At 45.9% G+C, this 70,590-nt stretch overlaps 4 protein-coding genes across 19 annotated transcripts in view; 3 read left to right on the top strand and 1 right to left on the bottom strand.

The window, feature by feature from the left end:
- Positions 1–9,441, top strand: part of eif5 (eukaryotic translation initiation factor 5) — a 9,936-nt gene extending 495 nt beyond the window's left edge. Inside the window, exons 1-11 of the mRNA XM_080012933.1 lie at positions 1–296; positions 1,559–1,838; positions 1,923–2,004; positions 2,468–2,640; positions 2,985–3,096; positions 3,866–3,996; positions 6,359–6,520; positions 7,205–7,366; positions 7,779–7,943; positions 8,591–8,734; positions 8,996–9,441. The exon at positions 1–296 is cut by the window's left edge and continues 495 nt beyond it. Of these exons, the coding sequence (XP_079869059.1) occupies positions 1,767–1,838; positions 1,923–2,004; positions 2,468–2,640; positions 2,985–3,096; positions 3,866–3,996; positions 6,359–6,520; positions 7,205–7,366; positions 7,779–7,943; positions 8,591–8,734; positions 8,996–9,094 (1,302 nt within the window). The 5' untranslated portion in view covers positions 1–296; positions 1,559–1,766 and the 3' untranslated portion in view covers positions 9,095–9,441. The remainder of the gene's footprint in view (positions 297–1,558; positions 1,839–1,922; positions 2,005–2,467; positions 2,641–2,984; positions 3,097–3,865; positions 3,997–6,358; positions 6,521–7,204; positions 7,367–7,778; positions 7,944–8,590; positions 8,735–8,995) is intronic.
- Positions 9,442–11,902: 2,461 nt separating this feature from the next.
- On the top strand, positions 11,903–55,036 carry mark3a (MAP/microtubule affinity-regulating kinase 3a). Of its 15 annotated transcripts, none has more exons than XM_080012298.1 (18): positions 11,903–12,546; positions 16,159–16,347; positions 17,272–17,325; positions 28,741–28,789; positions 30,019–30,084; positions 31,435–31,505; positions 31,799–31,855; positions 33,912–34,148; positions 35,492–35,611; positions 37,901–38,000; positions 41,500–41,612; positions 42,109–42,256; positions 42,530–42,726; positions 43,087–43,190; positions 46,253–46,522; positions 47,783–47,809; positions 52,718–52,762; positions 54,212–55,036. In XM_080012298.1, the coding sequence occupies exons 1-18, from the start codon at positions 12,496–12,498 to the stop codon at positions 54,555–54,557; spliced, it is 2,244 nt and encodes a 747-aa protein (XP_079868424.1). In that variant the 5' UTR covers positions 11,903–12,495; the 3' UTR covers positions 54,558–55,036. The 15 variants fall into 15 exon arrangements, with proteins under 15 accessions (XP_079868424.1, XP_079868423.1, XP_079868422.1 ...); XM_080012297.1 differs by having other exon boundaries at positions 46,250–46,522; XM_080012296.1 differs by having other exon boundaries at positions 35,492–35,632.
- Positions 55,037–56,163: 1,127 nt separating this feature from the next.
- ckba (creatine kinase, brain a) lies at positions 56,164–61,184 on the bottom strand. The gene is made up of 8 exons (XM_080012385.1): positions 61,113–61,184; positions 60,264–60,465; positions 59,719–59,873; positions 59,497–59,629; positions 58,858–59,029; positions 58,174–58,297; positions 57,899–58,088; positions 56,164–56,424 (listed from the first exon to the last, which is right to left on the bottom strand). The coding sequence occupies exons 2-8, from the start codon at positions 60,454–60,456 to the stop codon at positions 56,246–56,248; spliced, it is 1,146 nt and encodes a 381-aa protein (XP_079868511.1). The 5' UTR covers positions 60,457–60,465; positions 61,113–61,184; the 3' UTR covers positions 56,164–56,245.
- Positions 61,185–63,953: 2,769 nt separating this feature from the next.
- The window catches only part of trmt61a (tRNA methyltransferase 61A), a 15,885-nt gene continuing 9,248 nt past the window's right edge, over positions 63,954–70,590 (top strand). Inside the window, exons 1-2 of one of the 2 annotated variants that reach the window (XM_080011914.1) lie at positions 63,954–63,985; positions 65,583–65,922. In XM_080011914.1, the coding sequence (XP_079868040.1) occupies positions 65,592–65,922 (331 nt within the window). In that variant the 5' untranslated portion in view covers positions 63,954–63,985; positions 65,583–65,591. Of the gene's footprint in view, positions 63,986–64,814; positions 64,860–65,582; positions 65,923–70,590 lie in introns of those variants that run through there. The other variant, XM_080011913.1, reaches the window with a different exon arrangement.

Raw genomic sequence — 70,590 nt, 5'->3', positions numbered from 1 at the left:
GATGAGCCCGCACTTTGAGCCTTTTCAAACCCGATGGATAACAATTAACAATGCGCTCATTTTCCAAGGCCCCCCCCCCTCCCCACACAAAGAACCCGAGGCCGTTCCAGATCCTCCCGCTGAGCCTGGCTCCCCTTTGTCCGGACTGTCGCCGAGTCGGGTCTGGATCTCTGACCGCCACGGCCATTAAAAACATCTGAGCAGCAGGACTACACCAGCCTGAGCAGCAGCAGCAGCCTCCCTTCACTGGCTCTGGACGATCCGCGTTGTGTTTATGTCTTTGTTTTGCGAAAACGGTAAGAGAGGGAACTGACCACGGTTTATTTCATCACAACTGTTGTCGTTTGGTGCTTTATTCGTGTTGTGTAACGGTCCGCGGGCGTGTGTAGTCGCCAGCGTGTGGATCAAAATGGCGGCTCCCAGTGCGTCACTCGTGTGCTGGGTCTGGTGACGCACTCTGCACCAAGCAGCCGCCTCGTCCACGGCTCGGAAATAGATGGATTCATAGATGGATTGATTCAGATTAATGGATAGATACTTTATTCATTCTCAGGGAAATTCATTTTTACAACACACATTAAAACAATGGGCTATAATGATGGCGTGTTGGAAAAATGCCAAGATAAACCTAAACAAAGAAAGAGAAATTGGCATTGTACAATAAGCCTAAAAATAGATACATTTGCAATACACCGAAAACCTATGAAAAAATACTTGAATGCACCTCCCCCTGGGACCTGCAGTGGGGGGGGGGGTCTGAACCACAGACCAGAGTGTGTGATGCACTGATCATAGTTAGTGTTCTTTTTTTATTCTTCTTTTATTGTCATAATGTCTGTTTGATTTCCATGACTGTGAAACTGCAAAGGAGGCCTGATGTTGTTCAATGTTCTCCCGCAGGGGGAGAGTGCGTTGGCAGCAGCTAGGCCACTGTCTGTGTGACCCACTAACGGCGCTAGGCCTCATGACCAAATCAAGAGGCCTTTGCATTAGTTTTAAGACCAGAATGGGTTTATTTCGGCTAAATAGATTTTCATATTTCCCTTTGAATTTGTATTGGTATACGTTGCTGCATTGTTGCACAACCAAAAAAAGCTTAAGGGGCCCTAATGAAGTGGTAAAAAAGAAAAAATATACCATACGTGTTCTATCCTCATGATAAATGAAGACTGGGGCTGAATGGCTTTAATCATTTTCTGTTATTGCTGTGGGTATAAATAGAGATGGAATTTTCTGTCCAGGATTGGTTAATTTAAATATGTGTAAATACTATAAAATAGACTGGGATAACAATGGATTAGAAAGTCTAAATGACTACAATTTGATTACAGTTTAGATTCCCCACCCAATGTGGATTTACATAATGGTTAAATGGTATAAGGATGCATCCTGAGATTCTCTGCAAATATCTCTCTTGGCTGCATAGTACACATTTTCCATGTTCTGTGCTAGCTCAGAGATGCATGTTAATGTGTGCACATTTTAAATGGACTCCAGCTTGCTTGGTAAGTGTGGTTGATTCTGGTGATGCTAATCAGTCTCCCTCTGCTTTTCCCAGAGCTGTTGCGCAGCCGTTGGAACCTGTGTGGTGGAAATCTCTCCTTCAAGCAAGCAGCTTGCAGCCACAGCGGCACAGCGTTTTTCATGTCAGAGACCGAGCACGCTTGCAGTCGTTTATGTCATCCCCTCTTTTCCAGACAGAAGATCCCGAAAAATCCCCATTCAAGATCCTTTTATCTTACTGATAGTGCTCACATCCAGCCAAAATGTCTGTCAACGTCAACCGCAGCGTGTCAGACCAGTTCTATCGCTACAAGATGCCCCGTTTGATCGCCAAGGTGCTCCTCACACTTAGACTGCAAAGATGCTGTTTCCAATGTATAAAAATGAGAATTTTAAACTTTTTTTTTTCCGTCATCCAGGTTGAAGGCAAAGGGAACGGGATCAAGACCGTCATTGTCAACATGGTTGATGTTGCCAAGGCACTGAACAGGCCTCCAACATGTAAGAATCCAATCTGTCGGCCGACACAGTCACTAGTTTGAGAAGAAGCATCAGGAATGCTTCATTACTTGGGATCTACCATAAAATATCCAGCACAAGGCACTTTGTCAGGGTGTATGCAAGTCCTTAAAGTGTCTAGAAAATCTTAAACAGTTTTTTCAAATATAAGGCATTTAACAAGTCATTAAATAGTCTTTAGTTCTTAAAATGTATTTTTTAACCATATATTCTGTGGATTAGAGCGGCTAGACCAGTATAAGTTCAGAGTATAAGTAACATTTAACTGTAACCCATTATTACGTTTACACAATCTCATCAGATGTAGTGTTATATCACATTAGCAAAATGATATTGTTCAGCTCCACCCTGTCTCCACTTTGGCATTAAGACTTGCACAATATTTTCTGCCGTCTGTTTTGTTAAAGCTTTTCTCTTTCTAATGTCACTGGATCTCTGTCCGCAGACCCAACCAAGTTTTTTGGTTGCGAACTCGGTGCTCAGACCCAGTTTGATGCCAAGAACGATCGCTACATCGTGAATGGATCCCATGAGGCAAACAAGTTGCAGGACATGCTTGATGGGTTCATCAGGAAATTTGTGCTGTGTCCCGAGTGTGACAACCCTGAAACTGATCTGGTAAATAATTCACACCGTCTGGGAAGTGAAACCCAAACCATCACCTGCTCCAACAATGGTAGATCTTGTACACATAGTATGCATTAAAAATGCATATTTCTTTCCCACATATTTCTTAATTTCTTGTATATTTTACCAAAATGTCACATTCTCACCTCAACACAAAAATATCTGAAATTCTGTCAAAGGGAAAGCCCTGGAATTCAAATATTTAAAAAGTATTTATTTTTGACATCAAGTAATTGGTTGGGGAGGAACCGCTTGTTACCCTTTGACTTCGTGACTATTTTCGTCCATGTGATGCCACTTTTACACTGTCCCTTTTGTCTCCTTAAACTCCATAGCATGTCAATCCCAAAAAACAAACCATTGGAAACTCCTGTAAGGCCTGTGGATACCGGGGCATGCTAGACACCAGACACAAACTCTGCACGTTCATCCTCAAAAACCCACCAGGTGAGTGAACACATGAACTGCAGTCGGTGGGGATCTGCTTGGTGAGGCTGATTTTCTGCTCTAGTGGCTGAATTGTGCCGTGAACAAAGCCACGTGTGAGGAATGCCACGTCACATAGTTCAGTCCAGGGGTGGGCAACCTGCGGCCCGGGGGCCATTTCTGGCCCCAGTGGAGTTTCCTACATCTGATGTAGCTGTTGAATTTATACAAGGAGTCAGTCGTAGTCTATGTAACAACAATTTGGAAAACAAAATTATGAAACCTAAGATATATAAATAAAACAAAAAAACACCCATCCTTTTTTATTTTCAATTCAACAAGATTCAAGTGACCAAATTTGCCATAAACTAACGATATTTGGAATGTGTGTATAAACATTTTAGCCCATCATTTTAGGTGGTTCATAGTAGTCGATGGGCTATTGTGAGTAAGATTGTAATGCCACCCGAATGAGGTTGAATTCACTGGCCAGCAGGTTTTGGGTGTGGTCAGCCTTCACATTTGGGGACGCCGATTTTAAAACATTGACAGAACTTAACTGGACTGAAGGTGCCAGTATGCTCTCTGTTAAAACAGAACCTTTTGAACACAATGACACAACCAACAAAAATTAAGCGCAGTGTTTTGGTCCGGCCCCGCCCGGTTCTTTCCTCGCTGTATCGTTGTAAAAACACTTCCTGTTGAGAATATTGACATGGGTGTTTGGGGGGGGGGTATTCTCCAGTAGTTCTCTTTGGTAAACTTGATGAGTTTCCCGTTCCGGCAACAGAGGCGACTGATACTGGATCTGCAACCGCAAAAAAAGACAAAGAGAAGAAGAACCGCAAGAAGGACAAGGAGAACGGCTCCGGCAGCGGAGAGGCCGGGAACCACAACGACATCGACGCTCCCGACGCTGTGGTGCGTATCCTACACTACTACTAGTGCCACTACTAGGTTTGGATGAATATGTCAGCAGCTATATATATATATATATATATCTCTCTCTCTATCAAGATTCAAGAGGTTTATTCGTCACATACATATACATACTTTCGTGTGTGTGTAATTACAAACACACAGGTACACCTCCCTTAACGGCCAGCTCTCTGACCAGTCTGTATTGTACACTGTACGATACTGCTGCGTCTTAGCGTCAAGTAGCTCATTGTGCATCACCCTTTATATCTATACTATATACACTGTATAAATCTCATCACCGTTCTCAGTCTTGTTCCTGCAGTCTTGTCAGTATTCACTACATTAGCTTTCGCAATCGGCACACCCCCTTACCGTAAAATAACACGGGTTCTCGCTTATCGACCTGGTCCTAAAGAATAGACCTCTTGAATATTTTTTTTGGGGGGGGGGGCTTTTGTCCTTTTATTTAGCTAATTGAATGCCCTGTAAAGTACAATTCGAGGCGTGTGTTAATAGGAACTGGTATTCCGCGTTGCCGCTTTAACCGCACCCAGTGCTTTTCACCCCATCTGAATAAATCCACAAAAAGAAGAAATGATCACCACCTTTTTTTTTTTTCGTCTTTTCATATTACAAAAGCTAAAATGTTGAAGAGCCCACTTAATATAACAAACAACAGTTTTGGGATCACTCCATACTTAGTTTGTCACCAAACTAAGCCTTTTTTCATGACCTCTGGGGGGTATTGTGTGGGCGTGGTGATGGATTTGCATCTTTAGTTTCACTGGTTGTTGTTCCAGAGTTTCCAATTGAAACCCCTCCCATAAACAACACATGTTTTTATTTGTCTATGATGAACCAAAGTTTCACTGAACATACGCGATTCACTACTATTGTCTGCCAATTGATCTTTGATAATAAACTGACGTTGATGGGACTACAATTGTTAGTGGTGGGCTGTCGCACATTGAAAATTCATGATATTTTCCTCCAATTGTTGGATTGTTTTTTAACTCGACCTATTTTCAAAACTGAGTTTTGGAGTTCATCATCCATTGTTCAACTCTGAACAACAGCACAAACTGAAATCTGACGGTTCCTTTGACGCACAGATGCAGATCAAGACAAGCCTCTGATATTCTGTGTGTCAAGTCAGAATGTGAAACTGTTTTGATGAAATAAGGTTATAAATTATCCCGGACTACACCGGGTCTTTGCATGGTATAAAAAAAAATATGTGCCGCAGACTGGGAGGTCCCCGCCATTTGCAGTCTGGAAAATGTCTGGTGATGGGTTTGAAAAGTGAAAGATGTGGAAAAGTGCCACCTTCTTAAAATTATCATTGTTATAAAACATTAAATGAAGGAAATGGGAATGTTACAGAATAATAGAGGAGTTGTGCTACTATAGTGAGCAAGAACTTGGAAAGAAAATATTAACCCAGTAAATGTACAGGAAGATGTTATCACCTGCTGGGCATTGCTGACTGTCACACCTCTTCTGGTGCCCATGGGTCAGTCAGAAACCACCATTCACCAACGTTTCGCTCCTTTAATTCTGGAACGTCTCCTGGTGGCGGAGCAGTGACAGGGACGTCTCCCTGTCACCCCCTGCAGCTGATAGTTGTTCTCCCCTGTGGCTGTTGTCTGGGGTTAGGTGTTCTTTCCCCAACACCTATCCTTCCTCTTCAGCCAGAGCCAAAAGCTCCCTTTCTCAGCCTCCTCTGCCAGGTCCTTTGTTGCCCTCTTTAGCCTCCCTCCCGTCACTCCTGCATTCCTCAAGAGGCGTGTGGTTGATAACCCCAAAAACCCTCGGCATCCGACCTCCACTGGGTAGATGGTAGCCTTCCAGCCAGGGGTGTGGTTAACAGCATTGTTCCCACCCATTACCTGCCTCTGAAGTGTGGAATACTTCAGGCTCTTTTGAAGGGCATTTTCATTTTTGAGCACAAAGCAGATTGCCATAGATTGAAACCATTTGGTTTAATTAGCCAACATTTTTGATACTAAAACCTTGTGCTGAACCTCATTTGTCCATAAATCTACCTTTGAATGTTCTCATTGTCCTTTGAAGGTTAAGTATTGAACTCTGATACTGGAGTACGTTGGCCTGGCTGAGGATTTTGTCTTCCCTAAAAATTCTCTTCCTCCATTAGACGTTTTGTATGTGGAGCCTAAAGCAGTTTTAGACTCCTACGCCTACGTCACCCTCTAGTGGTGACAATGGGTAACGGCGCTGCACGATGAAAGGAGGATTATAAAGCTTCCAATGTGACAACAGGCTCCACCGATGCATTGTGAGGCTAGAGGTTTTTGTGCTGTGTAGTCAAAGCGTCTCTCTTGGTCTCCCTCCCTCCGTACAGGATCGAAATGATGACGACGAGGACTGGGCGGAGGAGACCACCGAGGAGGCTCAGCGGCGTCGCATGGAGGAAATCAGCGACCGCGCCAAGAACCTGACGCTGAGCGAGGACTTGGAGAAAACACTGGAGGAGAGGGTCAACCTCTTCTACAACTTCGTCAAGGTGAGCGTAACCATGGCGATGCGGGGGAAGTATTCACCTTCTGGTGTGGGAGTTCCATTCCACGTCCTGGGCTAGGTGATGCAGTATGAACTTTTATAATTACTACATTTATTACTACTATTTCACCATCTTTATGACTTTCGTTTATTTTTTTTAGTTCGGCCTTGATTTTGCCATAACACTCTCTAGTACCCCAGACCTTTGGTCACATTTTGGATCCTAACACCAAACAATGTCTACCAAATCCAACCATGTTTTTACTAGAACACTGAAATATTGAAGTGTTTTTCCACTTCAAGGAAACTCAGAACGTTTCTCTGTGGTCAAGTGGCCGTAGATGGAGGAAACCCCCACAGCCGCTGTTCAAACTTGTGTTGTGACTGTTGGTGTGGTTTTGGTGCTGTCTCATCCATCCATATGACGGGTTGTGGTGAGGTGGATGCTGCTGATTAAACTGCCTCCTCCGTGTCCAACACGCATCATCATCAGATATTTCCTAATTTGACCTTTCACAACTAGTCACCTGAAATGGTTGGCTAAAGATTTTAGCTGTGGTTCCTCCAAAATGCCACTTTGACCCCTGACACTGAAATACATTTGGGAAAATTGCACTTCCAAACAGGAAGTAGATGCAGCGTCCATAGTTAAGTGCTATTAAGGAAACCAGCCGTTGTTTGATTTTAGCATAAGAAAGAAAGCGGGACGATCGATGCGGCCGACAAGGAGATCCTGGCGGAGGCGGAGCGTCTGGACGTCAAGGCCATGGGCCCCCTCATCCTCAGCGAGCTGCTGTTCAACGAGAACATCCGCGACCAGATCAAGAAGTACAAACGCCACTTCCTACGGGTGAGGAGTTGTGATGTGGAGAAGAAAGAAAAGGAAAAAAAAAATTCTATTGACGGATATATTGAAATTAGATAATACGTTATGTATACAAAACATAGTTAAAAAGGCTTGAAGTCCATCATACTTTGTATATAATTAATGTGATGCTCCCTACCTCATTAAAGTAGTGGATGCTTACGCTCTGGCCACTCGTGTCCAAAGGTCTTTATTTTTTATTGCGACTCGATCTGCTGTTTACACGCCTTATGAGAATCGTGGCGCATATGAATCGAACACTTAAATGGGATGCAAAATGGCAAATCTGGCCTTGATATTCCACAAAACGCTTTAAAGGGAGTCTTGAACCGTAGCCGCCTGTGTGAGGGTGTTAGTGGTCTCGCCCTGTCTTTCCCTCACCCTGTCTCTCCCTCAGTTCTGCCACAACAACAAGAAGGCCCAGAAGTACCTGCTGGGCGGCTTTGAGTGCCTGGTGAAGCTGCACCAGGCACAGCTGTTGCCCCGCGTCCCCGTCATCCTCAAAGCTCTGTACGACGACGACCTGCTGGAGGAGGACGTCATCTTCACCTGGGCAGAGAAGGCACCAAGCTTTTTTTTTTTTTATTATTATTATTATTATTATTATTATTATTAGGGGTTATCTAACTGACTTCCTTGTTTGGATATAATCTATATATAACCTTAAGAAGACTGAATTCATGTGAAGAAATTACTGTTTTGATTCAAAGATATGTACATTTGAGTTAATTTATTTCTTGGTTTATAAAATACACTGTCAAGGCATTTTTCTGTTGGTTTTACAAAGTTCCTTCAAATAATTCTGTTCCCCAAAATGGATGAATAATAGTGATTATCATTTCAGCCATAATCTTGCAGTCCTACTTCAGAATGAAACCACCGTTAGTTGCAGTGTAGTAAACCACGCCATCCCATAATAGAACTACACTGAACCGGTTGGAAGGAATGAACTCCTCCAGTCACAAAACACACCGCAACAGAGAGACGGAGCACACCCCGACATTGAACTTTAACGAGGGGGCTGTGCACTGCTGCCTCCTCGTACAGACCATTTCCATGGAACGTCCTGAGTTTACTTTCCAGATAAAGTTTTATGATAAAGTTTTGTGGACGAAGGAAACACAAAACACACGGTGGCAGAACATGGCGCCCTAATTGTATGAGCGTGACCTTGTCTCCTTGCTACAAAGTCGTGCTTCTCCTCCGCAGGTTTCTAAGAAGTACGTCTCCAAGGAGCTGGCCAAGGAGATCCACAGCCGAGCCGCGCCCTTCGTCAAGTGGCTGAAGGAGGCGGAGGAGGAGAGCGAGGGCAGCGAGCAGGAGGAGGAGGAGGACGACGACGAGAACGTGGAGGTAACGCTGTTCACCTTCACAGGCGGGGCTGTACCAACCACGCCCTGGAAATTAAAAAAAAAAAAAAAAAGTCTCCATGTCCAGCGGCTCTTAGCGCTGGAACGTTGAAGTTGAGCCTTTTCAGTGTCGTCGCCCAAAAACATGATTTGGTGTCGACCGCGTTGAACGGCGCTCGTCTCCAAGGGGCGAACGCTGAGCTTCACTTCAACGAGGAAGAGAATCCAGAGCAACCCTGTGTGCTTGTTTGTTTCCTCCGCCCAGGTGGTGTACTCCTCCTCTGCCCGGGAGCTCAAGGTGGAGACGGTGAAGCCAGACAAACCCAACAAAGAAGAGGACGACATTGATATTGACGCAATCTAAAGCTAAAATAAAATGCGAGGAGGAAAAAGAAGAAGCAGCGTCAGCGTGTGGGGCTTTGAGGGAGATGCTTCTTGTGTTGTGGCTTTGACTCACACCACCTCCGACCGCTCCACCCCGACCCCGCCCCAAACCCCTGCTTTGTGGCATGATTTAACATAGCGCTTTTCTTGCTGCGCATTAACGATGTAATTTGAGATGTATCCAGTCTGAGAAATGAAGTTGCTTCTGGAGTTCTAATCATGGGTTTTCTTTTTTTGGGGGGGAATCATTTGACTGCACATTTCAACTTTTTTTTTTCTTTTCTTTGTCTGTATTTTTCCAGTTAATAAAGAATGTTTTGCTATCCACCCCACGTCAGGATGTTTTCACTGGGCAACTGAGGCGCCGCCTTTCTGGGTTTATGAAGCGGGTTTGATGTGTAAAACAAAACCCAACGTCTTCAGTCGTCGTGTCGAATGCAAAAAAGAAAACGTGTCGATGGGGAAACTCGATTCCATTCAAAGACTTGAATTAACGAGAAACAGCTTCTGGGAGCAAGAAGTCAATATCTCAGACCTTCATTTGGGTGGAATCTTATGTCTTCTAAATGAATCAACTAAAAATAAAACATCGGACACTTATTTCCCAAATTAAATAGTGGCTTGACGCTCCACTTTAAACCTTCCATTTACAAAAAGGATTATTTTACTTAAAATGTAGTTCTCAGGTCTGATGGATGACAATGGTTCATTTCAACAGACCATGTTCAAATAAATACTCTACGTAAGATGCAAAGTCTCACGTGTGCGATTATATACAATACAAAGTACAGCGAGTGCAAGGAGGTAAGAAGAATTTCTTTAGTATTTTTCTTTAGTTGTGGTCATAATACTGTGTGTATGGAGGGAGAGCGGAAAATAGCGGCTGAGCTGCATAATAAAACCCAACGCATTTGAATAGATGTCATTTGAAAGACCTTTACCATGTGACTTCTGATCTGCCTTTTTCATACTTTCATGCACAGTACAGCAGTGACTTAATATTTTTGCGGATTGTCACATTTTATTTCTTCGATAATTTCAACAACCTCTTAGATGGAAAATGTTTTTGAGTTCTCGTATTTCATTGTTTAATATTTTTTAATACAGTTATCGGGAGTAAAACCACTGCCGCTCTGTGTGAAAGCTTAAAAGAAAAATAGATATTTTTGTGGATACTTTAATGCGTAGTGCAGGAGAATATTTAAAAACAAGTATTCATCCTTTTTTAAATGAAGATGACAGTGAGGTGTTTTATTTTGTTGTCTTTTTTTGAATATATTTGACAGGAGGCCTTAAAAACATGTTCACTTAATAACTGCATTAAAAACCAAACCATCCCAGATCAGGCGCCTTGACGCCCCTGCCCCGTGCGCCAGCGCTGCTTCCTCCTCCAATGGGGGCGGAGGTCAGGCTGTGTCGTCACTTCCGCTGCCACCGCCTTCAGCCGGAGCGGCGACGGGCTCGACTCCTTTTCCAGAGTCGGTCCTTGAGGAGCCGCTCAGAGGGAAAAAGAAAAGATTCGTTGAAATGTTCCGTCGCGGTTGTTCATTCGGGCAGAAGAGCGCACACTGCTGCCAAAACCCTTTGAGTCTAGTTATCTCAAAAGTATTTATTTTGGCAGAGAAATGCACAATGTGAATGGGGGGGGAATGAAGTTTTTTACTTCTGTATAAATGATTTGTTTTGAATGTAAAAGTGTGAATCAGACCAAATGCCTTTTTACATTTTTTTTGCATCGAACTTTAATGAATCCTCTGGAATTATTTTCATTGTTTGAGTCGACACTGAATCTGACAAACGACAGGAGCCCATCGGAGGTCTCATTCATTTCTATGGAAACTCAACCGCTGACGACGGACTCCAGTTAAAGGACCCTAAATAAATAAGTCTCGTACACGAAGTGTCGATGTTCAGTGTTCACATGGACGTCACCGTGTTCACCATCAACGCATCTCTCTTGTATTGATCAATTGTTTGTGTTTTTTCCCCATTTGCGCAGCATATGAAGGAACATTTCAACCCTCGTTCCTGAAACATGTTTTTTGATGCAAAATCTCGACCCGCGCACGACGGCTGCCGGCGGAACCATCTGTTTGCGGATTCAGTGTAAAGCTGCAGTGATTTTGGTTTTCAGTTTGTGGGCGCAGCTTTCCCGCTGGCGCACATTGTAAACGTGGGTTGTTTTTTGTTGTTGTTTTTTTTAACATATTTCACTCTTTGTTCTGGAAATACTTAAAGTCGCTGAAAGGCGGAATCAAATGTCCCATACGTGTAAGCGTAGTAAGCGTAATCCACCAAGGTTAAACTTTATCTGATGGACACTGGGTGGATATTTGGGTTGTACGTCAGAGCATTGGGGCAGTTGTTTGTGAGTTGTATATATGATAAATATTTGGTTAATTGTTTGAGTTATGGAGAAGGTGCAGGACCGTACACGTGTAATCTTCTTTCTACTCCTTTTTGGACGATGTAATATCTATTTATGCTGTTTATGAGAATTTGTTTATTGAGAGTTTGCCATATATGTCTATTGTTCATTTTAATTGTTATTCTCTTTTTTTTTCCCCTCCACTCATTTATTTATTTATTTTTATGTTATACATGTTTTATTTATTTGTGTGCTCGAACCACATTCAACCAATCAACCGGTAAAAAACAATACAGCTGATTGCGATGATTCACTCAGCGCCGGAGTGACTCCAAACGCCCGAGTCATTTGGAACGACCCCGTTCGCTGCGAGCGGGTGGTTCCCGCGTCGCGCTCCCTCCGTTCAGCTGTGCTCATTAATCCGCTCCGGAGCCATTTTGCTCCACTTTGGTCCGAAAGACACCGAGCTCCGCCGGGCCGGGGATGGAGGAGACGGAGCCGAGCGAGAGCCTCCCGGGAACCCGCAGCCGCTGAGCCCGCCGTTTTCCTCCTCGTTTTCCTGGCAGAAGGGTGGAGATAAAAACATATAGATTCGCCCCTCGACGGGCGGGACGCGGCCGCCATGTTGTGCTAGAGGAAGGAGGTGATCGGGTTCGTGTGTGACACCATGAGAGCGGCGCGTCCTGCTCCTCCCTGAACCGCGTCTGTCACGAACGCGAACCGACCCGTACCCGGTCTCTCCCCCCCCCCCCCACCCCTCCTCTCCTCCCCCCCACCCGGTCCCGGTCCCCGGAACCCCTCCGTCTGGATCGAACCGGCCGCTGGCCGTCCCGTGTCGAGGGTGTTTTCCTGGGCGGCTGCGCGGTGGGAGCACCGGGGACTTCCTGAACGGACGGAGCCAGCGGCTGCTCTTTTCCGTTTGTTTTTGTTTTTGTTTTGCACCTTTTTTTTGTGTGCGGGATTTATTTTGGTTTTGTTTTAGTGTGTGTGCGTGTGTGTGGAAGGGATCTAAGATGTCATCCAAGACTCCCCTGCCGACGGTCAACGAGAAGGTGACGGAAAGCGTAAGTAGAACACATCGCCCGGTGGTAGTAGCGCACGGAGCCCGCGGTGTGGTGTGTCAGCTGCGGGTCCCCTCTTTATACCGTATTGTTTATGTCTTTATCTTTTATACCTTTCTAATGTTTAAAGCTTTCTTTGTATCGTTGTGTCTTTCCGTGTTTCTAACACCTCCACGCCGGGAGGGTTATAACCCCGGTCGCCAGCTGGTAAACAGTCCGCTCCTTTCAACCAAAACACGCCCCGTGTACTTCCATGTCGCTGGTGCTCCGTATTCACCTCCAGCCGAGGGGTTCTTACTGTTGGATCCGAGACGGAGGCCCCGAACTCAGGCCAACTCCAACACGATGTCCCCGCCGCTGCCAGGGGAAGACTTTTCTTTCCTCCCGTTTCCTTCTTATCCGAGCTCGCTATTGGTTGGCAGAGCTGTCCACCTGAGCTTCGACTTCCAAATATGGGCTTTCCGATGTGCCGCTGTCCCGCCCCCCTCAGCTTCAGGAGAACCCCCCCTCCACCCCCCACCCTGGGCGAGTATCGGGGCGGGGAGCTGTGGACCGCCAGGTCCAGACCCAGTGGACCGCCAGGTCCAGACCCAGTGGACCGCCAGGTCCAGACCCAGTGCATCCACATCCAGCAGAGCCACGTCCAGACCCGTTAGATCCACATCCAGACCCAGTGGATCCAGACCCGCTAGGGGATGGGGATGGTAGCTCAGGAGGTAGAGCTGGTGGTGTAGTCATCTAAAGGTTGCTGGTTGGATCCCAGGCTCCTCCTGCTAGCATGCTGTAGTGTCCTTGAGCAAGACACTTAACCCCTAATTGCTCCTGATGGCTGCGTCCGTTGGTGTTTGAACAATTGTAAGTCGCTTTGGATAAAAGCGTCTGATCAATGACTAAATGTAAATGTAAATGTCCACATCTAGACCCAGTAGATCTGCATTGGCCCCAGTAGAACCACATCAGACCCAGTAGATCCAGTAGGGGTGATGACCGCTTCTGGCCCTAAGGAGACAACACAGCTTTGTTGAGTATAACAAGGTGTTTAAATGTCTTAAATTTAGCCGAGTGAGTATTAATGTCGTTAAAATAAAAGCTCATCCTTCCCACACCTTGTGTGAGAAAATATGAAACATGCTGTTTACGACAGCTGTGAATTATCCGACATGCGCTTGTGAGACTTCTTGTTATGTTGTGCTTTCTTTTACCATCACCAGGGTGATTTTCACAAATATTAAGCCTTAAAAGTCAATAAATAGTCAAAAATTGGAAATATTTCTTCATATTATTATACTTTTTTGGTCAAAATGAGACGAAATATCAATATGATGTAGATCTGAGAGCAGATCGTCTGGGGTCAACAATTAACTATATTTCTATCCTAATATAGTTAATTGTTGTGTTGCATGTCGTCTGATTAATTCTCAGTTATTCCTTGAATGTTAATATCATATGTAATAACCAATGTTCATCGCCCAAAATATCGTCTGATTACCAATATCAAGCTATATGTCAAAAAATATTGTGATGTGTTTCTGTCAAATACCTTGCCCGTGGTCTTATATGAACCTGTTCTAGAGGAACTCAACTCCATTCATTTATCGCTGCCACTTATTGCATTTCCTGATCAAAGGAACCGTTCACAGAATCATGTAGTTCATAACATGTCCTGTTTTTCCACCTGATACTTACCGTCTGCCCTGTCCCAAATGTATAAAGTACTTCCCTTCAATACAATATTGGTTAAGAGTGATGATTTGTCAAAACACTCCCCTTAAATTTAATTAAAATGTGTCTTAAAAAAGCTCTTAAAGTAAAAAATTCAGCTGGGATACCTGTGGGTGCCCGGTATAAGTGGAGGGATGCAGAACCCCCCCAAATCCCACAATCCGTTGGAGATGGCACAGATGGATATGCGGCTTAGAGCCATAAAATGTGTGGTAGTGGGTTGGGGGGGCTTTAGTTTCCAGTAAGAATTAATTACCGGATCTAATCACAAATAGCAACCCTGTTAATTATCCTGTTTGGACCCTGTCAAACGTCAATCAGTCTTCTATATTGAACAGCGTTGTTCACCCGAGTTAGCGCTTATTACTCTTTCCCTGTGAACCTGTCCTGTGATGGGTCTGCTTGGGTGGGTAATTGGGGTGAGGCGGGGGGAGACAATGGGTGTCTGCCTTTTTATTTTTTTTATTTTATTTATTTTTTGTTTCGGGGGATGGAGGCGGTTGATTGTTTTCAACTGCGCACGCTGAAATCAACCCTTCCAACAGTGGCGTGTCCAAAGATGCATTTAAATATATACCAAAACTCAACCAGTGGTTCTCAACTTGTGTTCCGGGGAGCCCCAGGGGTCCTTCTTGTGGTTCCATGTGGTCTGCAGTCAAATTATTAATAGTTCAGCTTCACTGTTATTTCATTTCCAAGATGTTAGATATACAGTACACTTTATTTTTCCCCAGAAGGGAAATTGCAGCGTTGTCAACAGCTTTACATCACAAAATAGGCAATAGTAATAACACAATGGACTAAAGTGAAGTATACTAAAGTATACAATAAAACTGTTAACTGTCCACAATAAGTTATGACAAAATATACTAAACTTTGTGATAACCAAAAAAATATAATCTAACAGAGCAAATACAGGAAAAACAATTTTAAAACCCAGAAAAATTAACCGGGAGAATTTCCGGTTTCAAAATCCTAGTTTCACTGTTCTCCCGAACTGGATGGAAGACACAAAACCAGACCGATCCATAAACAAACTTCTCAGCTTGTCTCCGAGGCCAAATCTGATCAAACGGGGTCAGTGGTCCGATGAGGATCAAACCGAAGGCCCTCGAACGACCGATCTATGCCCCCCACACAGCGGATGGTTGGTGCTGTGAGGCGTTCGGACTCCGCCTGCTCTTTAGGTCCTTTTACTGTGCTCTTGAGGTGTGCGTGTGTGCGTGTGTGCGTGCGTGCGTGCGTTCTGGGCGTGGTGTGTGAGTCCGGACGCTGCGAGGGGCTGCTATCGCCGCCAGCCGCACGCTGCCGAACTTGTAGCTGTGGTTGGGAACTCGGGCCATTCTGCCGGCTATTACAGGAGATAACAGCCATTGTTTGCCGACTTTGATGACTGACTAAATCGATTCTGCCGCTTTAAACGGCTTCTGTGAGCGGGGGATGGGACGCTCCGTTGGAGTTTGCTGTAAATGTCAGTTTGTTTCATTTATCATGTTTTTTTTTATTTTTTCATGAATTCTAAATGTACATACTTATGGGAAACATAATAGTAGGGGTTTTACCCCTGAGCTAGTTCCATACGGTATTCCAACATGATATTGTGACCGACTAGATATCATCTGAGATTTTGGTTCTGGTAACATGGTGATATAGTAAAATGTCTTTTAAGGAGCGTAACAATAAGGTATTGCAGTTTTCTGAGCTCCATGGACTGCTCGCTGTTCTGATCAATGCTCAAAATACCCGCATTACTAATGATTGGCTCTAGAATATTTCTCGTGTGTAAATATCTGATGAAAGTACCAATAGTCTTCCCCCGGAGTGATTGACTAACAATGTGATATTTCACTGTGTCGTTGTGACCGACTTGCCGTGTTGTTGTCTCCTCTCCAGCACACGTCTCACAGTAATGGCCGCCAGGAGATCACCACGCGCTCCGTGCGCTCCGGGGTGCGATCCCGCAGCTCCGGCGCCGACGAGCCGCAGCAGCCGCACGTCGGCAACTACCGGTTGCTGAAAACCATCGGCAAGGGCAACTTCGCCAAGGTCAAGCTGGCCCGACACATTCTCACCGGCAGAGAGGTGCGCGCCAGCCGTCACCCCGGCGACACACACTGTACATTACCTCAGGGTGCCGGCCAGCGGCTGTGGAGGACAGGAGAATGTTAGGACCCCGCCGCTGTCCGTCGGCCCGTCTGCACTCGTATTTGTCCTGCCGGCGACGACTGTAACATAAGCTTTTGTCGAAGTTACTGAGTCTTTTGTATTTGCTAAAGCGATGGTGCCTCTGCCAAATTGGATGAACAAGGCAAAATTAAAATTACCTTTTTGTGTGTGGGGGGGCGGGCAGTGTCTGTATATGTTACCGTAGTTGACCGTGGGACCAGGAGATTATTTTAAGGAAGTTTTCTGAGCATATTGTTTGGATTTTCCAAAACCCGAAAATAGAGAATATTAGAAATGTAGCTATCATCAGGAAAATGGTCAGTAATGTAAAATGTGACTGTAAATACATTACTGCATTTGGGGAGTATTTGTGTTGAAACCGAGCAGTGAATATATATATATATATATATATATATATATATATATATATATATATATATATATATATATATATATATATATATATATATATATATATATATATATATATATATATTTTTTTTTTTTTCCCCCTCCCTTAAAATGTCTTTATTCTGTCAGCTGTTATTTGTTGGAATCCTCTTTCCATATGGTAACAGAGGGGGGTGTCTGCCCCCCCAAATAACAAGCAAATCCCTTGCTTAGTGAGGCTTCAGTGGTCTGTTGCTGAGGAAACTACTGTGTCAGAATCACAGGAAATCCTTGACCCAAGTTCTGGTCCGCTGCGATATAATGTAATATTAGTTTCTATCTTCAATAAATTCATCCACTATTATTTTTTACTTTATCCATTACAATCCTCTTGCATTTCCTCCATTTTCATTGCTTTTTCTTGACATTTGTGCCCCCCCCCCTTTACAGGTTGCAATTAAGATAATAGACAAGACCCAACTGAACCCCAACAGCCTTCAAAAGGTAACCACACTGTCTGTCTGTCTGTCTGTCTGTCTGTCTGTCTGTGGGGCAGAATCCATCCATCCAGACCTGTACATAGATGAGAAATGGCCAATGTCGTTGTATATTGTTGAAGTGTCGGTTTTGGTAGATTTCACTGCAAGTCCAGCAGTTCCATTCAAAGTTCAAAATCCATGTTTCACCTTCCTTAGTTCATGTTTAGTGACTTTACTGATGACAACTAACTACGCTGCTTCAGCTAATTCCCCATGGCTGCCTTTCACTTATTGCTGCTGGTGGCAGAGCCCGCCGCCAACAAAGTAAACGGCATATAGCGCATTTGAATATTTTGAAGGACTGTTTCTTATAAAGTGCCAGAAAAATAAAGTTAAGTCTTAGATAGTTTTTAACTATTTTTTTTCTTCGGTGTGTGTGTGTGTGTGTGTGTGTGTGTGTGTGTGTGTGTGTGTGTGTGTGTGTGTGTGTGTGTGTGTGTGTGTGTGTGTGTGTGTGTGTGTGTGTGTGTGTGTGTGTGTGTGTGTGTGTGTGTGTGTTCAAAAAATAAAGCCAACCAGGCTGTGGACCAAATCTCCTTCATCAGACGATGAATCTCCATTTTTTTTTCACCCCTCCAATAGAAATCCATGAAATTAGAGTGACTTGCCACACCTCCTATCCTGTGTGTGGGTGTCTTGACTCGTCAGTAAGAGATAGCTGCACTGTCTCTGTGTGACCTCTGACCCCTGCGCCTCGCACTGGATGTGTTTCGGGGAAGGCATCGCATGTTTTATTGACTGTGCTGTTGCCGTGCTGGAGGCTCTGTGTTGACCGGGCTGATAGCGGTTTGGTGGTAGTGGCTCTAACAATGTGTGTGTGATGTGGCGTCGGGCCCTCTGCTTTCCCTCGGCGCTCGGCGGCAGTTTTTCCATCAGTTTTTCCAAAGCACCATTGATTGTGGCCTTTTGTGGCGGGGAGGCCGCAGCCCTTTGGCGCGGTGGCTGCCGCTAAGCCGCAGAAAGACTCTGAGTCATGACGGCCAGCGTTGGAGGGGAAACACAAAGCAATGCGGCGTGATGGGCAGCCGTGTTGTTTTTAGAATCTGTGGGGGGGGGGCGGACGCACCCTCTCTTTTCACGGATATGTCAGGTTAGGTTCTGTAGATCGACTCGTTGACGTCTTTTAATGTTATTTTAAGGCCCGGGACTGTTCCTACGGAACAGGGGAGAAAATAAGTTTTATTTTCTTCGCATCATCACAGTGTCGCGCTGCTATATTTGGAGCTTGTGTCGCTCACATCCAGCTCATTGATCAGTGAGAGCGTACGCAATGAAAGCAAGCCAGGTATTGATCACATCCGAGGCTGGTCGCCGGCGGGTTGTGCCCATGATCCTGCGTGTCGACCGCGTCACTAATTCCCTGACGTCGGGCTCCGTTCCCTGTGAAGGGCTGGCCGATATTGAAGAAAACAATCAAGCCCTTGATAAGAACGCACAGTTTAACAAGTAGAACTCCTCAAACTCTCTTTCAGAGAGCTGGAAGGTAGAAATCAGAAGCAAATTTGCTGGCATGGAGCTGCAGAAGGAAGTGTGACGCGCTGTGAATACTGTCTGTCCCTGGCACAGTTGTTGTGCTGGAATTAAGGGTGGGGGGCTTGGTTTGACCAGGTGAGAAAGCTAAATAGCAATCAGCCGTTATTAAATGTTACTACTCTTATCTTCCGGTTGTTCTGATCACAATGATACCGAAATATCATGATGTTGTGGTACACAATATGGGAGGAGTTTTATCTCTGAACCTCACTCAGTGTTCATCATAGTTTTCTGCAGCAGAGTTTGTCTCTTCGAGGCTACTTGGAATAATGTCTTCCCCATCCCTCCCTTCATTCAGGGGTCAGGAGTCAAAGGTCAGGCTAAGGAGTGTGATACCAGCAGCCTTGATTAAATATAAACACAGCTCAGCATACTTTAGGAGGCTGTTTGAGTTATCACAGCCCACCCGTTATTTCAGAAAGGGAGTTGTACTTATCGGAATATTGCAATGTTGGTCTTCAGGGTTGTTACTGCAAAGTGATGTCATTTTCTGAATTTACCACTGTTTGAATAAAAAACAGTGAGTGTCTCCTGCTGCTCGCTCATCATATCCACATTACCGATGATTATTTCTCAACCTAAGTACAGCTAATGGCTGATGATAAAACTAAAGGCACTTAGACATGATCCACGGCAAAACACCTGACGCAGCATTAAGCCTTCAATTTCCCTGTAAAGAGAGTGTTGACCCCCAAACCACTTTCCATGCTTTCAAAGTTAAGCTCGAAATGTTTGTTTTTATCAGTATATGACTAAGTTAATACAGGCTTTGTGTTAATTGCAGCTTCCAAATTTGAATATTCCTAAAAGGACGCTTTTCAAAACAAGTTATAATTGACAATGCTCAACATTGAACCCCTCACTTTGTTTATGTCGTGCTTACACACACACATCCATCAGCCACAACATTAAAAGCTCCACTAATAACACTAATATTGTGCAGCTCCCTCTCGTGTCACCAAAACAGCTGTGACATGGAGGCAGTGACTCCACCAGACTCTGAAGGTGTTCTGCGGTATCTGGCACCAAGACGTTAGCAGCAGATCCTTTAAGTCCTGCAAGTTGGAGGTGGGGCCCCCATGGATCAGGCTTGTTGTTCCAGCACATCCCACAGAGGCTCCATGGGATCGGACCCTAACCCCACCCATCCACATAATGTAGAAGAAAAGGTGATTCATTAGACCTCCACCTTCTTCCATCGCTCCATGGTCCAGTTTTGATGCTCACGTGTCCATTGTATGTGCTTTCAGGGGTGGACAGGGGTCAGCATGGACACTGTGAGCGCTCCCATACGCAGCAAGCTGCCATGCACTGTGTGTTCTACACCTTTCTATCATAGCACCGTCCACTTTGTGTTACAGTAGTTCTTCTGTGGCATCGAACCAGACGGGCTACACTTGGCTCCCCACGTGCATCAATGAGCCTTGGGCCCCGTGACCCTGTCGCCGGTTCAGCGGTCGTCCTTCCTTGGACACTTTTGGTAGTAACCACTGCAGAGCGGGAACAGCCACAAGACCTGTGCTTGTGGAGATGCTCTGACCCAGTCGTCCAGCATCACTGTGTGTGTGTGTGTGTGTGTGTGTGTGTGTGTGTGTGTGTGTGTGTGTGTGTGTGTGTGTGTGTGTGTGTGTGTGTGTGTGTGTGTGTGTGTGTGTGTGTGTGTGTGTGTGTGTGTGTGTGTGTGTGTGTCCTTGACAGGTGCCATTGGAACCAGATGATCAATGTTATTCACTTCATCTGTTACTGGTTTTAATGTTGTGGTTGATCGCTGTATGTAATATATTTTGAGAGTGTATTTCCTTGGAATATCAACCAGACTTGGTTGAGATTAAATATTGTACGATGATGCCAATACGTGTCAAAATATCATGATCGAGGCATTTGGTTGAAAATATTATCGGTCAATATCTCCCAACTCCAACATGTAATTGTCTACGCCTGTGTTGCGTCAGTCCACTTTGACATGCTTACCGTCAGTTATGTGTGATTTTTGCCAAAAGGTATTTCATTGATCAAATCATCAATTTGGGCATTGGGGAGTATGCGCCCAGTGCATCACTGCAGTGGTATGTCTTGATCAGCATCTCTTTAACATCTTTGGCCTGGCTGCTGGTTTTGTGCGGTGAATCACTCGCTCCTGTGTTTTTCCACTTGGATCAAGTCGGCCCTATTCTCCTCACTTCACAGAAAGTGTTGGGACATGGTGTTTGGAAATGCTCATTCTGTTACTGCTCAGCAGCCAGAGGGGAGTAGTTTGTGACTCAACGGAAAACCAGACAGTGCCATTAAAAGTTAAGGAGATCATGGGAAAGAATTTGACCTTTTTAATTGGCTTTATTTTCTCTAACTAACCAACTCATCAGGCACTGGATGTGATGTTAGGAACCCCCACCTGCTGAGAACCGTAGGAGGTTTGGAAACATGATGCCAAGTACCGGCTACTATCTAACCCAGGCGAACAGTCCATCCCCCTTGCCCAAAATGCCGTACTTCTTGTTAGTACTGTAGTTTATTAAGTATGTGAGTAAAAAAGGTTGCGGTCTTCTCTGACATACAGTACTACATCGCCATAGAGCTGCTCCGCTTCCTTTCAGCAGGTTGACGGTCAATGGCGACGCCGCAACAAAACGTTTACAGAAGTTTGCCCTCCCAGTGCATTGTGGGGTACGCTTGCCACCGGATGCAGTATGTTGTCCTTGTACTTTTGACATACTATTCCAGCACACTATGGTGCCAGACATACTAATCATTCAGATTCTAATTTGGTGGACTAAATTGTCTGCTAGAATACTTAAATAAAGGTGTTTAGCCATCATGGTACTTTATGGATCACGAGTGGAAATGCAGCCGTTCTCCTTGTGTAACACCTTCGGGGACTCCCAGTGTCTCCTGGGGGAAAACGTCTCAGATTTCTAACCGTACTTCGTGAAGCGCTGGATTATTTTCAGTGTCTTGACTGTGAGACAGGCAGAGCTGTGAGACAGGCAGAGCTGTGAGACAGGCAGTCATGATGATGAGGTTGACCTCAGACCCAGTTTGCTGCTCTTCCTCAGCAGCAGGACTCTCTGCCGACCTCACTTATTACCATGGCGTCCAAAGCGGTCTGGTTCTTTATTTATTTTTTTCTCTAAGGCACGGCTGACTGTCGTTTTTTGGTTAACCATTCAGCTTTAGCTGGATCACATCCCTGGCTCTCCCATTATAATCTGAACTGAAGTATTTTGTTTATATTTTTAAAGATGGAGTTCTCTGATATCCCTTCCTTAGCTTGTCTCTAGCTGGTGTGTGTGTGTGTGTGTGTGTGTGTGTGTGTGTGTGTGTGTGTGTGTGTGTGTGTGTGTGTGTGTGTGTGTGTGTGTGTGTGTGTGTGTATAATTAATAGTTTTTTTTTGTCTTGCAGCGGTATCATTTTGACTGTTAAGTCAGAGTTAATTTAAAGTTAAATATGTCGCTGTTTGAGGTGTGAAATGGAGTTTTGCGCTTATGCTAAACATAAAATTATATTGAAATCCATACGCGCATTGTGATCAATTATTCCATAACAGCTCTACTTTCTGGCATTTCTCTGTACGTGTTTGTCTCTTGCTCTCTCTAAGTGAGGGTTTTAGGATAGAACACTCCCCCCTCCTTCCTTGGAAGCATTAATTACACAACACAACCACTTCAGGGTGGGGAATCTCAGAGTCGACCTGGGTTCCTTCTGTAATGCAGAGAATCTAACGCGTCTTGCAGAACCAAGCACCGGCTCTCTGTTTCACAGGACATTTTGATTCGAGAGGTACAAGGACAACACCATCTTAAGTGCAAAGGGAGAATGCGTCATCCACCAGACAGGAGACGAAACCAGTGTGCACGCTCGGTGCTGTAGTGCAGTGATTCTCCACCTTTGTCATTTTTTCTGTGTCTATATGAGTGAAATAAGAGCCAAAGAGTCATTATTGCCTATTCTCTAACGGTGCTAATGTCTTGGAAATGAAGCAATGGTTACATTTAACAATTTATATTGCCGGGGACCGCCTGGAACCTCGCCGCTGCCGCCTGATGTTGGGATCAGAGGCATCAGCTGTGACTGGGCTCTGTGGGCTAGCCACAACACGTGCCAAGGTGCAATACTGGTCCCAGGAACCTGACTGCCATTACTAAACTGTACTTGTAACAATTCTTCGTACTGGTTTTCATTTATTTTTATTCCACGAATAGCTAAAATGAACACTCTCTATCTAGTCCCTTTTAACTAAGACATCTTCTCACACTATAAAAACCTTATATTTGTTTATTTGTGCTCACTGACACTGCAGAGATTAAAGGTACAATCACAAATTGACTGATATATCACTGGGGGTCTATAAATGTTGCTCAATGCCAGTCCGTCCACTGATTCCTCAACGACTGTTTAGATCTCAAGCTCTCTAAACAGGCGGTCCAGTCCAGACGCCCGGTGCGACACCACACCGCTTATATGTGCGGCGTGGACGAACATTCAGCAACAAGACCACTCTGCGAGGATGGCTGCAGATCCTCCCCCTCCCCCTATATTGTCATATCTCAAATCCTAAAATAAAAAATATTGTCAGATTAGATCCCAGAAACAAAATCTTATTAAATTGAGGGTCCTTGATGTGGAAAAGGTTGAGAACCACTGCTCCATGGTATCGATGTACCCAGCCAGAGTCACGTGCAAACGAAATCATGGGTTTGTCTGGGATTACAACACGCGTTCAGCCTTGTCTCTATGCAGATAAAAGCCCTATCACCTCAGACTATCAGGCAGGAGCAGGATAAAAATAATCTTTTTAAAGACGAGCACTGTGTGATATCAAAGACACACTCTGCATATAATCAGCCGCTGCACTCTTCAACGTCCTCTCGTTTGACTGTGTGCGTGCTCGTGTGTTCTCCGTGCAGAGTAGGGCTGTCAAACGATAGTTGGATATTCAAATGCTACTCGAATTGTATAGAAAACCATAGAATCCGAAAATTACACAAACATTCAGGGGGGAGAATCCAGTGTCATAGCAGAAATGTGTGATTAAATGTTTTTAATTGTGTGCTCCTACGTCAAGATACATACGCTTTCTGCACGCAAGTGAATGAGCTTTGTCCGTACGCTCTGCTGCTCCATCTGTAGCTCTCCGCCATACCCGGTGGAGTACCCGGTGGAGTTCTGTCAACACACGGCCACGACTGCCCGCTTTCATGGCGAGGATAAGCAGCTACCCGCCAAACGGCCATTACAGAGGAATTGACCCGTTTTATCTGTAAAGACATGCGGCCGTTTAACGTCTGGCAGGGGTCTGAGCCGAGGTACGCGGTCCCAAGCCGCCCGACCAACAACAGAGTTGGAATGTCCTCTAGTAAGGGCTGCCCCCTGAAAGTCAATAAGTCTAATTATCAGTCTGACACCCTTCAGTCAACGGAGAATCAAGTCGAGCAGTTGTCTAAAAAATATTTTTTTATTTTTTGTCTGTCTCAAATTTTTTTAGACCAATACTGCAATTTAGTATGCAGTTTTTTAAAGTTCCTTATCTTCTGTATTATTCAATAAACACAAGCAATAAATCCTTCTCTAGTATGAGCAACACAACATTGGATGCAACAACATATAAACTGCTTTCCTGTAGGCCACACCCACTACGTGTTATGATGAGATGAATTGATTTGAATAACATATCTTTAGCTGTTGAATTGCAAAAAGAAAAACCTTCAATCACAGCAGAATATTGACCCATTGATTTAACTTCAAGCCTGGTAATTCTTCGAATGTAAAAATGAACATTCAAAAAATATGCAGTGTTTCAGCAGAAATGTATTTTTTTCTAAAATTGTTGCGCGTATACGTCCAGATACACGGAGTGTGAGGGACAGCTTTATGCTCACAGAGAAAGTGTCTCCATTATGCACGGTTTCCTTCCATTGGTAAGGTCAAATAAAAACGCTGTTCCGGTGTGCCGACTGCGGCCATCCCATCGCTGCTGAGACGGGTGCGCAAAATGTGCCCCGACCGCTCCCTCTCTGCGCCTCCCCTGTGGTGGCGCGCTAGGCGGCCGCCTATCTCGCCTTTAGGAAGAGCCGGCATAACGTTTCTTTAAATCGCAGGCGTTGCGATTTGAAAATTGGGTTCTGTTAAATTGTGACGTGTGTTTTGAGTTTGATTAATCATTCAGCCCTCGTCAGTGTGTATACATTTATCTTTATTCGTGTGAGTCATCTGGGGACATGGACATGGACTTGAACACGCCCCATTGTGCCACCTGATCGCTGTGCCCCATTCCTCCAAATAAAACAACTAAAAACACTGTTGGGATGGGGCACGAGTAGCGATGGGTATTAAGATTTAAACGGTAATACTGCTCTTATACATCTGGTACTTTATTTATTTATTTTATTTTTTTAAGATGAAAAACTAAAACATTAAGAGCGGAATCAACGCTGCTTAAAAACACATTGTTTTTATTTGCTATTTTTGGAGAAAAGTAGGGCCGTATGTGGTGCGGGGGGGGTGCAGGGCCGACTCTTGGTATGCACGAGGGAGGGCACGGAGCGCGAGCAATTGGGGCACATTTTGCGCACCACTCTCCCTCTCGGACGGTACCAGCGAAGTGCGTGGCCGCGATGGGGGCATGGAGCAAAAAGCTGTGTGATGGGGGCATGAAGCAAAAAGCTGCGTGATGGGGGCATGAAGCAAAAAGCTGCGTGATGGGGGCATGAAGCAAAAAGCTGCGTGATGGGGGCATGAAGCAAAAAGCTGCGTGATGGGGGCATGAAGCAAAAAGCTGCGTGATGGGGGCATGGAGCAAAAAGCTGCGTGATGGGGGCATGAAGCAAAAAGCTGCGTGATGGGGGCATGAAGCAAAAAGCTGCGTGATGGGGGCATGAAGCAAAAAGCTGCGTGATGGGGGCATGAAGCAAAAAGCTGCGTGATGGGGGCATGGAGCAAAAAGCTGCGTGATGAGGGCATGGAGCAAAAAGCTGCGTGATGGGGGCATGAAGCAAAAAGCTGCGTGATGGGGACACCTGCTTGGTGACTCTGACCCGATCACGCCCCCCTCCATGCCTTAACAAGTCCACGAGTCGTCCCCCCTTCCTCCGTCCCCACTCTTGTTTTTAGTTGTTTTATCTGGAGGAATGGGGCACGACGACGTAAAAGTATATTTATGATTCTCCTTATTTATAATCCCCCCTTGAAATGTCGTCCCTGTGCATTTGGTAAGCATCTATCGTCTTTTACCCTTTTATTGTAACACAATGACTGACAAAAAAAAAAATTCCACCGCTCAACTTGAAGAATCTCAGCTGACTGACAGGTTTCCCCGCTGATGATGCGACTCATCCGCTTTCCGGGCGCCAGCTCTCGAGAGACGATGTTCTGATCAGAAACTGTTCCGCGGTGGGACGGTGCGTAACGCCCCGTGTCCACGTTTAAAAACCGGAATAGATATTTGAATATATTGGAACTTGTGTTTTTTCAGAAGAAACTCTCAAATGTGACTTTTGGCCGACGTCGGCAGCACCGTGCAGAGTGGGGTGTTTTACCTGACAGTGAGTGGTATACGCACGGCGGCTGCTCTGCTTCATGAATGATTAATGCTTTTCTATTTTTATTTGACAGTGGGAGAGAGGGAGAGAGATGCAGTTAACAGCGGATCAATAATGAATAGCACTCAGCTCCTTTCTTTCCCTGTCCGACGCAGGACTCAAAAGCCTTCTTAGCCGTTACAAATCTGCTTGTCGGCTCGGCTCGGCGGCTGATGGAGGTGGAGGCGCTCGGCGATGCAGTCGCCGGGCGTTAGCGCGCCAGCTGGGTTGTGACTCCACATGTTGGAAATTTATTTAGATCCCCATTATGCACCCCCCCCCCCCCCCCCCCACGATGATGGTAGAAGCTGCTCTGATATTTCAGTCAGAAATAGTCTGACTGGTCTGAGACAGAAGGTTTCATTTTCTGAAGTCAGAATTCATCCTACGCAAAACTGTCCTTTTGTGTTGACACATCTTTACAACCAACAGAAGCAAGTGCGAAAATCGGCAATTTCTAATTGTTTCATATGTTTTCCATATTTGGAAATTTCACCATAAAACCTGACAGCAATTCATGGCAAAGAGACTGGGAAAGCTGCAACTACTGGGGTTTATCGATGCGTTACCTTATGGCTGCGTCAGTCAACATTTCTGATGTTCTCAAACGGTGAACCTGCCACTGACCCTAGCGGTGGAGGGACTACACTTAAGAAGACGTAAGAACCACCGGAGAACATGTCCCAGAACACCGTCAGCAGGATGCTCGGTAAGGACCCGATAAGAACTTGGCGATGAAAGAAGCACAAACTCAACAGTGAGAGGAGGCGGGAGTGGCTTGGCATTGGATAAAGATGAAAAAAAATAAATAGTGAAATCAAACTCTCTGTCATATATTGACAGTACCCATATTTCCACAAATCATGACCAGGGCTTTTCTTTGACTCAACCGCAGTGTGGGTGCTGTGCTCCTCAAAATAAATCTGTCAAATAAACATGCATTATTATTATTATTATTTTTATTATTATAATTTTTTTTTTTTTTTTTTTTTTTTTTTTCTCCTGAGACCCGGGACCAGCCAGGATGCACGTCCATTGTTCTGATCCAAGGTTTGGATCGCGGTTTAAAATGTTCGTATCATACAAGTAGAAACTAACAAACAATGGATTTAAAAGGCACAGGAGCCGCAGTACGCAGCGCTAGAGGGGGAAAAGAGCATCAGATTCAGCCTTGTTTACCGGTTTAAGTTTGAAGAAATGGTATGGAGATACATAAAACATGCTCCGAATGTTGCGGCTCCGTGGGGGGGGGGGGGACAAGCTTGTTGACCCGGGAAAAGGAGGAGGTTGAAGTCCGTCCCCTGCCGTGACGCAGCAGCATTTGAACCAATGGGTCTGTGAACGAGAGAAAGACGAAAGACAAAGTTCATCTGTACACCGCAATAACCCAGATCACTGCGTCACTTTGTTCTGATCTCCTTCCGAACGCGTCTTTTTGGTCAAAGCACTTACTTGTTTTACATGAGTTCGCCTATTTTATACTTGCCTGCAATGCTGACCTGCAGTGCCTAATTGAATCGGACAGAGATGATTTGTCCAGAAATCAGTCATTTTCAAGACCTGCCGACACCCCGCTACAAACCAGTCTCACTCTCTCCTGCACAGCCACAGCAAGCGCCTCCAAAGAATCATCAGTTCCTCTCTCTTTGTGACCGTTGACGCGACGGTGCTCATGGGAAATGCAGTCTCTATTCTAGGAAATGCGCTGCTTTCCTAAAGCCTCCCTGATGGTGTGTTGTGGGCAGCTCCCTGGGGAGTGGACGTGGCGCACGGGGAACAAAACTAACTCGGTCAAACCAGTGGAACAGGTTGAAACAGAGCCGCTGTTGTTCCACTGCGGAGGGGTTCCTGTTATTCTGCCACTCCGCCGCCTGAGGTGAACAAGGCGGCCATGACAAAATGATCCCGTTTCCTTGACGACGCCCTGGATTTGTGCCAGCAAAGCACCACCGGCTCCAGTGTTTTTAGAGGGGAACAACCAGTGATTCCCAAATTCAGAAGTATCTGCGAGAAAGACGGGGAGTATATTCCCGCGCACCTCTTTTGTCCTCCCCACATCGGAATGGTGTCGGGATATCAAAAGGAGGCTGAGGCCGGAAAATGGTGTTCTCCCGTAATAAAACCATGGTGCGATTGCGTCCATGTTTTTATTTTATTTTTCTTCTAAAATAAAAACAAAATCCAAACCATAAGCGTGGCATCTTTGCACTCGTAAGGTGTTTGACGTAAAACTCAGCGAGTGATTTATTAACGCAGTTGTTTTTGTTTGCAGCTTTTCAGAGAAGTTAGAATAATGAAGATCTTGAATCATCCCAATATAGGTAAGACACACACACACACACACACACACACACCTTTCACAATAAGCAATCTCCATTTTATTAAAAATATAAGTTTTTTTTTTTTGTTTTGTTTTTTTAAACGTGACAGAATACAAAGCAAGATTTTATTTGTTCTTATACAAGTGTACGCCGAAAGTGATCACACACACTCTTGACATCTTACTATAAAGGAAGGAATCTCCCCCTTTGTGATGCTCAGTGTCAAGCTTGGTGCAGTTTGCACATGCGACACATTAAACGTAAATAAACGTTGAATGAACAGCGAGCCAGCGGGGGGGGGGGCTTGAGGCCTCTGCGACTGAGTCACAAAGAGTGTCTTTACCCGGTGTGTGTGACTTGAACCAGCGCTTTCATCTTCCATTGTGGAACACAGGACTGAATCGTTGACATTTTGTTCATCTGTGCCGTTACATGACTCATTACATTAGTCCTAGTTCATGTAGAGGCAGAATTCACAAACCACACAATTGACCCTCATGATCAACACACACACACACACACACACACACGTGCACAATCTGTCTACACTGCTGCATTTGTTGTTGCGGACGTGGTTCCCCACTAATTACTTTTAATTTATTTTCTCCGCGTGCCACGATTTCCGCGGCAGTAAAGTGATAATTACCAGCACGCTAGTTGGCAGCGCTCGTTACCTCGCTTGTTTCTTGCTGCGGAGACGTCTCAGCAGCGCTTTCACTTGAATTTGACCCGTGGATCAGCTCGAAAAAACTGCATGAATATGCTCAGGCAGTATTTAATTTTTTGTTCTGAAGATTAACTTTAGTGAACTTGCTCATTAATTTCTCAATTTTAAGTTGTGGAAACGTTACAAACCACGAGGTTAACAAACTACAGCATTTTTCCTCAAGTTCATACGTTGACTCATTTCGTCAGTGTGTAAAGCGCTTCACTCAGTGTGCTGAAACACAGATATACACACCGATATACACACGTGCACAAAGTATGTCAAGCCATTGTCATTTTAGTATTCTAACAAGTATTTATTGGTCAAAACCTACTTTGATGATTGAGGTTCCATCATCATTTCAGTTTCTATACCTCCTTTTAAGATTCAGTACCCTTACAGTACCTCGCTGTCTGTACTGCAGTACCTATCTCTCCTTCTGTACCTCAGCGTCCACGTTGGAGTGCTGCATTTAGATATCATTGAATTACATGGCTCTATTCACTCCTTCCCTCTCCTCCAGTCAAGCTGTTTGAAGTGATTGAGACGGAGCGAACTCTCTACCTGGTGATGGAGTACGCCAGTGGAGGTGAGAGAAGCACTGCCTTTAACCTGCCCACACTCTGACTTTATGCTGATGACGTCTGTATTTTTGTCTGACATTTTCCGGATGTAAGTTACCCTCTTAAGGTATACCATTATATCATGCAACCACGGTTCTGAACCGTGAGCCTAATGAGTAATTCACCTCACCTTATGTTGCGGCCGCGCGGTAGCAGATGGCCAAATGCTGTTGTGATCCATCCAATGAGCGGTTTCCCCGAGCGCCCCCTCCCGCCAACGGCTTCACCTCAACGTTTTACGACACGGTGCTTTGCATGAGCCTGGGAGTGAGTGTAAACAAACATGGCGGAACGTTCTGCTGGGGGAACTGACTCATTGGGCGGATTATTATAGCACTTGACCATCTGCTACCGTGCGGCAAATTTAAGTAAAATCTTCAATTGGCAAATAAGTCCGAGTTTGATATGTATGTCGCTTATTTGGCCTCTCCTGTGAATCTGAGAGTCACCGACAAACACCTTCCTGTGCCTCAGGTGAGAGGCTTGACCATGTGTTTTATATACAGGAAACGAAGGGGGGAAAATGAATACATTCAACCGCAATATTTTGGTAGATGCCGTACTGCGAAATTTTTATACAGTCACATCCCAAGATGGAATGTCAAAAAGAAAAACATGAAATTGCGCAAAAATGCACAATAAATCTTTGAGTTTTTAAAGGCACTAAACCACCGAGGAGTATCTTTGAAGCTGCAGAAAGCACTCTCGGTGTGGTCGGCGGGGCGGTTGCAACCCTCTATTTCCTCGTCCCTGGAGGGTTTCAAAGCGGGTCGGCACCCAGCGATGCTCTGCGGGAGGTGCTTCGTACCTGCCTCAGCGTGGAGCACCTCGGGGTGTCGGCTGCGAGGCCGCGCACACTGCTCTCGGTTCTGTAGCGTGAGTCAGACCGCAAGGCTCAACCGCCTGGAAAATATAGAAATAGGCAGCGTCCATCCGCCCCTGCAGGTTGGAGCCTCGCGGGCTGAACCAGCCCAAAGATCAGACGGAAACCAGGGGGGGGAGGGTGTTTGGTCGTTGCAGATTTTTTTTACGATACTTATTCGTACACATACTTGTCAGCCTTTCTGCTTCCAATGAGCCCACGAGAGAGAAACAGTCATATTTGGGCTGAAGCTAGAGGAGAGAGACGCATGGAGCTCAGCAACTGTCTTAGAAATGAGTTATGGATGTTACACCCTGAAGGTTTTTTGTTTTGTTATTGTACTTTGCTTGTTTATAATTTACCACTTATCGTCACTTTTTTTTCTACCTCCTATCTGTCTTTTCTTTGACCTCTTATATCTCTCTTCCTCTCCCCCCTCCCTTCCACCCTCCAGGCGAGGTCTTCGACTACCTTGTTGCACATGGAAGAATGAAAGAAAAAGAGGCCAGGGCTAAATTTAGACAGGTACATCCCCGCCCCCCACACACACACACACCGCAGTGTTCTGGAAACCCCCACCCCGCCCCCGGCTTTGACTGTCCCACCTGTCCTGGGGGTCGGGGAGGGACGCCGCCGCCGCGGTCCCATCATGACTTCTACTACTGATCTGCCGCCACATTGAGACGCTTTTAACGCCGTCTCTGTGTCCTGACACGGTTTCTTGTCTGAGGTGTTCCCTGCAAAGGAGTCTTCCTCCGCAGTCTGAACAGCCGCTCTCTCTGGCGGCCGGAGCTGACCTGTGCTTCTTTCTGCTGCAGATTGTGTCGGCCGTTCAGTACTGCCACCAGAAGCACATCGTTCACAGAGACCTCAAGGTTAGTCTGCAGCACCTCAGCCCAACGTAACCGCATGCAGCAATGCACCGTAACGTCGCAGGAGTCCTATCAAGTATGAATGCAGCATGTTTTCACTGCATTTGTTTTAAGAAGTCAAATTTTAAAGAACCAATCAATAGCTATAACACAATCTCTATTCTTATTTTTGGATTATGCAGACTCGTTATGCAATAATTTACTTTGAGGTTATATGTGTACGTTGTGGGTTAAACCTTCACTTGACCAGCCGTCACCTTGATGACTGGAGAGGGTTAATGCTGATCTGCATCTCATGAAGCATTTACTGTAAACACACGCTTACAGAACCTCCACGGTACGATGAAGCAGCTGCTTGTATTATATAGTTTCATTTGCTTCGTTATTGCTCGCGTTGTGTGCGTGAATATTAATATTAAATATTAAGACCCAACTTCCTGGTGGAGCGTAATGCAGCGGTGAAACGTGCTTCACTGTCTTCCTGCGTCATACGTTCAGCTGGTGTGTGTGTGTGTGTGTGTGTGTGTGTGTGTGTGTGTGTGTGTGTGTGTGTGTGTGTGTGTGTGTGTGTGTGTGTGTGTGTGTGTGTGTGTGTGTGTGTGTGTGTGTGTGTGTGTGTGTGTGTGTGGCTCAGATGCAGCTCCTCACATGTTCTCCACCTCCTCTCCCTGGAACTGGAGGCTTTGCCATTAATCCGGCGCTGCGCTTCCATCCATCTAAATATTGATGATCCTATATTTTTAGTCCACGTGCACGGCCCGAATATCTGTTCCAGCAGCTGCAGGTCCGGAGTGGCTCTGACTAATAATTCAGTGTGTGTGTGTGGGGCGGTTGGAAAGGCAGTTAAAGATTAACCAGTACACTAACTCACTCTTGTAGGCCACTTTGTGCCTCTGGGCCTTGTTTTACACACAGAACATTCCACTGATGAAGACGGCACACATTGTTTTTAAACTTTTTTTTTTTTTTTTTTTGTTTCACACTTTTGTTGAAAATCATTATTGATGTTGGAGCGAACGTCTTAGAAGTAGGAGTCGTGTCAGTCAGTCTGTTCCATCTGCATTTTGAGAACATGGAATCAAGATGCCATACGAATAAACCTCTTGAATTATATTTTATTTGTTTTTTTACAACAAAAATGTAACTTATTAAAATATGCTCTAAGCTAATGGCGACACATTTAATGTTGAAAACGACCTCACAACACCTGGATGGTATTTTAGAAAATTATTGTTTCGGTGTCTGAGAGAAGTCTCCAAAAAAAGTCTCCAATCCAAATAAAAACACCATCCCTGCTAGTGTATGTCGTCATTTCCGACCCCGAGGCTCCTTTTCATGTACTGTAAACCTCTGATACTGGGAGAAAGTTTCAGTCAGTATCTTAGATTGATGATGGACTCTTTAATTCCATCAGCGCAGGGAAGCTACAGTGTTACTGCAGCGCACATCAAAACAAATGTAGTAAAGAATTGAAGGTTTTAGTGGCATCTCGCAGTGAGGTTGCAGATAGCAACCAACTGAATACCCCACAACATGGCAGCCTCCGTGGAAGAGACGGTGGCCGTTAAACTCATCAAAGGCCCTCTCTAGAGCCAGTGTTTGGTTTGTCCCTTCTGGGTTACTGTAGAACAAACATGGCGGTGCAACATGGCAGCCTCTGACGCCTACCCACTCCCTATGTTGATATAAGCTGCTCATACTAAAGTAACTTCAACACAATAATTGTTACTTATACTTATGGGATTATGCACTAATTAAAAAATACTTATTTCCATACATATTATATTCCATTTCTCTCAAGTCCATTCTGTAAATAATAAACTCTGCAGCTTTTAAATTAGAAAGATTTGACAATATAAAATGAACCAATAAATGAACTATAAAACCTTGATCAACAATTCACATTCTGATTTAAATAGAAGCAAATTGCAAGTATACATAGTTTACATCCCTATTTATATACGTATGTATATAAATAGGGATATAACTTCAGTAATTTTGCTTTGCTTTGTATGGCACTATTTACAATATTACATTTATTTTTCTTTTTGTGCCTCAGGCTGAGAACCTGCTGCTGGACGCCGACATGAACATCAAGATCGCCGACTTTGGCTTCAGCAACGAGTTCACGCTGGGGAACAAGCTGGACACGTTCTGCGGCTCGCCACCCTACGCTGCGCCCGAGCTTTTCCAGGGCAAGAAGTACGACGGGCCCGAGGTGGACGTCTGGAGCCTGGGGGTCATCCTGTACACGCTGGTCAGCGGGTCGCTGCCCTTCGACGGCCAGAACCTGAAGGTGCGTGCGAGAGCTGGACCCGTCACAGTCATGACATCACCATCGTTTGAGTTGACCGCCATAGTTTTGTAAAGTCTCTTGATGACACAGTCGTGTTTCCGAGGGGAATTGTAAGGCAGTAATTATGTACCTGAATTTCTATGTTGCGATGTTAAACACCAGTCATTTTCTCCTCTGTGATAGATGTTATCATGGTTTGTTTATTACAGTTATGAGCTCAGACTGTGATGGTGGCAGAACACAAACATAAAATGTATTAATTGTTATTAAACTTGTGTGGCAACGATCCCAAAGAACCAGGATCTCAAAGGATTGATGCACTAAATAAACAGTGCATGCTCTTCAAAATATTGATCACCTGTAATTTAAGAATATATATATTATAAGAATAGCTGTAAGAAATCTTGAAGAGAAAAATCAATTGCTTTACACAAAAAGTTATTTGTTTTTTAGAGCCGGGGCATTTGCCACCGGGCCGTGAGAATTTGGGTGGGTTTTTTTTCGGGATTTTCATTCATATAATACTTATTGAGAAGCAAGTGTTTTAACTTACAAATCATCAGTGCCGGGGAAAAAGTTTAAATTGAAAATCGAATTGTGGCCTTTAAATTTGAGAGTCAACTGGAATCGTCTCACCCCTAATAGTTACCTATGGGCTGAAGATGTCATTTACATACCACATGTTCTTAGTATTCCATCTGCGTATTTTAGTATGTGGGTAAAATGAATGATCGTCATGGAGCCACTCCACTTCCTTTCATCTCATTGTCACAACAACACTGCAGATGAACTTTCACCAGCGTCCTGTCCTCACAATGCAGTGTGGTATACGCTCACCACAATAGTGTGCAATGTTTGCATGTGCGGTACGTCACCCTGGTCATCCTGTGAGAAACATTTGACATTCCAGCTGTTGTTGCCGTGTCAAACTGCCCACGAGCGACACGAGGCGCGACCGTCGCTGCATGTGAGAATGAGGGACGTCACCTACAAGCCCATCGCAGCCATAGAATTCAAACAGCGTCCCTTGGAAGAGCAAAAGCAACAAAATTTCATCATTTCGCTGGTTACTGCTCAGTGTTGACATTTTACACAAGCAATGTTATGTTGCAGTCGGTCTGTGTGTATGTGTTTTTCTTACATGCTTGTATTTTAATTCTACAAACGAACTAAACATTCTGTGGCCAAAATGAAATGTTTGTAAAGTAAGAGTAAATATATAAAAATGTTATATTCTTAAGGAAAAGGAAAAAAGAAAATGGGGGAATTTCCAATCGGTTCAAAATGTGGCCGTGCCCCCCCTGCTCTCTAACGCCCCCTGTGGCTTCTACCCCGCCCTGCAGGAGCTGAGGGAGCGGGTTCTGCGGGGGAAGTACCGCATCCCCTTCTACATGTCCACCGACTGCGAGAACCTGCTCAAGCGCTTCCTGGTCCTCAATCCGGCCAAGCGGGGCACACTCGAGGTGAGGGAGGATAGAGAAAACGTAAATATACCTTTTTTTAAATTATTTACCCTGACCTCCACCTCCACCGCCCGCTGGAGCGTCATCCACCCTCCACCGTCTCTCCAGTAACCCTGCACTCCGCCCCCCCTGCCCCCCCCTCCCTCCTCGCCATCCCCGACCTCCTTTCTCCGAGCACCCGGCCCTCCGCTCTCCTCCTCCTCGTGAATAATGCACGACGGCTCGTGGTTTGTGCCGAAGTCGTCCTCCGTGTCGAGCAGCGAGACGCTGGGAGAGGCCTTTTAGGCACTTCCTCACTTCACAAACAAACTGCCGCCCTTGTCGTTTGTAAGAATTCAAGCGTCTGAGATGATCATGTTTCCGTGCATGTTTCATTGAGACATTTCATTTCCCCTTGGAATGTACTGCAGCACGGGACTCAAGGTATCCCGGGGGACCGGACGAGGGGGTTTTTGTTTGGTCTTTTTAAACCGCACACGGCTGCCGGCTCTGTGGTTTGAGACCCCTGTACTATAGTGTAGGGCTGATACTACATTGTTTTTTCCCCATATCGCTATCAATAATTAAACAATATTTTGGGGGATGGCTTTTGGTGCTTTAAGATATTTCCAAAAACAAAATCTATATTCGCGCAGCAATCGTTTGTGGATATGAAACAGCTCGAACAGAAATGCAGAAAACCATTACTTTACCATAATGCAGCCTCAAAAACATTTGATATGAAGTGTGTATATATATATATCAAAATGTACAAAAAATCCCAGATTATATCTCCTATCAGATCACAATATTGATATTATGCCGATGTTTGCCCTGTTCTATGACGATGGACGAGTGTGAAGTTGCAGTAAAATATACATATTTTTGTTTTAGACATCCAAGCCAGCCCGTAACGGGGTGTAATGTTTGGACGCACGCCTGATGTTGTCACAGATGTTCCATGGTCAGGGAAGAGGCTTTGAGCGTCGTCCTGTGATGACGAACACGGGTGCTCAACCCGATTAGGAAGATGAACGTCTGAGCCTGCGAAATCAAAAGACGACATCAGGACCCCTGATTGGGGTTATCGCTCCTTTTTTTTTAAATTTATTTATTTATTTTTTAATCCTATTTATAAAAGTCGCAAACGTCAAAGGCATCTGAGTTGGATGTAATGTGATTTGAAGCTGTGATGCCAGGCAGGCCGAATGTGTCTGTGAAATGTGTCCGCTCCAGTTACATCACAGGCTGAGTATCAATGCGCTGCCCGGTCTTGATTAGCAAGCACAGGGAGAAATTGATTTGCAGCATTAATTAATTAAAATAGTGGCACAGTGAAGAACATCAAAACAAAAAGATTGAGGTCTTTCACGTGGATTAAATAACGGAATGGGGGCGAGTTGCATTCATTTGAAGGTTAATGTAACAGTAAAGACGACATTTAGATTGTAAATCTAAACAGAAAAAACGTTTCTGTCCTTGACATACATAACTTGTATCATTTTGTTTTGTTGTCCAGCAGCACTGATGGGCTGAAGAACAGATTTATCTTTATTTTCAAGTTTGTAGAAATTGGCGTCTTTCCCACACCTTTTGTGGCAGAATATGAAATATGCCATTTACTACAGAGGACAAATTATAAGGGCTGGATAAAAACAATTGAATTATAATATTCTGCTAAGATTTACATTTCTGAATCAATTAGAAAATTGCCATATTGATAATTTGTTTGAAAGTTATGAAACCATTTTGCAAGAAATACCACCCCAGTCACACACAAATTGAAATTTTGTTCTTAATGTCTAGATTGAACTGAATTTGTCCTGCCAGATATTTTTTTGTAATGCACGTCAGATGATGACGTATTAAATGTCGAGGTGTGTGTGTGTGTGTGTGTGTGTGTGTGTGTGTGTGTGTGTGTGTGTGTGTGTGTGTGTGTGTGTGTGTGTGTGTGTGTGTGTGTGTGTGTGTGTGTGTGTGTGTGTGTGTGTGTGTGTGTGTGTGTGTGTGTCTATATATGTATGTATGTATGTATGTATGGAATTGTATCGTGAGCTGTCTCGTCAATATCAGATTTAATAAATATTAAATGACTTTTGTATCAAAACCGAATGGTGAGATCCTGCCCGACACCAACCCCAGCATTCATCATGATGCGGTTTTTAGTGTATTTTTAATCCCGTTCTGTTGACCTCTCTTTACTCCCACATGCCTCGTTTACGACCCTGCTTTTTAATTGTCAAGTTAAAGCGGTTTGGTTGTTGACTTGTTCCGGTATTTTGTCCTTATTTTTTTTTTCCCCCTCCGCAGCAAATTATGAAGGATCGCTGGATAAACGCCGGCTTCGAGGAAGAGGAGCTGAAGCCCTTCATCGAACCCGAGCTGGACATCACGGACCAGAAGAGAATAGGTCTGTTCCCTGAACTCGTTGGGGTAGCTGGGGTGGGGGGTGTTGTTGGTAGTGTTTCCCTGTCTTTATGCACATGATGGCCCCGTGGATATGATTTAATGGGCGTCTGTGAAGATGTACATGTTCTTTGTCTGTGTTATAGAAAGCATCAAACTGAGAATAGTTTGTACTCTCATTATGTGTCGGCTCTGAAGAGGGTTTAGAGAAAGGATGGAACGTGTCTATGAATAAGTGAACGAAACAACACACGGGGGGAGGGTGGAGGGGGAGGGACTAATGGAGAGAGGAAGAAAACGTCAGAGGCTGAGGAAGAGGGACGGAAGGAGGAGGGCGAATGGAGGACGGGGAGAAGTGGATGGAGAATGGAGGGCGGAGAAGGATGGTGAGTGGGAGAGAGAAACATGTTGGGGGGGGGGGGTCTGAGGGATGGATGGGGGTCGGTTACATAACAGCAGCACATGTTGGAGCTTCTCTCTCTAATTATACAGGCGGTACACGTTCCAAGGAGCCCCCTCTCTCTCCATCCCTCCCTCTCTCCATCCCTCTCTCTCTCCATCCCTCTCTCTCTCTCCCTTCCCCTCAAGTGGAAGCGGCGCCTCGTTTCCTCGTTTTACTTGGAGGCTGACGCAGGAGATGGCGAATTTGAAAACTGTTTATCCACCGGCCGCTCTGCAGATCAGTCACGATTTATTTCCCCAAATGAATGAGACGACGGCCTCCAAGTACCACGATGGGAGGAGAGGATTTGAGGAATGTGAATGTTTTAAAAAGCTTTTATCCGCAGGGCGCTTTAAAATTGGATGTAGCGCGACGGTCACATTTTTCCTGCGCCTATCCTATCAAATTCCAGCCCAGCCGCTTGGTCAAAACGTTGCCGGTTCGATTCCTTGAAACCTCGAAACCCGTTCTGCCGACGTGCCCATGGCGACGGGCACTCTGGGTTTCATTTTGCCGCGTGGCTCGATAGCATCTTCAGCTCCTTAAACTAAAAGGCGACATAAATAATCCACTCCTGCTGCGTCTCCAGCGTCCACTGGGGCTTCTCTGGAGGCGTCTCGTCTCCTCCCTGAATAGCTCCAGAGATGTTACATCAGAGGACGCGTGCCGGAGGGAAAAGACTCCAAAACAGACGTCCGACTCTCGTGTGGAAACGTCAGAACGTCTCCGTTTCCTGATTCTTTATTATTATTATTAAGGTCCAAGCTCTGCTGCGACTCTTTTAACATTAACTGAGGATCTGTTGAAGGACACACACACACACACACACACACACACACACACACACACACACACACACACACACACACACACACTTGGATGGATGTTTGAAGTGAGCCTGCATGCGCCTCTCAACGTGAGTCTCGTTCTGGGGGCTAGAGCCGTTACACGCCAGGGGCCACACACGCGTGCGTGCGCAGGGCGATAGTGGCTCGGGAGGTAGAGCGGGTCGTCCAGTAATCGGAGGGTTCCGGGTTCCATCCCTGGCCCCTCCTGGCAGCACATATTAGTGTCCTTGAGCAAGACGCTGACCCCCTCGCTGCCCTGGACGAGCAGGTGTGCACCCTGCACGGCTGCCGCTGCCGTCGATGTGCGAGTGGGTGAATGTGAGACAGGCATTGTGACGCCATTTGAATGGTATGACTAGGAAGGCGCTATATCAATATACCCCATTTACCATTTTACCATCCTTGTGTCCTCTGCAGCTGTTTGCTGATGACTGATTGATCGAAGTGGGGTTGGAATCACCTGAATTTTTCTGACTCACCTTGTTTTGTTTAATTGGTGCTCCAGTCCCCGTTTACCACTTTGATATAATTACTTTCCTGCCAAACATAAACTCAACGCCACACATAACACTATATTAATACTAGTGGTCAACCGATTTATCGGGTGATATCTGCGCATTTTGAGATAATCGGCCTAGGCCTACTCTCACGAGAGCAATAAACAAAAAGTCTGCAGACGATCGATACATACTGATTCTGAATGTTTTAAACTGCTTCAATACTTATTTTCTGCACTATTGATATACCGGCACCAGCTGCGTTTTCTCTCTCCCTCTCTCTCCGACAGTGAGTTGACAGACACACACACACACACACACACACACACACACACAGCTACAATCCCACATAGCCCCGCCTCCCAGTGCTGTCTCCTTCTCTTCACTTGTCTCATTTGCTCCGGTTTTTCATGGTGTTGGCTCATTAAAGATGACAGGTGCAGAGTCTCCGCAACTGGTTTTGGTTGACAAAGAAAGCAGCAGGCGAGCTGCTTGCAATTACTTGGCATTTGAGGCAAAATATAAACCTAACTCAGAGTACTGGCGTGGAGTTTTTGTTCTCCAGGGAGCGCTGTGCCGTGCGTGCGCTCTGCTTTATTGTTGTGGCTGATCGCTGTTGTAATGTATAGAATGGATTGTGTGTGTACACCAGGGTGGAAGAAACAAAATTATTACAATACATAATTACAAAACATGTGTGTTTTAACATCCCCCCCCCCCCCCCCCCCCCCGTCTAACTTCTAAATCCAACATGTCAGATCCCTGCATGTTGTTGTTTTGTACAATCAGGGTAAAGTAGTCCTGCTGGATGGGCGGTGTGTGGGCGTGTACATGTCAAGGTCCTTTCCATTCGACTGCACCATCAGCGCTTCACTTCCTGCTGTCGTGCTCCACTTCGGCTCCTTGTGCCAAATGTCCTCCACAAGGTCGCCCCTCTAGAGCCCAGATTTGGAGGAAATGAGGTGAACCAGAATGTCGTGGCGATGCTGCTCCGGCTCAGTTCCCCGCTCGTCCTGGACCTCATGAGAAGTTGTTTTCAGGAAGGTTCTGGAATAAGAGACGGTCTATAAAGTTGTTCACTGACTGAACGCTGCTCCCAGGGGGGTCTGACCCTCCTGCTGCATTTACATGACAAAGCTGCTGTTTGTCTGCTTCTCACGGTTGTATTTTTAGACCCTTCACGAGCGTCACAATCACTTCTAAGTGTTTGTGGTTCAAGTCACATTTCCTCCTCAGAAGTTTTTTTTCGCTGAACTTGAATTGTTTGGATGGAAAAAGCTCTAAATTAGATTTACAGTTTATTACATTTTCAGAGATAATTACCTGGAAATCAGAAGTGTGTGTGTGTGTGTGTGTGTGTGTGTGTGTGTGTGTGTGTGTGTGTGTGTGTGTGTGTGTGTGTGTGTGTGTGTGTGTGTGTGTGTGTGTGTGTGTGTGTGTGTGTGTGTGTGTGTCCCTGGAGATCTCTGCAATACAGGTCTGTTCAATTGGCACGTATTTGTAGATCGGCCCTTTGAATGGAGATGGAAAGTTGGCACTCAATTGAAGAAAATTAAAATACAACAAAAATTGCACCATTGGTTCAAGACTAAATGTCCTCCGATAAAAAGAGGCAGTTTCCCATGTTGCCCTCGAGACGTAAGTCAGACTGCACAAACTACCGCGAGATGATTCTTCCTGTGAATGACCGTGCGTGCTTGTGTGGTTGTGCCGCAGATGTGATGGTGGGAATGGGATACAACCTGGAGGAGATCCAGGAGTCTTTGGCCAAGATGAAATACGACGAGATCACAGCCACATACCTGCTGCTCGGAAGGAAGACCTCAGAGGTACGGCGCTCCTCAACGTGGGGTCCTCCCAGGGGGTCCCGGCAAAATGACTAATAGTTCAACTTCACTGTTATTTAGTTTCCAAGATGTTGCCCAGTTAGAGAATGTCCAATACTCACTTGTTTACATCCCGGAGACTAAATCTGATCAAATGGGGTCCGTGGCCTGGTGAGGATCAAACAGTGGCTCCTTGACGTGAAAAAGATTGAGAATCAGTGATCTAGACCACGCATGCTGGGAGACCTGAGCCATAGTCCTGACTCTCCCTTAACAATCTATGCCGGTCAATTAAAACGTCTTTAACTTGTCATGTTGGAGCACAAACGCTGCCAGTTTTTATGCTCCAACCTGCCTCAAATGACAGTTTGTCAATTCCGGCACATGGGAACTCACTTCCACTGACAGGGTGGACTACGACTGAGTTGAATTTGGAATACGGGATCTGTTGCAGTTGTAAGTGTGTGTGTGTGTGTGTGTGTGTGTGTGTCGTGTGTAGCTGGAGCCCAGTGACTCGGTCTCCAGCAGCAACCTTTCGCTGGCGAAGCCCCGGCCCAACAGCGAGCTGAACGGTCAGTCACCGTCGCACCTGAAGGTGCAGCGCAGCGTATCCTCCAACCAGAAGCAGCGACGCTACAGCGAGCAAGGTAACAAGCAGCCAGAACACCGAAAAGGAGACGGGGAGCTCAAAATTGCCAGACAAAGGTCAACCTCGATGTGTATTTCTTGTGGTTTTGAGTACAGAGGATACAGTAGAAAGGAAAGAGATTTGGTTTGGATAAACTGATCATGAAGCCGTCAATAACTTCCACAACATCTACAATCAAACAAACTGACTGGTGCATTTCACAAGAATTTCAAGAGACATGGCTGCTTGTCCAAATATGTCATGACGTTTGATGAGAGCCTCCCTCCCTCAGTGGGTCAGAATGTCCCTCCTGGCTCGGTCCACCCCAAGAGGAGTCAGACCACGTCGGGAGACTCCAAGGAGGAGAACAGTGTCCAGCTGAGGAAACCCAGCACCGCCCCCCCCTCCAGCCCGTTGCTAGGCAACGCCAACAACCCCAACAAGGCAGACATCCCTGACCGCAAGAAAGGCGCCACCACGGGCCCGAGCGTGAGTCCCTGAAATTCAGAGCGCACACACACGCACACCACGCCCTCTTCTGGTGGGATGCAGAACAATTTTTAACTCATTGTTTTACATGTAAGTCAATGTGGACAATTAAGTAAAAAAATAAATAAAATAAAAATTGGTTTGTGGGGATAAAATATATATATATATATATATATATATATATATATATATATATATATATATATATATATATATATATATATATATATATATATATATATATATATATATATATATATATATATATATATATATCACACATTTAGATATTTATATTAATTACAAAAAAATCCCCTGGTGTTTTTAAATGTTTTTTTCCTGGTGTGTGTTGTCGAGCAGAGCACCACTGCCTCCGCCGGCATGACGAGGAGGAACACGTACGTCTGCAGCGACAGGAACAACACGGACCGCCTGTCTGTCATTCCCAACGGGAAGGAGAACAGGTGAGGAGGGAAAGTAGGCGTGGGGTGCCGGACGATGCTGCCGCTGTTTGTTTTTCCTTCCTTGGAGTTTGCGGCTGGCGTGCATGAAATCCTGATTTCTGCCTTTGCCGTCCCGAGGAATCTGCCGCTGCTCACTGAGCGACGACTCAAAGCGGATGTTACCCAAAGAGGAATGTCTTTCTTTTTTGTACTCCAACTTCTCCACTTTTTTGTATTTTTCTCTTTTTCTGTCATTAATTTTCTTGTTTTTCACTCCCCCCCCTCATCATCTTTACTTTCCGCCTCTGCCTGTCTGGGGCTGTTTTTTGGTTGGTTTTTGCGGTGAGCAGCATGACTGAGATGGCATGCTCCACTAGTCCCCCCCCGCCTGTGTTCGGAGCCTCGTCCGGCTCCGTGAGGCTCAGGTACCAAACGGTCGGCCCGTCGTACACCTGCCAGGCAGGCTGGGCCACGCTGCCTCACTCCTACTACGCTCTGGACTACGACACGCCCAAGTAAGAGGCAGGCCCCGCCCCCCTCGTCTGTCTGCCCCTCCTCATGTCCAAGCCCCCCCCGCCCCCCTCTAACCATCTCAACTAGTCCCGGACCCGCTTCCCAAACCGCCTGTTCACACTGCTCCAGCGTGATCTGGGCTCCACGTTAACGGTTGCCCAGTTGCCCCAGGCAACCAGATTTGGGCCGTTGTCAACCATATTATGAGATGTGGTTGCCCCATTGCCAACCACTTTCGTATGTAACAAAAACCTTTAAATATAACCAAAAAATACATTGCTGTTAATTGATACGTTTCCCCTTTCCTTGATTTTACTCTTAATAGTTGAGGATGTATTAAGATTATATTGGACCATTTTCTCCCAAAGAATAAAATCATTAATTTGGCAATCGTTTTGTCAATCTTGGCAACCTACTGCTGATGCATGGTGGCCAACTCGGCCGCCACCTCTAAAGGTTTCTGACCCTGGCCAAGGTTGCATTGCTGAAGCTGTCACTCTCAAGATCGCGATCTTTTTCATAAAATTGTTAGATTCTCCATTTGTGTGTTTGGCATTCAAATTTAAAATAGATTTTATTGATAGAAATAGCGACGAATAAAATGTGAATTAGGTGAACCTACCTGCATTTGGGCTGAGGAGAATTAAAGGCCGAGACACGGTTCAGAGTTAACTACACCAGTGTTCCCTCTGCGGTGTCTACGGTGTTGTCCAGCTGTTCATAGTGCTGCTACCTGGCAGCACCACCCTCTTTTACTGTTATTGCACATCTTGTTCTACCCAAATTTTGCCACGCTACTCATTCCAGTTTGAGAGCCACATGTGCAAAATTTTTATAAAGAGAAAAAAATAAAATAAAGGACCGGCTCGATCCCAATGGATGTGCTGTAATTCACATTCTGTAATGTGCGAGCCAATGTTCTGTGATATTTTCTGCTCTGAGTTTGCAATCCTTATGTTTTTAAGAGTGATGTTTGTTTATAAAAAAAAAAAAGTTAACAAATTTAATGGTGAACAATGGATTTTGAGTAATAACTTCGTGATAATCCATGATTTGGGTACCGGAATCAGAGCTGAACGGTCTGGTGGTGTGAGGTTGTCGCATGTCGTGGGGCGTGTCGTGTCGTTTCAAATCAGCGTTTGGAGTGTGTTTTGCCACGCCACGCGCAGACGAGCTCAAACTGCGGCAGAACAGTGTGAACACGCGCTGGCGCTCTCTTTAACACGCTCGCTGACTAAACCATGGCCATCATCTCTGAATAAAAGGATAAGAGGAGGAGGTATCCACTTTATTCAAGCCGCCGCCACCAAGCGTGAGTCCGTTGGGTTGATGAATTGTCCCTGCGACCGCCGACCTTTCGGACCCAGGGTGGTCTCGCTCCCTCGCAGACAATTATGGAGGCGTCAACGCATACATGCTGGATGTGTTAACCCTCTCCCTCTTCCGTGTTTTGCCGTGAACTCTGACCCCCCCTGCCCCCCCCTGTCGTCCGAGCGCACGGTGTCGTCTCTTTCTGTTTAGTTTCTAACAAACTAGGACCCGTCTCACGCTGCAGCGTTCACAAGTTAAGAACAGTGTCGTGTTTTTAACAGGTAGAAGGGGGGGGAGAAACAAACTGGTTGACTTAGATATTTCTGTTTTGGTCATGAAAAAAAAAAAGTTGTTGTGTTTTTTATTGTTTTTTTCCCCCACCGCTCGTTGGCGGGTGGCCAAACCGATTCGCCGCCGTTTTCAGGGAAGTCCCTGCGAAGGGAACGGGAGGAATACAACGTTTCATTGAGCAACGTGCGTATCGGTCTTGTGACTCTTCCTCGTGTCGGTCACAAGACGGAGTCCAGGACACGGAGAGTTCATCTCACTCTTCTGCGACAGCAGGAGCTTTATCAGGCTGGACTGGAGTATACTACCAGTACACACACACACACACACACACACACGTATTCACTTGTCGTAGGCTAAAGCGGTGAAACTGTTGGATTTCAAGAGGTTTCCAAGATTCTTTGTCGTATGCACTCACACATTGCATTGAGCTGCTTCAAACTGGGAAAGCTGTGCTCACCCAGGCAGGGAGACGTTGAGAGAAGAGGTTCACTCTCTCAGACCAGCCCAACCAGCTCTGTTCAGAGGAAACCTGCCAGGGAGGGAGGCTTGGCACCGAGGGGAGATTTCAGATGAGCTGTGTGCAGGGACTGTGCACAACTGTGATCAGAGGGATAACATCTGACCTTCAGAGAGGAGGGACTTGATGGCGTGGCTTTTGTTGGACGTGTATTGTCTGTCCCTCATGCTGTTCTGATGATCCCAAACAGTTCATTTGGGATCGGTCCTGTGTCGACTTGAATGCGATGGAGAGAAAACGCTGTGTGTGTGTGTGTGTGTGTGTGTGTGTGTGTGTGTGTGTGTGTGTGTGTGTGTGTGTGTGTGTGTGTGTGTGTGTGTGTGTGTGTGTGTGTGTGTGTGTGTGTGTGTGTGTGTGTGTGTGTGTGTGTGTGTGTGCGTGCCCTCCATCGCTGCTCCCGCTGGTTCCGACGCCCTGTTCTTCTTGGTCCGCCCCCTCCTCCACCCAGCAGTGTGGCGGTGTCCCCCAGTGGCCAGAGGAACCCGGTGGCCTCCACCCACAGCGTGGCCAACGCCACCACGCCAGACCGGCTGCGGTTCCCGCGCGGCACGGCCAGCCGCAGCACCTTCCACGGCGGGCAGCTGCGGGACCGCCGCACCGCCACCTATAACGGGCCCCCCGCCTCGCCCACGCTGTCCCACGACGCCGCGCCGCTCTCCCAGACACGCAGCCGTGGAACCAGCAACCTCTTCTCCAAGCTCACCTCCAAGCTGACGCGCAGGTGAGGCAGGGTTGCTGTGGAGACGCTCGGGGGGGGCTAAACAGGGTGTTTGTGGGTCCATTAAAAAGTGTTAAATTGACTCGAGGGTTAAAACACTAAATTGTGTTGTTAAAAAGTCTCAATTAGATTTGTAGGGCTCATTAAACCTTTTAAGGGATTGTTGGCAATAAACAAGCAGTTGTTCATAAAAATGACGTTGAAGATGCTGCTGATCTCCCGAGGGGTAATAAAACAGCAAAAACAAATAATGTCAAAATTCTCAAATTTGATTTTTAGGCATATTAAATAGTTTGTATGTAATTATTAATTCTATTAATTCAGAAAAGAGACATTGACGATGCTGTCAGTCCCCGCCGGTAAAAGGAGCAAGATGTACAAGATTGCTCTTCAATTTTGCCCCCACAGTATCATGAGAAAAATCCTGTTATTTGGAATCTAAAATGACACCTGCAAATACCCTGATTAAAAAACATGAACCTTCATCTCTGCACTTTGTGTGTTATTGTCGACAGTAACCCTCATCGTGAACGATGGTGATTAATAATTTGGGGCGGTGAGCGAGTAGAGCCGTCCGTGCTCCGTCTGTCGTGCTGTGACTCTTTCATATTAAAAGCCAATCAACATACTGCCTTGTTGGAGAACCGCTGGGGGACGCTCGCTGTCATGCACAATGTGATTTATTTCCTGCGTCTAAATTGTGTTCCAGTCGCTGCCTAGCTGCCGGCCACAGTCTCTGGCCTTCTGAGCCCTTTTGTAACTTAACAAAATGATAATTGACCGGAGATGATGAAATTCAGCACTTTAACGACCTGAAAGCTATCAGATGTTTGACCGTAGTTTTTAGACAACTGTGTTATTTATTACTATTTTTGGTAACTAAGTGGAAGCATGGGGAAATTCCCAAGCTTTGCGAAAGGTTTTGATTTGAGTAGGATCCCCAGAGAGGATCATTCAATTAAATCTACAATGCAGGGATTCTGCGTGCGGCTCTGGGCCCCAGTTGGGTCCGGCCGCGGCCACGTGGCGGGCCGCTAGCCAGCAACCACCGCCCTGTGATGAATGACCTAAAATGAGGAATGGAAATCAACAGTCCTTCTGACCGTCCTGAACCCCCTCCACTGTTGCCTATTCCAGTCACCTTATTTTTGTTCACTCATGCAGATTTTTCATACCCCCCCCCCCCCTCCCCTCCTCCCCCGCCCCCCCCACACTCTCCTCCTCCACCCATCCTCACTGTCTCTCTGTCTGGTTCTGTTATAGAAACATGTCATTCAGGTTTGCCAAAAGGTAGGACTCCTGTACTGCCTTCGCTGTGTTCCCAAAATAACTCAAACCGACCTCACTCCAGCTCGCCTCAACTCCGACAAGCGTGGGGCTGCTCGTGCTTAACTAACAAAACACACAAACTGTCGTTTGGTACGTTTAAATGCACACAATCACTGTCCCACAAGTGCTAGGATGTTTAAGTGGTGGATCCATTTTGGTAAGAAATCCAATATTTGGTTTTCACTAGCACTTTATAGGAAACAGCCATTCAATGTATTTGCGTTCTGCATGTGCGCCTCTATTTGCTATTTCCAACTTTGGTGGCGGGGTCCGCCACACACGTGCGAGGAGTGAAAGGCAGCCGCTGTGAATAATCCAAAGCAGCGTAGCTCGTTGTGGTCAGTGAGCTGTGGATATGGATGGAAATTCACCAAGAAAAAAGAAAAATCCACCACCTCAAGTGACCAAGAATAAAAAAAAAAAACGAATCACTGGATCAAAAGAAGGAAATCTTTGTAGAAAATAAAGTGTCGTCTTCAATTAAAAATACTTGACTTTGTAATGGAACCTAGCGTAATCCACCCGACGCTCCCGGGGGATTGACACTTCAACATCGGCCAAAGATGTGAAGATTTAGCAGAAATCTGTTTAGAAGAGGGAAGAAAAATCTGGATACAATAATCTGATGAAACCTTGCTGGTCATCATGGTTTGGTTCATCTGTGTGTATTTCAACGTACCAAATTTGGGTGATTGTTTGAGGGGAAAAGACGAAAAGCGATGGGCAAACGTTGCACAAACAATCAGAAGACAACAACAACAACACTAATACTCAACCGTCACTGCATGGAGTCGCTGCTCTGGCTGCTGTTGAGTGGTCTGCTTTTTATTTTATTTTTTTTAACAACTCGATGAGCGTTGATTATTGAACTCTGTGGACTCACCTCTGTCGTTGTAATGACATAGTCGGGGTTCTCAGTCACAGAGGAGTAGATAGAAAGGATCTGATCTGCCGGGACTTTGCATCTGTTGTTTTTGTTTTCGCCGTGGAGAGACGGTTTCCAGTCCTCTGAAGGCAGCAGCGCTGCTCGCTCCTGGCTGCTGGTGGAGGATTTGAGTTTGGACATCTCCTCAGTTGACAGATTGTTATTGTCGCATCCTGCGTTGCGGACCCTGTGATGCTGTGTGGCGCGAGGAGCCCGGGTCTTTGATACCGGTTCGATGCCCTTTTAAAGGCTGAGGAGGCATTAAAAAAAACAGAACTTTTCAAGCACAAAGACTCTTGTCAGATGGTGTGTGTGTGTGTGTGTGTGTGTGTGTGTGTGTGTGTGTGTGTGTGTGTGTGTGTGTGTGTGTGTGTGTGTGTGTGTGTGTGTGTGTGTGTGTGTGTGTGTGTGTGTGAGGTAGAAAGTCAGGGTCCGGATCCCCTTCGCTGTGATTTGTCCAAAATCCCCCACGCTCTGCTGCGTCACAGTTGGGGTCTGAGTTCATTTCCTCACTGTATGCGGTGGTTCTCAGTAAAGTTTTGCCTCCTCTAGCGTTCCTAGAATAAATAATGGAGCTTTAGTAAATCATTAACAGCAAACCACTGTTCAACAGAAACAGGGGGCGGCTCAGTGTTCCTCCATCTTTGTCGGATCGATGCTGTCCTCGTGCAGACCTTCAAGTCCCTCAGGGTTTCAGAGGCAGTGACCTGGTGGCTACTGGCACGAGGGTCCTCGCTGCATTTGTCATGGGAGCCTAGTGGAGTTCCCAGGCCCCCGTCTTGAAGCGCAGCGTCCCCCTCTAGTGGCTGCACGGTGGACACCCGAGGTGGTTGTTCCGAGGCTCGTACCTCGTCGCCGTCCGAACGTCGTACCTTCAGACCGACGGCGGCTTTCAGGGCGTCATCACCATCCTCATCCTCTCATCTCATCACTCCTTTTACTGTCCATCACGCCTCTCTCACTTCACTTTGTGTCTTTCTTTTACCCCTGTTCCGGAATCTGCTCGGTTCACTTTTCACAGAGGGAGCCTCCGCCTTCCTCGTCTCTCTCCCCTCGCAGGAAGCTGGGCTCCATCGCTTCCTGCCCTCCGCCTCATTTCTTTGGTTTCCTCCTTCCTCTTTTTGTCTTGTGTGTTTAATGTGTCTTCCGGCCCTCTTTTCTGTGTCCTTTTTAACCTCTGACCTCTCGCTGCTCTTCCTCTCCGCCCAGGGTCAGTATTGACCCCGCCAAGCGGCAGATGGTCAAATCAGGGCCTGCCACCCCCTCCACGCAGGGAGCAAAGACCCTTAGTAAGTCCTCTGTCCACCAGCCTCCATCCACCGCCTTCCTCCTCATCAGCACCTCCATTTCAACTGGCTTTTCTTTCTTTGGGGGGAGGGGGGGGGGGGGTTTCCATGGTTTCCATGAAAGCATTAATTATTAAAATTTTTTTTGCTTTGCTTTGTTCTTGTCATGTCCCTGTCAAGAAGCTCAGGCCTTCTGTTCAGAACACGTCTTCTCTTTCAGATTCAGGAGTTGAAGATATAGGGAATTGTAGGAGTTCAAAGATGGCCGTCTAGAGTAAGGGCCTGTTTCCCCCACCCCTCCACCCACTCCACCCAACCCCCAACCCCCAACGCAGCCTGGAAACACAACTCACTGTGTTATGTTCTGTATGTGGAGGAGAATAGGGCTGGGTGGAAAACAAATCAATGCTCTGATACAATTAAGTTCCATTGTTTTCATATCTGAATCAATACTTTGTCTGGGAGTTATGCAACCATTTCCCGTGAAATTAAATATACCATAGTCAAAATTCACTTGGAATATTAAAATTCTGACTGAATGTGTTCCATGCAATATTTGTGTAATGCATGTCAGGAGGTAAACTGAAAAGTTGGCTGGAATTCTCATTATGTATAGAATGTCAACATATCGATAGAGAATCGTATCGTCCAGCGTCAACATGAATCGATGTTGATTCAAATTGTGCGATTTTTGGCGAAACCCGGCCCTAGAGGGGAGCGACCCCTTCGACACGCACTCACTCCTTCCTCCCTGTTTGGGTGTTTGTGTGTCACACCCGCAGCCCAAATGCTCCCTCATGTGTTGGAACTGGAAATCTCTTTCAAAAAAAAACAAACATCCATCCCCCATCCTCCTCCACCTTCCTGTCACGAAGGCCGCTCCGCCCGGTGCGGGCCTGACCCCCCCTGGCGCAGGCCTGACCCCCCCCGGCGCAGCTCGGCCCAACTCGGCCCCCCCGCTCATGTCGACCTCGGGCTGACGACTCGCGGCCACGTTGTGCCCTCCGCTTCCGTGCGACGTGGCGGCGTCCTCTCCTCTGCGGACGCTCGGTGCCGCCCGGCTGTGGCCGTGCCCAGCGTGGCCGTGCCCAGCGTGGCCGTGCCGGAGGGGTAGAGCAGATGCTCGCAGCCCCCCCCCCCCCCACCTTTACAACTCGTCTCCAAATAGTACAAGGACGTCCAAACGGCCCCAAACTCTTCACGGAAGTGGGCCAGACAGTAGGAAGAGAAGAGAATGTCTGCAGGTGGAGGAAGAGGAAGAGGATGCTGACCAAATTCTAATGAAATGGTGTGTGTGTGTGTGTGTGTGTTCGATTATTTTATTTTTTTTCTTTAAACATTGCTCATGATGTTTTTGCTTCTATTTTTACTCCTGAGCTGATACTTCACTGCTCTTGAAAGTGATTTTTCTTTGGCAGGTTTGAATGAAGAGCTGCCTGATTCTTGCTGCGTCGTGTAGTTGAATGTGTTGTTATTTACCATCATGGGGAGAGAAAATGAATGGATGGAAAAAATAGACAAGAGAGGGCGAACTTCAGGACCTCGTTCTCTCAGGTAAGTACATGAGACGGAGGAGCTGTTGGTGATGAGGTCACTGTTTAGCTTTCTCGTGTGGAACGTGGCCGGACACCGGAATGCAGAGTATACAGAGCCGCGGGACGCGGAAAGTACATTGGGGCCTTTACCTTGTGGAGAAGCTCGGTGCAGCCTGCACTCCTACGCGGTTGAACTGAGGTCTGACCGCCGCTGCTCAACGCCCATCACGACCGGAACCTCATGGCGCCGTGAGGAGTTCTGGGATCGACCGCCGGCTCCGTGTTCCGGGTCCGGTCTCGTAGGAAGCAGTAGTTATGAGTCAACGTTAGAGACGGAACCGGAGCTTTCAGTTCCTGTTGCGGACCCAGCGCTGGCGGGGTCGCTGTTTGACTCAAACGATGCCGGCGGTTGTGCCGTACCCAGGTCCCTGGATCTGATGCTCATTAGCATGTCCACGTGGTTGAATCAAGATCCCGGACTGGACTTTTACTTCCTAAACCTGGATTTTCCGCCACTGGTGGCGGAGAGGTTCAGGTGTTTGTGTGAATTCTCTGAGCAGCGAACATGGAACTGGTCTTCAAGTCCAGATGTTGTGCCTGAGGTTCCCCTCGGGGTCGGTACCGGGGCGGCGGGGCTGAGGTTCCCCTCGGGGTCGGTACCGGGGCGGCGGGGGGCACGGCTGTGCAGCCCTGCGTGGTCTGTGGCGTTGACCGTCGCGCTCCAGGGGAGAACTGTTGTCGTGGCAATAGATGAAACTGGTTTCTCCTACTGGATGAGTTTCAATCGGTTTTGCTTCTGGTTTCGGAACGTGGCACGCGTCGCTTTGAGCATTTCCTGAAAAAAAGACAAAAAACCCATCAAAGCTTTAAGTTGTGTTGCGTTCTCTCATCCCCCATGGAAGGACGTCTTCCATGGCTCCCAGTCGCCTGCGACGGAGTTTGTTCTGTTCTTTGTTTTGTTTTGTGGTGCCTCTCGTGTCATTCGTACTGAGCGTCACTTTCCTTCTGCTTCAACTATTTGCTCTTTTTTTTATTTTATTTTATTTTTTCCCACTGTGATGACTCTTCTCTAAACGTGCACAATCCTCCTCTTCTTCCCCCTCCATCTTCTCATGCGCCCCAGAGTCTCCACAGAGTTTGAGAGAAACGGGAGACCTGAGGGCTCAAGGTGAGGTTCAGCGTCCGCCTGCCCCCTCCCCCGCCGCCCCGCACCCAGACCCCCCCCCCCCCCCCGTGCACCCCAGAACCTCCTCAGACCTGAGACCCCCCCCCCCCCCCCCCCACCCCGGACTGAAGGGCTTGAGGAGGGAGACCCTGCAGACCCCCCTAGACCTCCTCAGGCCCTTGAGAAATCCCAGACCCCTCCCCAGACCCCTGTAGACCTCCCCAGACCCCCATGCTTCAGTGTCGCTGCTGCCCCCCCCCCCCCCTTGGGGATGTTCCAGTTTTTAGGATCTGAGGAGCGTGTTTGTCTTTTCTAGTTTTTTGCATGGCTGTTTGTGTGTGATGCTTGGTTGACTAGCATAGCATGTTTTGTTTGTGTTTGACGTTATTTACAATGTTTTTATTAGGGCTGGGTGAGAAAAACAAAACAAACGATACTGCCGTACATTTCAATTCTGTTGTTTCAATCTCTGAATTGTAATGTATATAAGTTATTTCCCAATTAAATTCAATATCAGCCGTATTCATTAAATGAAATTAAAATGAACTTAAACACCATCACAAGCGAATTGAATTATTACATTTAAGTTTTTTTTAGTGCATGTGTCAGATCATACTCCTTATAATATATCATACTCTGTATAAAATTTTAAATATATATATTTTTTGTATTGAAATTGAATCGTGGGATCCTGCGCAGTACCCAGCCTTAATTTGTATGTTTCTGTAAGGATTTAACACCCGGCTGTGAATCCAGCATGGGTGTGTATTCAGGGTGGAAAATGTGCAACCGCCAGTAGCAATAAATAATAACAATATGAATAATAATAATAACAATAAATGAGCTGGTGCCTGATTCGGCCTCTGCTCCCCTCTGAGGGGGATTTGGTCCCAGGTGCTGAGGATGCGCAGGCGGGTGCTTCAAGTTCTCCGCCTGCACATCCTGAACATCTGCCTGACGGCCGCCAGCGGGGGGGGGGGGGAGCTGTGCATTTAAATGTCGTTACCTGCGTTAAAATGTGGCTTTTTCATCTGAACCTTTTGGGAAACACTTTTATGGTCTTTATGTAGAAAAGTCACAAACTCATTTACGCCCAAGCCGACCAGGGGCCTGAGTGTGGGAGCCCCGCCCTCAAGCGCGCCGCCGTGGTGTGTCCTGGTGTCACGCCACACAAATGAAAGCGGGAGAGCGGTTGTAGCCGGAGAGGACGACGCTCGTACCACGTGTTCTGTGACGGGAAACCAGACCCGCGCACCACGGCGGGCGCCAGGCGGGCGCGGCCGGTCGACGGCCGGCGCAGAAATGGCTGTCTTGTATATTAACTCGGCACCAGCCGCTTGAGGATCGAAAGGCTGTTTTCCCACCCTGACTCTGTCTCCATGATGGACAGATGTGAACTGCGAGGCCCCGCCCACCACGACCTCTAACCTCTGTCCCCCTCCCTCCCTCCAGTCGCCATGTACCTGGGGATCCGAAAGGGGAAATTAAAGACGGCAAGCCGCGCTCCCTGCGCTTCACTTGGAGTATGAGGACGACCAGCTCCATGGAGCCCGGCCACATCATGCGGGAGATCCGCAAGGTGCTGGACGCCAACAACTGCGACTACGAGCAGCAGGAGAGCTTCCTGCTGCTGTGCGTGCACGGCGACGGGCGGGCCGAGAACCTGGTGCAGTGGGAGATGGAGGTGTGCAAGCTGCCGCGCCTGTCGCTCAACGGCGTGCGCTTCAAGAGGATCTCCGGCTCGTCCATCGCTTTCAAAAACATTGCTTCCAAAGTTGCCAACGAGTTAAAGCTATGAACAAAAGGGTTGAAACAGAAACAAAACGAGAAAAAAAAAAAAAAAAACGACAAATATATAAATATCTAGAAGTATTTAAGCTGTACAATCATCCAAGTAGCAGTTTCCAAATGTCTTTTTTCTAAACACAATACAGAGTATGTAATGACTTCTAATGTATAGAGTTAAGGCTTTTGGCAATAATCACAGAATGACCTACTAATATCTCCAGTGTTTTCAGGCCATTAACCAGTTCCATATGATTTGTCATGCTGTGAATGTGGACAAAAAGGAATTCTAGTCTTATTTATTTCATGTTTGTTTTTTTTTCCTCCTGGAAAGGAATTAACGTAGTGTTTGTTTCCGTGTAAATACTGTATCTTACTTTAAAGACGGCTTCACTGCAGTACTCGACTGTTTATTATTTTTTTTTCGTTTTTTTTTGTTTTCTTTTTCTATTTTGTTCTCAAGTAGAGATGATGGAGATCAGGTAAACGCCCACTGGTGGGGGCGGGGGGTTGGGGAGGGGCGGGGTCACTCATGTCTCAATTAAAGTGTCTCGACTTGACCGTCCCACCTCGTGCTGTCAGTTTGTACCGGGAGATGACGGGCCGAGAGGAACCGTTGAGCACGTCTGCCTGGTGTGAAACGTGAACTGAACGGTGTTGGATACGAGCTGCATGTGATGAACCGCAGTTTGATTGTGACCTTTAATGAATGACAATATAGAGACATTTTTATTTTTGGATCAGTCCTTGTTACTTAGGTCAGTGATTCTCAACGTTTTTCATGTGACTCGGATTAGATTTAGTCCCTCGACAACCTGACATCAATATTCTTCTAGCCGTTGGATCCGATTGGTTGGGGAGATGACGGTGGAACGAGGATCCAAACGTTCATTAACCGGACGTTCTGACGCCGCCGCGTCCGGGGAACGAGAACGTAAAGTTGAACTGCTCGTGGTTTGGTCGGGGACCCCCTGGAGGGGCCTCCCGGGGGTCCCCGGACCGCAGCTAGAGAACCGCGGACCTTGGCCGGCTGAAAAGAGGCCTGTGTCCGGTGGGGCGGCGCATAAGAGCCACTTCTCACGAAGGTGGTTGGGAAGGAGCGCTGACCCGTCGTCCTCGGGGTGGGAGGGACTCGGTGGTTTTGGGGGGGGGGGGGGGGGGGGGGGCCAAAATGCTGCATTGAAGTGATTAATGCTGCAGGGTTTTGTTTGGTTTTGGGAGAGGAATTGAATGAACCCTTGAGTTCTGCGGCTGAAACTGGAGTTTTTGGGTCAAAGCACATTGCTCAGCAGTCACCTGGTCAATGCAATGATTACTTTTTGCACACCCTAAACTTACTGGAACTCTGAGCGTCCATTTTAACTCCCGTTCCAGATCCTCAAACGCACATTTCCTCCGAACTGCCTCACACAATATTCTGTAGTTTGAATTTGGGGACAATGCTTGGAAACATCACGAGATTAATTTGATTCCCGGACCCGTCGGATCTCATTTTGGGAACTTTAAAAATCCCAGATCACACTTCAGCATCACGTCAGGAGTCGGTCGGTGGTTTCCATGGTGATACAAACACACGTTACAGGCCTCAAACTTCCACATTGACCATCAGCCACGACGACTTGGAGCAGAATTTTATTTCAAGTTCAGACAGTGCATTCCAGGGCGGAGTCACAACATTGAGATCGGGAGGGGTGGGGCAGGTTACTTCTGGGCGGGGATCATGGCGTCGATGGCCTGACCCTTCTCCAGCTTCTTCTCCATGTCCACCAGCAGCTTCACGCCGTCCACCACCATCTGCACCAGCGCCACCTCCGAGAAGCCCAGGCGGTCTGCGTTGGAGAGGTCGAAGACTCCGCCCACCGCCGCCGTGTCCACGCCCCCTGTGGCCGACCAATCAGGGGTTAGGATTCAGGGAAACTAATGTAAACTCGTGAACCTGGTGTGGAAAGGCCTCAAATGAACTTGCTTTGGTTGCATCAAAGGAATACTGCAGTTTTTTTGGGACATTTCCCAGGAGCTAGGCTAGCTGAACCCCTCTGCAGCCATGCACTGAGCTAACACAGCATGCAGCCTGTCGCTATGAGAGATTAAATTGATATCCCCCTTCTCACCTTTATCTGGGTTAGGGACAAAAAGACAATTTCCCAAATACTGGGGACATGGCACTAAACCTTCTGAATCACATGTTAGTCTACAACTTTTTTTTTTTTTTTGCCATATCTATTGCGATTAACAATTTAATTCTCTTTCACCTTATGCCACTGCAGTAGTGTAATTATATACACCGAGCAGCCACAACATTAAAAGCACCACTAATAATCACTGATATTGTGAAGCTCCCTCTCGTGTCGCCAAATCAGCTGTGACATGGAGGCAGTGACTCCACCAGACTCTGAAGGTGTTCTGCGGTATCTGGCACCAAGACGTTAGCAGCAGATCCTTTAAGTCCTGCAAGTTGGAGGTGGGGCCCCCATGGATCAGGCTTGTTGTTCCAGCACATCCCACAGAGGCTCCATGGGATCGGACCCTAACCCCACCCATCCACATAATGTAGAAGAAAAGGTGATTCATTAGACCTCCACCTTCTTCCATCGCTTCATGGTCCAGTTGTGATGCTCACGTGTCCATTGTAGGTGCTTTCAGGGGTGGACAGGGGTCAGCATGGACACTGTGAGCTCCCATACGCAGCAAGCTGCCATGCACTGTGTGTTCTACACCTTTCTATCATAGCACCGTCCACTTTGTGCTACAGTAGTTCTTCTGTGGCATCGAACCAGACGGACTGGACCTGGCTCCCCACGTGCATCAATGAGCCTTGTCGCCGGTTCAGCGGTCGTCCTTCCTTGGACACTTTTGGTAGTAACCACTGCAGAGCGGGAACAGCCACAAGACCTGTGCTTGTGGAGATGCTCTGACCCAGTCGTCCAGCATCACAATGTGCTCCTTGTCAAAGTGGCTCAGATCCTTACGCTGCTTCAACACATCAACTTCAACAACTCACTCTTCACTTGCTGCCTCATAGAACAAGGAGTGGGATATACAGTGTGTGTATATATCCCACCCCTTGACAGGTGCCATTAGAACCAGATGATCCATGTTATTCACTTCACCTGTCACTGCTTTAATGTTGTGGTTGATCTGTGTAGATATTAATGTATTCACGTTATCTTTTGACATTTGAACATTGGAATCTGACGGCTACTTTCCCTCAATCCATCTGATGTCAACTCCCTCACGACGCATTCTAATTTATTGTGACAATTCTCGTAACGGCCTAAAATTCCCCTCAGCTTCGGATGAAAAACCCCAATCTGCTGAAGTAATAGCGGTCAGGTGCGTCTGTGCTGAGCGTACCCGTTCCTCGCTTCTGGAGCCTCAGCCTCTTCAGGACGTCCTCAAATTTGGGGTGTTTGCTCATGTGGGGCAGCTTGACGTGCACACCGGCGCGCAGCCCCGTGCCCAGGTTGGACGGGCAGGTGAGCACGTAGCCCAGGTGCTCGTTCCACATGAAGGCGTGGCCGCGCTCCTTGAACAGCGTCTCGATCTGGACAGGAAGTGGTTTTTAGGCTTTGACTGTGATTTCAAAACGACCCCCCCCCCCCCCCCCCCCCCCCCCTCGACCTCCTCACCTTGGAGAGGCCGGTGCAGAAGCGGGTGAACACCTCCTTCATGTCGCCTCCTTTCTGCATGGAGATCACCCTGAGGTGGTCCTCCTCGTTCACCCACACCAGGAAGGTCTTGTTGTCGTTGTGCCTGAGCGGACGTAAGGACACAGAAGCTCTTGAACGAACCGTCCTTCACTGCAGGAGGTTTCCTTGAGATTTTAACTTTGGACGTTTTAAAAGATCTGCAGCAAAAACTGATTTCAAATTTGAAGTAGATTAAAGTTGTAAAATAGTGCGTCATTAAACATTGAGTCTAATAATGATATTGATAATAACAATAAAGATGATAATATTGATGATAATAATGATAATGTTGATAATAATGATAAGGATAATAATATTGATGATAATAATGAGAATAATAGTAATAATGAGAAGGTCTGAATATGGACTTTCTTTTACAACACTTGGGAAGATAATTTGTGCAGCTAAAAACACACGACTAGTTGATGTAACTTCCATTCATCCACAACCTGTGTGTGTGTGTGTGTGTGTGTGTGTGTGTGTGTGTGTGTGTGTGACTCCCAAATCCCAAAGGTCCAAAAAATGTGGGGTTAGAGATGGTGAAGTTTAGGTTCAATGTTAGAGACGGTTCAGGGTGAGGCTGTCGTCCATTTTTGGGACTGTTGGGGGGCACGGGGCACGGACCAGATCCCGCGGGCGTCGGGCCAGTCCCGGGCCATCCCGGACGACAGCAGCAGGGGGGACACGGGCTTGTCGAACAGGAAGTGGTCGTCGATCAGCTGCTGCTGCTCGGCATCCGTCATGTTCTTCAGGGCGTAGTACTTCCCCTTCAGGTCCCCGGACAGGGAGTCCAGGGCTGCGGGGACATGGTGGGGGGGGGGGACACGTTACAAACACACACCAAAAAACGTGGACCTCATGTTTCGGTTCATTTGGCCACATTTAGCTGAGATTCCATTTTCACTTAATTCTTCCATTAATAATTTCACTTGGATATTGATTTTCTGAAATGCACATGTGTGGCCCCCACATTGAGCCTTTTAGTTCCAAATAAAATACCACAGGACATTGAACACAGGGGCCCTTCTCTCCCTCTGTCATGTGTTATGAGCCGTTGCCACCAGATGGCGCCCTCTACATATCAACAGATGAGGAGTCAGAGGACGGAGTGGATTCCTCCCCCATTTTAACATTGTTGGGCGTTGTGTGTTTTGATCAGCTTCCCCCCAGGCCCCAGATCCCACGTCAAGTCCAAATCCGGCCGGACACAGTCCACTTCCTGTCATCCGAGCATCTGCTTCCTGCGGAGCAGCCGGGCTCTACCTTCGATGGAGAGCTTCTCCACGGCCCGGCGCTCCCCGCGGCTGCAGTGGGGCGGCAGGCAGAAGCCCCGGACGCTCCTTCCGGTCCGGACTCTGGAGCTCAGGACGTAGTTGGGGTCCAGGTCGTGCCCACCCTGCAGGGGGGGGAAGGGGGGGGGGGGGTGTGAGGTCAGTTCTGGCGTCCGGTTCGTCCCGTCGGAGCGGCGGGGGGCGCTGCAGGTACCTGGAGGTTGGCCGGCTTCAGGTCCGTCTTGTGCTTGTCCGTGGGCTTGTAGCCCCCGTGCCGGTCCTGGATCACGGGGTCCAGCAGCTCCTTGAACACCTCGTACGTCTCCTCGTCCCCGGCCACGCAGCCCACCGTCATGATGAAGGGATGGCCTGGAGGACGGGCCAAAGGCAAGGGTCAAAGGTTACAAACAGCTAGTTTACTGTCCGTCTGCATGTCTGCCCAGGCTCTGCGGCGTCGCGCCCCCTCAGTCTCCCCCGCCTCCGCGGGGCCCTCGTTCCGACCGACACCTTGGGGCTGATGCTCGTCCTCCTCAGCGTCCGGACGCCGTCCACGCCGCGGCCGCTGCTCCTCCCCGACGGCCTCCACCGCAAGATCATTATCGACCCCGCGTCGGGTTCCTCCTGCCTCGCCCATGCACCTGACGCCCGACTGGCGCAGCTCTCAGAGGAGGAGTGGTCTCTGCAGGTTCTCCTCCTGGAACACACCCCTGTTCTGACTAATGGCCCTCCCTCCCTCCCTCCCTCCCTCCCTCCGTTTACCTGGGTTGTCCACGCCGGTCTGGATCACGTCGTCCAGGGTGAAGCCGCTGGGGGTCTGCTTGCCCCGCTGCCGCTCGTACATGGCGGGGGTCAGCACCTTGGCCATGTGGTTGTTGTGCAGGCTCAGGTCGGGGAACTCCTGCTCCGAGCTGAACTTCATCTTCAGCTGGTTGTGGGTGTTTCCGAAAGGCATGGCGGAGCCCTGCAGCCAGGGGAGAAGGAAGGCGGGCGTTGGAAAAGTCATCCCAGGCCGCGCTGCCCACAAGACGTTCCTGAACGTCACAGCCACAGCTCCACCAGAGGAGCTGGTGGAGCGAGAGGGGTTCCCTCGTTTTTAGAATGAAAGTGCGGTGAAGGGGAAAAAAGATTCTCATGGGGTAATTTCACATTCGAAAAGTAATCGAATACGTTACAAAAGTAATCCAAAACTTTACAAGAGTGATTCAGTACATTAGAAAAGTAATCCAAAACTTTAGAAAAGTAATCCAAGACAATGAGTGTGCAGAAATACCCAACTCTCAGTACTGATGGATCTCAAAATAAGTAATAATAATAAAATATAAGTACAGACATTTTACAGCAATGCTTTTGTGAATGCACAAGTAATTTAAAGTAGAAATATAAAAAATAATAAACAAGAAAATCAATACAGAAAATATAGGCCAAAAAAATCGATACAATAATAAATAAATCCAAGTTCTCAAAAAGTCTGGTCAAGGTTGCAGCAACACCCGGCGAGACGTGCATTTACAGAGGAGTAAAACACTACATAGTTTTGATCTATGACAGTAGTAATCTATGACTGCACAGTTAGTAATTTAAAAGTGAAGATAATTAAAAGCCTCCTACCTGGGTGTGGACACTAGTACTACTGGGGGAAGACACTGAGATCCCTATGTTGGTGCCTGGCTGCTCCACCACTCTGACACTGCAGCTCTGGCTGCTCCCAGGCTTTATAAAGGATGAGAGCTGCGTCCCGATTGGTCAGAGCCTGGACTCCATTCATTCTATTGGACAGTCCGAGGCAGGGCGGGACTAAGTGGACTAGATGGATACAGCCCTGTCTATCTGTCTGTCTATCGGTCTGTCTGTCTGTCTGTCTATCTGTCTGTCTATCGGTCTGTCTATCGGTCTGTCTGTCTGTCTGTCTATCTGTCTATCTGTCTGTCTATCTATCTATTTATCTGTCTATCTATCTATCTATCTATCTATCGGTCTGTCTATCGGTCTGTCTGTCTGTCTGTCTATCTGTCTATCTGTCTGTCTATCTATCTATCTGTCTATCTATCTATCTGTCTATCTGTCTGTCTATCTATCTATCTATCTATCTGTCTATCTATCTATCTGTCTATCTGTCTGTCTATCTATCTATCTATTTATCTGTCTATCTATCTATCTATCTATCTATCTATCTATCTATCTATCTATCGGTCTGTCTGTCGGTCTATCATCTATCTGTCTGTCTATCTGTCTGTCTATCATCTATCTGTCTGTCTGTCTATCATCTATCTGTCTGTCTGTCTATCATCTATCTGTCTGTCTGTCTGTCTATCTATCATCTGTCTGTCTATCTATCTATCTATCTATCTATCTGTCTGTCTGTCTGTCTGTCTGTCGTCTGTCTGTCTATCTATCATCTGTCTGTCTGTCTGTCTGTCTGTCTGTCTGTCTGTCTGTCTGACTGCCTGCCTGCCTGCCTGTCTGTCTGTCTGACTGCCTGTCTGTCTGTCTGTCTGTCTATCATCTATCTGTCTGTCTGTCATCTATCTGTCTGTCTGTCTGTCTATCTATCATCTATCTATCTGTCTATCTAGCTATCTGTCTGTCTCTGTCTGTCATCTGTCTGTCTATCATCTATCTATCTATCTGTCTGTCTGTCTGTCTATCTATCTATCTGTCTGTCTGTCTATCATCTATCTATCTATCTATCTATCTATCTGTCTATCTCTCTCTCTCTCTGTCTGTCTGTCTCATGTTTAAATACACTTGTGAAGGGTTACTAAGTTGTAACCTCTGATATAATTTTAATCATTACATCATTTTAACAATTTCATTTTCAGAACAATACTATAAAGTATAGTGTGGTATAGTATAGCATATTATATACGGGGATGGCAGCTCAGGAGGTAGAGCTGGTGGTGTAGTAATGTAAAGGTTGCTGGTTGGATCCCAGGCTCCTCCTGCTAGCATGCTGTAGTGTCCTTGAGCAAGACACTTAACCCCTCATTGCTCCTGATGGCTGCGTCCGTCAGTGATTGTACAATTGTAAGTCGCTTTGGATAAAAGCGTCTGATCAATGACTGAAATGTAAATGTAAAAAAATTTATATAGTAAAGTATATAATATAATATTTAGTATAGTACAGTATATAGTATAGTATATAATATATAGTATAGTATAATATATAGTATAGTATAGTATATAATATATAGTATAGTATAATATATAGTATTGTATAGTGTATAGTATAGTATTGTATGTAGTCAGAAAAACAGAACTAATTATACATTTATAATAATATCATTTTAAATACATTATTTATCAATATCCTATGTATTATAATTATATTAAACTATATTTAAATTCTTTTTATTTCTATTGTCATTCTGTATTTAAATTCTTTTTATTTCTATTGTCATTCTGTATTTAAATTCTTTTTATTTCTATTGTCATTCTGTATTTTAATAATTTTTATTTCTATTGTCATTCTGTATTTTAATAATTTTTATTTCTATTGTCATTCTGTATTTAAATTCTTTTTATTTCTATTGTCATTCTGTATTTAAATTCTTTTTATTTCTATTGTCATTCTGTATTTAAATTCTTTTTATTTCTATTGTCATTCTGTATTTAAATTCTTTTTATTTCTATTGTCATTCTGTATTTAAATTCTTTTTATTTCTATTGTCATTCTGTATTTAAATTCTTTTTATTTCTATTGTCATTCTGTATTTAAATTCTTTTTATTTCTATTGTCATTCTGTATTTTAATAATTTTTATTTCTATTGTCATTCTGTATTTAAATTCTTTTTATTTCTATTGTCATTCTGTATTTAAATTCTTTTTATTTCTATTGTCATTCTGTATTTAAATTCTTTTTATTTCTATTGTCATTCTGTATTTAAATTCTTTTTATTTCTATTGTCATTCTGTATTTAAATTCTTTTTATTTCTATTGTCATTCTGTATTTTAATAATTTTTATTTCTATTGTCATTCTGTATTTAAATTCTTTTTATTTCTATTGTCATTCTGTATTTAAATTCTTTTTATTTCTATTGTCATTCTGTATTTAAATTCTTTTTATTTCTATTGTCATTCTGTATTTAAATTCTTTTTATTTCTATTGTCATTCTGTATTTAAATTCTTTTTATTTCTATTGTCATTCTGTATTTTCCTTGTAATTACATCTTTAAATACTTTCATTCATTACGGAGTAAATACAAAAGCGCCGACAGAGTTTTGGTCGGAAGCACGTCATCATCATGCGACAAAAAGACCAACGAAGCGCCGGAAGGACGCGCGGCGCTGGGCGTGAACCGCAGATCTCCAAAGCATGTGCGCGGCGTCATCCCGGCCGCTCGGCCCATCCGCGCGGCGCCCACATCTGCGGTTCGCTGCGACTTCCTGCGACAACAACACCGCGTGTGTCACCGCGGCGGCGCGCTCCTTCGTCCGGAGCTGAGCTCACGTTCGTTCAGCGACACGAGGCTCGAAGCAGGTGAGGACCCAGCGCCGCGCACCGGGCTCAGCTCACGACACCACGACACCACGACACCACGACGCTCTGTCCAACCTCCACGACCAACTCTACCGGGGGCGCGGAGTGGAGCGTGTTCCCGAGGCCTGAACGTTATTCACTAGGAAACGTTGGCACCGATAAACCGTTTGAACTCAAACGTCAATAAGCTAAAAAAAAAAAAGAAACACATTGAATTTAATGTCAGTATCAGGGCTGCAGTGATATTTTCCTATTACATATCATAAATACATTGTTTTAGTGTGATAACGGTGTTTTCTCGCCCCTTTGTTTACATTTTTCAAGATTCAAGAGGTTTATTCGTCACATACATATACATACTTTCATACATATACATACCTTCATACATATACATACTTTCATACATATACATACTTTCATACATATACATACTTTCATACATATACATACCTTCATACATATACATACTTTCATACATATACATACTTTCATACATATACATACTTTCATACATATATGCAGTGAAATCTAATGCAACGCACCCGGTGATAACACACAATATGTCCTAGAAAAAAAATCTTTCTAATAGACCAACAAACTGACTCCTAAAACGTAATACAGTAAGTCGAATACTTACTAATAAATAAAAAATATATAGAATAAAATGAAATAAAATGGAATAGATAGAGGGAATATGCTTATGTATTTTGTATTTTCATCCACACTTTTGTCCCTTTCCTCTTGAAGGAACGTTGGAAACGTTAAACTGCTCCTCGGCTCCACAACCAAACCGCAGAAGCAGTTTACTACGAAAACTACAGAAAACAGGGAAAAGACGAAGTGTGAGGATGCTCTCAGGTGGCTGGTTACTATGGTAACAAGAGGCAGCTGGGTGTGGCCTGCTTGCTTGTCCTAAGGCCACTGACATATTATTCTCACGTGAATTAACATAATTTTACACTATTGAAAAAACCCCAAAACGTTTAACACCAATCAGTATGTACGTCTAAAATGATGAATGATGAATGAAGTTGATTTGATGAAGGAGGCAGAGGCAGCGGAGTCATGGATTGAGCCTGTGATGGCATGTAGGGCTGGGCGACGACAAAATCAAATATCACAATATTTTGCGAGGAATACCTCCATATCGATGATTTGACAATATTTTGGGGATAACTACCGGCACTTTCATAACATATCCCCGCACACAAATTATCTGACAAGCATTCGTAATGGGAATTATGACCAATCAGATAGAATCATTGATTGGAATTGTTCAGAAAATGGTGCTACTTTACTGTCACGCTCCTTAAAGACAACATTTAACCATAATACAATATTACCATAATGAAAGTCCCAAACGATATCTGGTCGCATATCACACGAACAATTTTATTAAAATTATATTATATTATATATTATATGAAATGTTATTATATTGTCAAAATATGCAATAAAATGGCTTTGAAATCATAATTTAAAGGGGGATTGAGGCAGTGGTTTAATGCCCAATCCCCCCAATTATATTTAAACATTACAGTATATTAAAATAAGAATTTCTTGATGGAAGATGCTCTGGTTTCATAAATGTGTCCAGGCGCCGGTCATGAGCTTTGTGGAGTATTCCGAGTCCATCCAGGACGGGGATGTGGTCATCATTTACCTGGGCCACGACTCCATGATGCCCGTCAAGGTCCAGCAGGGCGCCCAGACCCAGACCCGCTACGGGGCCATCCGCCACTCCTCCGACCTGATCGGCCAGCGCTACGGGTCAAAGGTCACCTGCAGCAAAGGCGGCTGGGTCCACGTGCTGCACCCCACGCCCGAACTGTGGACTGTAAACCTGACGCACCGTACGCAGATCCTCTACACCACCGACATCGCCACCATCACCATGATGCTGGAGCTGAAGCCCGGCTCCGTGGTCTGCGAGTCCGGTAGGAAGAGCCTTGTACCAAAGAAAGTATCTGAATGAGTAAAATAATAAAGGGTACATGACATTTGGGATGGATCGATCCATTTTATAAATACCAATTGTTTGTCCTAAACCTTGTGCAGAGCACTGACCTGATCCATTTACATTTACTGAACAGTAATTAGACCGTTGGTTTGGGTTCACCGCAATGTAATGATTGACCTATTAAGCTTTTTTTCCATTAGGGAAATCTAATATGCTTCTGTGTGTCAAAGTCATGTGTCAAAAAAATAATAAAATCAAAGGGATATTAGGGTACTATTTTTGATGCAGATTTGTTGGTGCCGTAGGGTTGCCAGTTCATTCAGCTGAGTTAATATTCTGAGGCGACGTGTTCCTCCCCAAAGCTGTTCCAAACAGACCTCATTAATATTTAGCGTCCTGAAAAGAATGGTGCACTTAGGTCTGAGTAAGACATGCACCAGTCCATGGAAAACATTCCTACATGGACACATAAACAAAAATTAAACTTCAACTGTTCAGTGAGATGAAGGGTTGAAGCTGCCCCAGAGCTTTTTAGGTATTAGTTTATTTTTCGGGGGCAGGGGGTGGCTCTGGAACAGATTGGATTGCATTGCATTGCCTTGGTGATGGATGGCTGGTGCTGTTTGTTGGGGGGTGGTGTGATGGACGGCTGGTGCAGTTTGTTGGGGGGTGGTGTGATGGACGGCTGGTGCAGTTTGTTTGGAGGTGGGCAGTGCCGCAGCGCTTCATCATGTTAAAGTGCTGGGTCGTGGGGGGGTGATTGGAGCATGATGTATGAGTTCTACAATCTGCCTCATCAGCACACAAAGCACATGCATACAAACGCACGTAGGGCTCGCTATGGAAATAAATACTTCTGTGGTGACGACCAAAAGGCGTCCATACTCACGACTATCAAGACTGTCCATGATGTTGTGGTGTTTGATGCCGAATTTAGTATCACTGATAAGTTTATCTCTTTACTGCCAGCGAGACAGAGTTTGAACTCGAGGTTTGTACAGTAGGAGTCACATGTGTTGGCTATGACCCTTAAGTCGTTTAAATTAACAAGTTTGTATTAAAATGACATTGATTAAGAACCAGTATTGAAGTCCAGGTACCGACGTTGGTACCGGCATTGAACAGACTGGACTCTACACACTCAAACACACACTGTGCGCGATACGGCGGTGTTTCCTACCCTACACACCCTGCCGGGAACCACACCGGGACTTCACAGCTCCAAGCTGCGTAGCGTGCCCCTGTCAAGTGAACCTCCACAACTATAAACGGTAAACGGCGAGGGAGGGAAACATAATGACCCCATTTCCTTCTGCCTCACTACAAACCACTCAGCTTTTATTTCGTGTAACAGTGTATATTATTGAAGAATTGTGTAATACCAGAAGATTTGACTCCGCTAAGATTATTCCTTGCATTATTTTGGAATCTCCAGCGGACCGCCTCTTCGACTCTGCTCTCCTATTGGTCGTTGCTGTTGGTGTGAAATGTCGCCGTCACTAACACCGGTGTGACCGTGGCCGTGCGTGAACACAGCCAGATGCATGCGTACGTGCACGCAGCTCATCCCAAGTGATGTCACGTTCTACTGGCACCTGCACGAGCAGACAAGGAAATGGAACACCCCAGAAACGGAGCATTCTTGGACGCCCTAATGAGGAGAGTTCATCAAATGATCCTCTGTGCGTTTCTTTTTATTCGCTGCTGATCTCGCCACGGAGTGTCAGGACTAATCTGCCGTCCAGGGTTAGAACTGTTTGTGCAGCTACGCGGGCTGCCCGCCGCTCTCTGTACGACAGGTCAGAGCGTCCTTCTGGGGGTGACTTTGTGAGTTAGCGATGTAAACAGCGCAGTGATTAGCGGTGATATTGATGTTGGCTGTTCCTGCTTCCAGTGTGGGAGTCACCTTGGAGGTCACGAGTGGTAGACATGCACTCGTATCCCATTCGTGCTGCAGGATATTGGATGAATATGCTATGTGTATAACTGCCATGCCAGGCACACATTTTGAACTGTGGCCTTTATAAAAAATGGTCCTTGTCCATGGATGCTTAATGGTGGTAAATGTGAAAGTGTAATGAGGCCATTGAGTTCAAGGACATGAACAGTGTTTGACGGTAATAAAGGAAGTTCTTCATGCAAACTCCTTGTGTAACACACGAATAGAGCTCTGATTTTCCCTCTGGGAAATACAACCTGCTTCCATTTTGATCTACTGTATGCCTGATATTTCTCATATATTGGAAAATTGGACTCTGTGCAGCTGAGTCGCTGGAGTGCCAACGCTTCTCATTTCTGCCCTTGTTGTCAAACGTTCATTTCTTTTGCTTTGGGCGAATTTGAGGTGATGGTGAAAATGATGGTTCCTCATGTAGCATCTGCAATTACTCTGCAGAGTTTGCACAACACTTGTTTTCATGAGATGTTGCCAAAGTGTCAGGGTAGCATACATAGAGCAGACAGCATACTTCTTGTTTTCAGTATCAATTCCTCTGCTTTCCAAAATATTTAGTCTGTTTTTAATGAACCTTTTTCCCTGTGTTTTCTCTGGCTGTTCTATGCAGTTCCTATGTCATTTATTTTTAGTTTGCATCACGTCTGATAGGACAATTTGGTTTGCATGCAGTGCGTGGATTCCACAGCATTGTATATTGGGCTTTTTAATATTGTGAAAGTGTAGAGAATAAGAAGTATAAATACCACTGGTGAAGATAAAAGTTCTCCATTGTAGTGCACTAAATGTAGTGCAGTGCAACAGTAGTCTCCTAAAATTAAAGTACTCAAGTACAAATACCGCAAAGATGTGTAAGATTTACCGCAAAAAGTACAACTGCTGGAAGCCACCAATGCTAACTGTGGTATTTAATTCATATTAAAACAAAAGTTCTCTGCCTATTTCAGCAATTTTGTCATACACAAACACACACACACACACACACTGGGAACAGAACTATAGTATTTGCTGTGGTAGTGGGATTCACTCGATCGAGTAGTGGACAATACCAAACGTATCCTTGACTTCTACTGAGTAGTATTGATGTTTTACATAAAATCCATCTATAAGACTTCAGAGGACGGTGTCCTTGAGGCTCTGCCCCTCCTGCTGACACCCCCGGCCTCTTCTTCCTCATTCTGCTGTTCAGTCATTTCTTCCCCTGAGACTGTTGTGAGGGGAAACTCCACTTCTTGTTCTGTGAACAGATTAGGAACCATGATTTGAGTCACGTGCTGCTGTGGCCATTTCCATCCACCTGCTCCATCAAGCTGTTTGCTGAGCTCGGGGCTTTTGCAGGTCAAGTGCTTTGCGGTGGCTGAAGGAGATGTGAAGAGCAAGTTGCCACGTTCTGCTGCAGCTTAAACACATACAGTACAGTATACCTCGGGGCTTCAGCTTCAATTATCTCCAGAAACACACCCCAGTCGCCCTCACTGAACAGTGAAAGAAGTGAGTGTGGTCTGACGTGACTTCACACAGATATCATTCTGAATCCTGAAGGTTTTAATTATTGGCCGAAACCAGGTACTGATCTGTTTCGTTACTTTTCCTGAACGGTAAAGACTTTTATCATCCCTCATGCTTCTGTGTCAAAAGGGAGAAACCAATAAACTCTTCTTCAATCTCTCAAGCTTCCAATATCACTGTAAAGTTTGACATGTCTTTACGTGTGAGGTGGTTTTATGAATGGTACAGTACCAAGAGTCTAGTTCAGCCTAAAGTTGGACTGACGTCCATCCAGTCTCGGTCACTCCCCGGTGTGTTAGTCAGAGTGACAGGGCAATATGAGGATGCAATCAGCGATGGCTCGCAATTAATGCTTGTGATATATGTATTGGACAGGTGAATGAAGTACAATACGTACAAAAGAAAAAAAGGTATACCTTATGACAAACCAAACAAACAAACCAAATGGCCATGACTAGATGAATGCATAGTACTAAGAAGATCATTTTTTTGCGATTTCTCAGCCATTTTATGGTTGAAAGCTCTGATAAGCATTATAGACTTAGACTGTTAGTGTGATGTCATTAGACATTACATTACATTAACATTTAGCAGACGCTTTTATCCAAAGCGACTTACAATTGTTCAAACACCGACGGACGCAGCCATCAGGAGTTAAGTGTCTTGCTCAAGGACACTACAGCATGCTAGCAGGAGGAGACTGGGATCGAACCAGCAACCTTTAGATCACTAGACCACCAGCTCTACCGCCTGAGCTACCATCTCCACATAACATAACATTTTCTCCACGAGATACATCATACATCAATCAACCACAACATTAAAGCAGTGACAGGTGAAGTGAATAACATGGATCATCTGGTTCCAATGGCACTTGTCAAGGGGTGTTATACAGTATATTAAGCAGCAAGTGAACTGTCAGTTCTTCAAGTTGATGTGTTGCAAGCAGGACGACCGGTGAACTGGCGACAGAGTCATGGGGTCCAAGGCTCATTGATGCATGTGAGGAGTGAAGTGTAGCCCGTCTGGTTGGATCCAACAGAAGAACTACTGCAGCACAAAGTGTTGAAACAGTGAATGTTGCTATGATAGAAAGGTGTAGAACACACAGTGCATGGCAGCTTGCTGCGTTTGGGAGCTCACAGTGTCCATGCTGACCCCTGTCCATTGCTGGTCTGACAA

This window comes from Zeus faber (genome assembly GCF_960531495.2).
Source record: "Zeus faber genome assembly, chromosome: 13".
Lineage (NCBI taxonomy): Eukaryota > Metazoa > Chordata > Actinopteri > Zeiformes > Zeidae > Zeus > Zeus faber.
This window is presented reverse-complemented; position numbering and strand designations above follow the sequence as displayed.

Coding starts and splice junctions, on each gene's coding strand:
- mark3a (XM_080012289.1), top strand. CDS start 12,496: ATGTCATCCAAGACTCCCCTGCCGACGGTCAACGAGAAGGTGACGGAA. Junction 12,547..16,158: donor ACGAGAAGGTGACGGAAAGC/GTAAGTAGAACA, acceptor TCTCCTCTCCAG/CACACGTCTCACAGTAATGG. Junction 38,001..41,499: donor CACGGACCAGAAGAGAATAG/GTCTGTTCCCTG, acceptor GTTGTGCCGCAG/ATGTGATGGTGGGAATGGGA.
- ckba (XM_080012385.1), bottom strand. CDS start 60,456: ATGCCTTTCGGAAACACCCACAACCAGCTGAAGATGAAGTTCAGCTCG. Junction 58,298..58,857: donor CCCGACGCCCGCGGGATCTG/GTCCGTGCCCCG, acceptor ACGTCCGCTCAG/GCACAACGACAACAAGACCT. Junction 58,089..58,173: donor TCTGCACCGGCCTCTCCAAG/GTGAGGAGGTCG, acceptor CTTCCTGTCCAG/ATCGAGACGCTGTTCAAGGA.